Source organism: Conger conger, chromosome 4, assembly GCF_963514075.1.
Source record: "Conger conger chromosome 4, fConCon1.1, whole genome shotgun sequence".
Lineage (NCBI taxonomy): Eukaryota > Metazoa > Chordata > Actinopteri > Anguilliformes > Congridae > Conger > Conger conger.
The window spans coordinates 19,049,624-19,121,712 of NC_083763.1; the positions used below are offsets into that span (position 1 = coordinate 19,049,624).

Genomic DNA, 72,089 nt, shown 5'->3' on the forward strand with positions numbered 1-72,089 from the left:
CAAAGTTTTATTAAATGCTTGATTGCTTATGTTGTCTAATGGGTCCCATTTAAGCGGGTAAAATATGAACTCCGTAAAAAAAAACAAGATACTTGTTCCCAGAAAGAATTACTGTCACAGTTCCTGTTTCTGACCACCAGAGGCTGCCAGTTCCCCAACCTAACTGTTTCCCATTTATGTCTTGGTGGTCATTATTGTATTATTGGTTTAATTATCGTTTGTACCTGTGTTTAGTTCTTTTGTAACCATCTGTTTATATCTGTGTCTACTGGTCCCCTCTCTGTTACTTCACGATCATGGGGGTGACATGGCTCAGGCAGTAAGAGCAGTCGTATCCTACCACTGCTACGCGGACGATACCCAACTCTTCGTCTCGTTCCCGCCGTCTGATATACAGGTTTCAGCCCGTATCTCTGCTTGCCTGCGGGACATCCAGAGCTGGATGGACAACCGCCATCTAAAGCTCAACCCAGGCAAGACTGAAATGATATTCATCCCTGCTAAAACCTCTCCCCATCTGGATCTCTCCATTTCCCTCGGGGATACCACACACATGCCGTCACCCAGTGTAAGGAACCTCGGCGTGGTGATGGACAGCAGACTGTCCCTCTCCGAGAACATTGTGGCGGTGACCCGGTCATGCAGGTTCTTCCTATACAACATACGGAGAATCCGCCCCTTTCTCACCCCCTACTCGACCCAGCTCCTGGTCCAAGCGATGGTTCTGTCCCGCCTGGACTACTGCAATTCCCTCTTGGCTGGCCTCCCAGCGTCTGCCATCAGACCCCTCCAACTCATCCAGAATGCAGCAGCTCGTCTGGTCTTCAACCTTCCCAAATACTCACACGTCACCCCCCTGCTTACTTCCCTCCACTGGCTGCCTGTCATGGCTCGCATCAAATTCAAAACATTGGTGCTAGCCTTCCAAGCAGTTAAAGGGTCTTCCCCAGCTTATCTACAAAAAATCATCAGACCCTACACCCCTGCCAGACCTCTTCGTTCAGCCTCCACAGGCCGCTTGGCACCTCCCCCTCTCCGGACCTCCACATCACGCTCACGACTACTGTCTGTTCTGGCTCCACGGTGGTGGAACGAACTCCCCGTTGAGGTCAGAACTGTAGAATCTCTCCCCACCTTCAAGCGCAAGCTGAAGACACACCTCTTCAAGCAGCACCTCTCCCCATCCCTCCCTACCTCCCTGTGAACCTTAATTGTTGTCTCTGTGACTTGCTTTGTGTATCGGTATTTTTAGTTGGCTAGGTAAGCAGTGTTTGGATAGTTAACTTTGGTCACTTTTGCTCTGTTTGTTTCTTTGTTCTCAACAAAAAAAAACAAAAAAAAAGGCCCTCGTCCTTATCTTTGTTGTACAGGTAGCAGTTGAAATTGTACTTCCCTCTAGGGTCTTTCAGCGAACTTATCCCTGGTTATGGGTATGCACTTTGTTGTACGTCACTCTGGATAAGAGCGTCTGCCAAATGCCAATAATGTAATGTAATGTCTGGAAGTCGGAGGGTTGCCGGTTTGGTCCCCCTCCCGGGCTGTGTCAAAGTGTCCCTGAGCAAGACACCTAACCCCCAAATGCTCCTGATGAGTTGTTGGTGTGTGAGTGTGTGTATGAATGGGTGAATGAGAAGCATCAATTGTACAGTGCTTTGGATAAAGGCGCTATATAAATGCCAGCCATTTACCATCATACCATTTACCTCCTCATCCGGTCCCACTTTATTTTGTTAGTGTCAGGAGCGGGAAAAGCACCAGCTGACTCCCGCCCCCTCCACAGTCCGATTATTCTCTTTGCAGAACCCACCCACCACAAGGAGCTCAGGACAACGCAGGTAAAGGGCAAAACATTTTATTCTATTTATTATAAAAAATACAGAGCATGCCACAACCCCCCTTTCCCCACAGAGCCCCACGCACCCAAAACACCCAAAGCCACTACGGGTTACCCCTCACACGTGCACACGCCCCAAAAGATAAAATCACACGTGTCCCACTCAGGCTACCCCTGCGCCACAGCGCCGCCCAGGAGGGGGTGGGCGGGGGGACCTCTACCCTCTCAGTGGGGGAATCACCAAACTCAGGTGGGGTCTCACACCCACTCCCAACTCGCACTCCCGCACACACACAAAACACACAAATAAGCAAAAAAAATAAGGTAGTGAGCCCACACCTCCAGACTGGGTCTCACTACAAAAAAAAGAAAGTAAACCCTAACAATTCCCCCCTTCCAGGCCTGCAGCCTCCCACTGTCCTTCGGTCAGTGGCTACTGGCCTGCGGCCCGGAGTGTTCTGCTGGCCGCTGCACAGAAGTTCGGTTCCGGGAGAAGAGCCCCGGCTGCGCCTAGCCGCTGGGAAGCGAGTCGGCGCCGACCCCGGCCCCGGTGCTGGATGTCGCTTTATCTGTTCAATAGAGCGGGAGACGGAAAGTTTGTCTGCCCTCGTCAGGGCCTGCCGTCTCCCCTCACAATGTTGTCGCAGTGAAACAGCGCAGCGTCCCTAAGGCCAGCCCGGTCCTGCACAGCGCCGCTCCTCCCCCAACTCCCACAACGTTCCGCTCGCTCCAAACGTTTCTCCGTGCAGCGGTACTCCTGTCCGGGTTCGCAGCCACGCCAGCCACCGCAACCTCGGAAGACCGCTGCCCAAACCGAACAAGGAAACATTAACTAAAAGCACTCATACCAAACGAAAAAATAACCAAACTATCAAAAAAAATACCAACGTCAACATTCACCCGCATCTCTGTCACGTCTGCCCCTTACCTGCTTCTTTTAATCTGTCTAATCAGTGTTACATGAAACAGCTGGGCTACGCCCCCAACCCGGTAGCCGGTACGTCACACATGCATGGATACGTGTGCACACCGAGCCCCAATTAGCTCTGGCAAATTCAACACAGCTGTCAGTTTCCTGACATTAGCAAAGGACATTTTTACTTTAACTAATCGTGAAGCCATTTGATCAGCAATTACTTGATGGTAATTTCAGGAATTGCTGATAGACAGCAACAGAGTCTCCTCCATTTCTTGGGTCAGGACTGTGATTTACATGCTATCAATTTGTCCAAAAAATACCATTGACTTTCAGGCCCCAGTGAGGATTGAACTCACGACCCCTGGTTTACAAGACCAGTGCTCTAACCACTGAGCTATGGAGCCAAACATACTCTAGTCGTCTGTTTCAAGGTCTAAAAAGAAAACACCCAAAGAAAACAGACAACTGCCACATCACAACTCAGGTGACAGGAAAACCTGAATGTTGCATAGGGAGGCAACACCCATTAGCCACACACTATTACTAATTTACAGACAAAGGCTAACAGCAACATAATACCAACATCCAGTGTAGCGACAGCTAGCTAGCTGAGCAAATAAATTATCCACAGTTTGATTACTTTTTCACCCACTAGTTAAATGCCAAATAGAAAATGATTTGGAACACCAGCCTAGTCACAAAACTACATTCCAAAACAGCATCCAGCAGTACCCTATGGAAAGCAAGACCATTAATATATTACCATATTAATTCACACATTTGTTAAATTTGTAACAACCAATACATCACCTCGAAAGGAATGCTTTCCCACAGTTACCACTAACAAGAAAGTGAAATGGTACTGATTCATTTATGACTGCTTGCAGAATTAGTCAGGCACCACCACTCAATTTGCGGACAGCTAGAGGAGCCATCATCAGACCTAGGTCTAGTTGTAGTGAAATAGGAACAAGCTCACAATCCGACATTTATAACAACAAGGAATCTTTGCACAAGAACACTGGAAAGAGTCAGGAACCGTCATAGACAAAGCTTCCTTGCTTACGGGGCAATGTTTTCATTTATTTGTTTTGGGAAACTGGCAGGCTTCTGAACCACACTACCTGCCATAATCCTCTCAGTTTAAATTGCTGGCTTGTATTAACTGAGGGGCTTCTGGGAATTCATTAGACAATACCTTAGCTCTCCATTGGAAGATCTGAACCTTTAAATGTCACCATGTTGGTAAGCCCATTGGGTCAGGGAAGATTAGCTAACTTACCTCCCAAACCAGCTGTGGATAGGTCACTCCCACCCAGTGCTTATGCAGTTCCACCAAGTAGATACCAGTTCCCCTGGTTCTCAGTCATCGATGGCTGAAGTATTGCAAACCTGATACTTCTGGTACTATGCTGGAGTGGAGTTCTAACTGTCACAGCAAATGCCTAAGTCTCTTGTTCAGTCACTCCAGCTGTGTTCCCTGTGTTGCAGACTCCTCTGAATGACAACGATGATCCAGACATCTCTTGTGTGCCCCCTGGATACTGGATTTCTCCAGTAAACTGCACACCAGCAGGCTACCACCTCATTGCCCATTTGACTGCACCATTGACCTACTGCTAGGACCCACTCCTCCCTGGGGATGAATATTCACTTTGTCAGCTCCTAAGACCACAGCCCTGGAAACCAACATTAATGAAGTTGTTAGGGAAAAATGCCCTTTTTAACATTCCACAGGTGAGCATCGTCTGATGAAACAGATCCCAGTAAACAATATGATAGCTATACTTGAATTAACTTTCATATTTATTTGCAAAGAAATGACAGAACGTGAGGAAGCTTACCTGCTTTCTGATTTGAATCAGACATAGTAAAACTCTTATACACACTTTTCCAGAAAGGGGGGCTTTACCGAAACAAAAAGACATGAAGCTGGCGACAAACATTTATCAGTATTTTATCTTCTGAATACCCCTTGTTGACCTTGTCCAGAATGTGCTAGCTGAGAAGCAGAGACATTAAGGCCAAAGGCTGTCTGTCTGCTGGGAGAGAGACTGAGAAAGACTCCTAATAAGCACATAATTCAGAAAGTGGTCTAATACTAATAAGGATTATCACTAAAAGGTTATTTGTAATCATGTGATTGTCTTCATGTTAACACACATTGTCAATTAAGAATCAATGAAGAAAATTACCCTTACAAAGCTCTTATTGCTAGACCACCTCTCCCACTGGAGTGCAGTTATTTTCTGTTGGTAAAAGGGATGGCAGTTTGCACTGCTGCACTGATTATCGAGGATAAAATACCTATCAAATAATCTTTACTCTCTGCCACTGATGTCTGTGGCTCTTGAATTACTTCAAGGGACCACCATCTTTTAAAAATTAGATTTTCACAACTGCCACCGGTGCACATCAGAGAAAGGGGTGAGTAGAAGCCACACCTAGGCCTTTTGGGTCCATGAACTATTCTGCTGTTTTCCAGGCAATTATTAACATGGTGCATCAGGACATGCTCTGTCTTTGTTTATTTAGATAACATTCTGATTTCTGCCAGGTCCATCCCAGAGCATGTGCTGCATATTCACACAGAGTATAGAGGCTTAGTCTACTGAATATATGCTAGGTCCCTGTGAAAGGTTATAAGCACAAAAGGCTGCTATGGACACCCTTGAGCCAGTGCCTCTACTCTTCTAAATCAAGATATATGGCTCCCTCTGCCCAATGCCGTAGTTTCTCTTATCCAGGCTCAGACACTAAGAGAGAAAGGTGCATGGATGGCCAGATGGGCTTTTTAACCACTTTAATTTATTCTTTTCACTCATGTTAAAAGAATACCAAAGCTAATGCACCGTCCCAGCAGTTCAATAAGAGAAGTTGAGGATAAGAGTTGAGTGCTCATTGTCCCCAGCTCCCTCATCATGGCACCTATTGCCTAGCGTTTTAAGATGGGATGAGAGGTCATAACATGACATGGCAAGACTAACAATTAAATCATAACAACAACTAAACATGAAACATAATATGACATGAAACATAAAAACGTGGTGATACTAGACTAACATAATACATGACATGACAATAACATAACCAAGACAATAACTAAACATAAAACATGACATGACAAACATGAAACGTGACACTGAGTTTGTACACTGGTATGTTGCCAATTGAGTGTCAGGAGGGATGCAACCTCCCTTGTTTCATGACCTAGAGACTGAGATGGGGGTCTCTCTGCACCCCAGGCTTTTATCCTCCGATGCTGTTCATCAATGTTCCTCTAGCCACCTATGGTTATCCAAACATGACCCCCTCTCCCGGTAGAGTCTCAGAACCTGGCCCTTAGTTTGTTTACATTTGGGTGACCTACCATCTTTTCCTACAGTTTTCCAGTAAATGGTAAATGGTTGGCATTTATATAGCGCCTTTATCCAAAGCATTGCAATTGATGCTTCTCATTCACCCATTCATACACACACTCACACACCAACAGCAATTGGCTTCCATGCAAGGCACCAACCAGCTCGTCAGGAGCATTTAGGGGTTAGGTGTCTTGCTCAGGGACACTTCGACACAGCCAGGGCGGGGGATCGAACTGGCAACCCTCCGACTGCCAGATAACTGCTCTCACTGCCTGAGCCATGTCGCCCCAGTAGGACAAAGAGGTCCTTAGAACATACTAATCCTGTACGTATAGACATCTTGTAGAGACTCTGCCAGATAAATTTTAATTCCATATGCAGAACCACCCCAGCATAGAGACCAAAAAAAAAAGGAAAAAGCAAAGAAAATCTTGCTTACACATGAGATGGATTGTATGTTCCACATTTTGAAAGCCTAGTCATGTCCAAAAAGCATTATATTACATTAATGGCATTTGGCAGATGCTCTTATCCAGAGTGACATACAGAATTCCTGATATAGGAGGTGAAAAAATCACAGCCCTGCTAACTATAAGATACAGTATAGTATATCATATTGTTTTAGTTTTAGAAGCCATACTCAAAAAGAATGGGTACTTACTGTAGGTTGCCTGCTAAGAAAAGATATGTCTACTGGCTGATGACAGTGTACAATGGAAGTATTGTTGTCAACCTTTCCCTTTCACATCCAGGCCAAGGCTATGAAAAAGCAGGGATCTTTTATCTCCTACATATGAATGTTCTGCTGATATTACCCCCATGATAAAAATTGCATTTCAGGACTTTCTCAAGGTAAAATGTTTCCCATGAAAAAAGGCTCTATGATAAAACTAGTCCTTGCGTATGAACAAATGAAAGAACACTCCAACAAAAGAAGCATCATGCACAAAACAGGTTTTTAGATGTCATAATAAAGTGTGTATCTTATATAAAGTATGTAAGATAAATATTTCAGATCTCCCCAATATTCAGTTGATGAACTTGGGTCCATTCACCCCACAAAGGGTGATTGTCACCGTTTTCTAAAACTTGTATTTCATTACACATGAGGAAGATAACTTTTTTATTTTAGTGCATGTTAGGACCCCTGCACTACTTCTCATTCACTGTGTCAAAATTCCTTTGTCTTTTTGAGATCTCAGCAGTGCTGGGATTGGAATTGCGACAGTCACCCACAAAAGGGTTGGGGCAGCAAGCAGCAGGACCCTGGCCTGTGCCTGGTGTTTTTCATAATGAAGGTCTTGGTAACATGCCATTGTGGAGAGGCCAACCCAGCTCTTTTTCCCCACAGCATTCCCAGCCAATCCTCCATGACAGGGGGAAAGTTTACCGGTTGCTTAGCACCATAGCCCCTCTCCTCTGGCCTTCCACACTGAGGGCAGTAGGCACACACTCAGCTCCGTACAGTGCAGATGATTGGTGTGTATTCTTGGAGGGTTCTCAGAATAGCAACATGTTTGCCCAGAGACCACAGGCAGCAGCTAAAACGTATGCAAGTTGACAAGACCAGACACCCCAGCTCAGTTGTCTTCAATGCAAATACCCCTTTGATTCCTAGTGTTTCCTTCCTACTGACCTGCTCACAAGGGCATCCTATCCAGCTTTTGGTGAGTTTGCCTACTGTGCTATAAGTCAGTACTAAAATGTATATTTCTGAAAACTATTTTTCTCACTATTTGGCAATTAGAAAATGGGTTGAATTTAAAATAATGGGTAGAATTTTACCTGGTTCTTCTGAGAGGTACATACATTTATGTATAAATGACATAGACTCAGCTTTTTGTGTCATCTGAGGATGGCACTTCATCTTCAGATCACCTGTGGTTAGTAGTAGGCACTGTGCTACATTGCTAATTCATTCTAACTTTGAACCACTGTATTTGTGCTGTGGACATATAAGCTTTCACGGTTGTGTATATGAATATATTTCATGGTATTTCTTCTTGTTTGTGTACAATTACTCTATTGCATTTGTATGTATGTGTGTGTGATTCATGCTTTTATATAGCGCCCTTATCCAAAGCGCTGTACAATTGATGCTTCTCATTCAGCCATTCATACACACTCACACACCAATGGCGATTGGCTGCCATGCAAGGCACCAACCTCTTATACACGTCTCATGTGTTTATTTAAGGCTTACAGTATGTGTGTACTTGTTTTCATATTTGCGCTATGTGTGATCTTTAAAAGAGCCCTAACCTTTTCATACATTTTTTTTTTTTTTTTGTAAATACAAAATATGCTTGAAGAAATGAAAAAATATAAATATATGTCCCCACAACCATATTTAAATGTTGAAATTATGTTATTTGTAGATATTGGAGGTTTGTCTTTTGCTTTGTTTGTTATTCAAAGAGACATCTGTATTTATCTGCCTACATTCAGCAGAGAAATCTGCCAACAGGTGGGTTTTTAATCTGGCTGGACAAATGGCAGGAATGGTCAGAACGTCGATTTGGATTTCACTTTTCTGGAAGAGCGAGCATACTGATTTCTTGGACTGTGAAGGAAATATTTCTAATTCTTTGAATCACATACATTAGTCTGAATATTTCAAATCTACAATCTGTCGCACTTTAGGTGCTCATTTTAACAACATTTCAGATTCTATTTCTGTTTATTTAATTTCTGAAGAATATTTTGCACATCAATGTTTCAGATCGCATGGGATTAAATCACTGGTGTGCTGTGCTGACAGTATGTGTGCCTTGTAGGTTTTAGAGAGCATGTATCATTTCTCTCTTGAAAAACAGTGGTCCATTAGCTCTTAATGAAAGTCAGGACATGACGGATAAGTCCCTTCTCAAACACAGGACATCAACCTGGGTTTTGGTGCTCTACTTCTGTAGCCCATGGCAGCTCAAATGTAAAATTTTGGCACCAGAATGTTCTGAGGTCTTAGTTTACAAGATCGGTTCTTCTGCCATCAGTGTGGCCCATTAGGTTTCTAAGGGCATATGATACCCAGTCCAGTGCAGCTTGTATGAGCGGAATGAAAAAGGGGCCAACTGTCCAACTCTCCTACACTAATGACAACAGGGCAATTGTTATTGTAGGTCCTCTGCTTTGCTCCATGATTGCATAACAATTCCAGGAAAATGCATGCTGATTTATTCTAATGGTCAATTAGTATTTCTACATTTCTACATTAAGCCAGTTTGTTTTTTTGTTTTTTTTGACTGAGTGTGTGTCTACATATCATTGGTGGTGGAGGGGGTTGGGGGCAGTGCAACTAGCACATTTATAATAATAGACCAGCTGGCTCTTTAATGTGTGTGTTACCGTTAGATATAACAATATATTGTTTTATGTTTAGTGTGGAAACATTCTCAGTCCCTCAGTCCTGCCACGGATTTGCACAGGTTTATTAACTGGCCACACTACATTCATTAAGCCTCCCTTCTCAGTCGGTACTTGGAGTTTCAGTAAATTGAGATGTCATATGTATATCAATTCAGAGCCAAAGTAAGCTACTGCAGTTAAAAGACACCAGTATATAGGGCAGTTGTATAGGGCAGTGTCCTGTCCAGTTTATCATATAATGGCACACTGAGTGGTGTGAGTTTGGGTTTCGATCATTAATCAAGAATTTGAGTGTTTTGTAGAGTTAATTTTTGTAAGGCCTGAAATAGCATTTGTAAACTTAACATATAATTCTGAATCGTGCTGAAAGCAGATGTTAAATTTCATGGTTATGGCAAAGAAATGAACTCATGAACTTAAAACACCCTTAGGGCTCTATTTTCATAGTCATAACACAAAGTCTATAGCACAGCACGCAATTGCTAAAATGACGGCAGATTTAGTAAGACGTGTACGCAACAGGTTTACCTCTGAGGTTTATTAAAAGAGATACTATTAAAATTGTCTGAATTGTATAATGGGGTACACATTTGTTTCTGATTACTTGCCTAATATTACACCGTTAAAATAGCAATGAGACTGCAACATGACTTAAACCCTAGTTGGGGTTGGTCATAACACAAACACTCGCCCGCATCAAAATAGTAATACGCCAAGAATTAATATGACTAACAATGACACGTGCGTTTGCTGTTACCGCCGGGTTGTGCGAGCCGGGTTGAGTCCAAGATAGGGCCCTTAGTCTCAGAACTGAGCTGACCCTTCCTGTAACCATAGTGACTCATCATTACAAAAAATCTTCATTCATATATCCTGAGCACTTTGCATAATTGCCAACATTGTAGTTAACGGAAAGTTATACAAGCCTGAAATAGTCAAGTAAAGTGGCAATAAATGTTACTGGAAATTAAATGTGTTTGCTTTTTAAAAAGTTAACTTTATTTTCAAATGAATGCATTACATTTAATGCATTTATTATTTATTCATATGTATGCGGGTGTACCTCTTCTAGTTCACTAATAAGCACAGTGAGGTACAATGTAGAGAAGGCCTCTAGCAGGTTACCGTGACAACACTCTCTGGTGATGCAACCCTTCAAAATAATGACCTTGCCCTTAGCTAGGAGAGATCTTGCCTTTAGCTGACTGGTAAATTGTTTGTCTTCGGAGAGAGAGGCCTAGTTTCAAGTCTCACCTCAGGCAAGTGCTTCTGAACAGTTACCTTTTTCTTAGTCAATCACTGCGAAGCAATACTGTGATGGTCTGTTGTGCGGGACAGTGACAGGACTGCAGATTATGCATAGAAGTCCAATAGGGACCATATGTACTCTGTAAGTGTTGAATTAGTGAATGTTTTAGTGTGTAGTCGAAGGCAGCCTATGGCCATTGTCCTTTTGCTTTTGTTCTTATGAACTAGTATTGTACAGTGTACTTTGCACATTTTGTAGATGCTACTTTTTTGTATTTTCTTTTTAACTTGTTTAGTTCTCCCAAATTTATTTTTGTTTCATCTCCTACTTTTCCCCTTCAAAGCAAGTTAACTGACCTATAAAAATTTTTTTTGTTGTTTTTGGTCCTCTCAAGACAAAAAAGGGTATCGCATTTCATACCTCACTAAAATAATTGCATTTTTTGTTATTCACGATGCTAGTTCACCATGCATTGTTGTTCTCTGCTATATGCCAATTACAGCAATTTATTCGGTTAAATTCCCCCAGCACATAGCAGTTTCGGATTTGTCCTTGGAAACAATACATACATTTTTCTGTTTATTCCTGATTCCTGAAGGTAATAGGCACTTGTTCTTTTCTGGCCAAGTTGGGGTTTTTCCCCCAAAGGTGTTAAAAAAACCCAAAAGATTTTTTCAAAGATTTTTGAACATTCCCTTTTTGAATTACTCCAATTTAACATCTCAATGAGTCTCAGCATTGGATTCAAAAAACGTATGAACAATAAATCGGAAAAAATAAAAAGCTAATGCATTGTCCTTCATTGGCCCCCATAATTACATTAATGTTGTTTCAGGATGGCTAACTGAAAAAACCATAAAGTGGAATGACGCAAATTCACTGAAGCTGGAACACCCACCCTGACACTGCTCGGGGTGGGGGGTGTGAGGCATCCTGAGCAGACTGAGCTCCATGGCATTTTTCATCCCAGGAGCTCCTACGACAAATTCTGGCAGAGAGCCCAGGGCGAGAGAAAGAGAACAGGGATAAGCTCAGAATGAGGTCTCATGTACCCAGAGATATACTTAACGGTACATAAATGGGAGATGCTCTGGGTACCTGTGGGTATTCCCACCACAGTAATCTCTAAGTAAACACCCAACTGGCTATTTCAGTGAATACCATTTCACCCCATTCAGTCTTAGATGGGGAAGTGCACTTGGTTACTAATGGCATTCTAATGCAGTTTGATAGCTTTCCAGCATCATACAATAGATCTTACCCTTAGTTGTTTACACATGCACTGTAAGATAAATTTCTAATTACTTCTATGAGGAGGAGTTTTTTTTTTTTCTGTAGTAAAGATTGGGGAGATTATGTTTCAATTCTAAGGCTGTCAGGACATGGTACTCATGGCCCAGTCAAGTGGCTTCCAGCTGCTATGGCAAAGCTTTGTGGTATTACCAGCCCAAATACAGGCCCAGAGAAACCAGCACAATCAATGCCTGAGTTGGACTGCGGCCAATCATACTCCCAATAAACAGGCCCCTAGCCTTTACTGTGTGAAATCTGTGTGTAACAATTGCCTTGGCAAAGCACTTTGAACCTTATTAATACGTTTACCACCCTGGGCAGTTAACATTTCTGCTTCAGGTTGTTCATCTGCCATACTAGACACTTATTCATCCAAAAAGCAATCCCTCTAAACATGAAATGTTTGAATACTGGCAATGTTTCAATTTGCTTAAGCTGGTACTGCATTTCACCTTGTTATTTTTAACCTATTTTATTCCTGATATGCCACCCTCTCAAATGATATTCGGTGTCAAATGGTATTCTTAGCCTTGTCTCATTGCCGTAACAATCTCCACCATTTCAGAAAGGCACATACTCTCCTCTGAATGAGTCCTCCGGCTGAACTGGTTCAGCTGAGCTGGGTGCAATCGGTGCATCAGAGGGCAGTTCAACAACCTCTGGGGCAGATTGTGTTGGGCCTGCTTTTTATTGCTATAGCCAAGATAAATTAAAAAAATATATCTTTATGTTTCACCCTAATGTGCCCAGTGCATATTACCCCCACCCTAATGTGCCCAGCGCATATTACCCCCACCCTAATGTGCCCAGTGTCTATGCTATTATCCACTTCAATAATACACCAAACGCACATAGCCAAACAGTAAGGTGCATTACCCCACTGTAAAGCATTCATTGCACATTACCTAACTGTATATGTCGAATTCATGTTAATCTTTTATATGCATAAAATTCACACTACTCCACTATAATGCTGCAAAGTATAATATAATTATTCAACTGTATAATATACCCAAATCACATTGCATGAATCACCAAGCTAGTTTAATTTAATAAAGACAGAATGTGCAATAAAAAAAATAGTTTGGTTAGAACTCATCTTACAGCCATTTTGTTTCCCCCAAACAGCACATACACATTTTTGAATAATGCATTTATGTAGGTTTTTTTTGGTTTGGTGAATATTCATTATTAAAATGCTGTATACTTTGCAGACAGTATAGAACAAATGTTTATTTATGACTGGATGAGCATACACATGGCCAATTAATTTTCTTTATGCTAATAGCCTGTGGGGCTAATTGGAAAGATGACTGTACCGGGCCAAAGGCTGTTGGAAACTAATCAATGGGATACCATTTACTTTCTAAATCTGCTATTTGACCTTTTCACTGCTTTCAAGTCACCAGTGCAGGGGGGGGGGGCAAGTAATGACCAAGTTTACAAGTAATCCTTTTAGGCTTTGGTAGGCACTGTTCTCCAGGAGAGAAATTATTTTGGATGAGACCACTATGGGTGAAATGAGAAATCCTCTACTTCCACTCACAGACGACATACTCATCAGCAGCACAGTAAATCTCCTGCGAATCCTGATTAGACCTTGCAATGCAGATAGAAAAACAGCTTCAATTTTCAGATTTATCAGTGCATGCGCTCTATTTCCAGTATTCTGGGGAAAAACTTGCAGCCGTCAAAGCGAATAAATCACCTTTTGTCCTCCATACTGTGTAAACAGCCCCATTTTACATATTGGACCGAATACAGAGAAGTGGCCTTACACTTGTTCCAGCAGTGGTGTCTGTTTACTGTCCTGGGAAGAGAGAGACAGAGAGATAAATCAGCGTGGCCCAATTAGCATATTCATGGGCAGTGCCTTTTTATCAACGATGTAGATTATTGCCCTCCTTGTTATAAATGTGCCAGTGAGGAGATTTAGTCATGAGAAAATTCATGAATATCTCAGCCAAATACCTTGTGAAGGACCTCCTGAGACTGAGACATAGCTTGTGAATGGTGTCATTCAACTACCTGGTCCAATAAAGATGTCATCCTTGGCTCATGGATGTTCCCCTGTTCGTTTTGACTCATGTTTACACTGACGGTCTTCTCATTCTGCCTCTCTTCCCCTCATGCCCTCAGAGGTTACTGCTGTTTTAACAGCACTCTGACTGTTGCTAACCAGGCTAGGGGGTGGGTTTGCAATGGAGAAAAGAAAGCAATTCCAAATATAAGACACATTTTAATGCGTTGTTTTACAAGAACCAAAACACAATCTGCTGCTTTTGCATGGGCAAAATATTGAGGGAGGCCTGAGTACTCACTTGTATGTTACAAACCAAGATCAATGATAGTAAAGCCAGATGGTTATCTATCTGAGTTAAAACCGTCAGTAAAAAATACTCCACTTTCTGTAGCACTTTGATTATATCTAGAAATCTAACTATGGCCCTTAGCATGATTTCTCAAACATCATAGAAACTGTTATCTTTATTACATATGAAGGATTTATGATATTGGTCTTGCTCAATTAAATAAAGTCAATATTGATTTAATCACTGACTCCACAGAAAGAGATTTTCCCTCTGATTGCCTGCACTAGCAGTTGCAATAGTTGTTGATGGGGACACCAAAGAGGAAAATCCCTGGTTGTCAATCCTCCTCCATTGCTGCTGTTTACAGCAAACATGAACTGACATTTCTGTGTTTCCCCCTTTTATTGAGTGACAAAGGCACGCAGTCAGAGAAAGGCTAAACAGACAACTGAACTCACCACAGAGAATGATACACAGTCATTAATGCTGCTTCACCTTGTTGCACCTTGTTTTTGATGAGCCAGGTGTAACCATTCAGGGTGCGTATGTGTGTGTCCAAGTGTGTGTGTGTGTGTGTGTGTGTGTGTGGGGGGAGGAGGTACTTAATGTAGGTACTCTTTTTTCAGTGTCATTTTTTAATGATGATGAAGGTTTTGAAAAATGTAAAACAAAAAATAAATAAACATTATCAATCTTCAGCACTTTGTGAGTGACAGGCTAAAAAACAGGGAACATGCCTGCAATATATTGATCTTTTATAGTGGTCATATGCCTGGAAACCACATAGTGTTTTCCGCAGTTTCTATGCCTTCGAGCGCAGATGGTCCTTTATGTCCTGTACGGCTGACCAAGATAAAGACAATGGCTACCTACAGTGGGCTGCATCGAATGCTTGGTGTCCCTGTGCAGTACACTGTGTACTCTGTGTTACAATATACAATGAGCTAAGCATAATGAAGTGTGTGCGAAAAATATATTGAATGGAGACATGAGAGAAGACACCCCTTTCTTCCCCCATTCTTCTTAATTTCCCCAATCTGGAATGCACAATCACTTCCATAAGCATGTTTAATTGCTGCAATCGCCGCTGTCAGTTCTGGAGGGTGCAGACTGGGACTGGCATGCTCTAAAGCATGCAGCTTCCATCTGCTCCCTCTTCTTCTCTGCAGCCCTTTGGCTGAGCAGCATGGGGTGCAGGCAGCACAGACACATGCACCTAGGAAGAGTCCATGATATCCTACCAACTGAACATCCTCAGGCATTGCTGGGTGGGTCAAGATTAAATTCTAGATGGTCAGGCCACATCATTGAACTATGAATAGAGTTCATAGTTCCAGTTAATCACTTAATCAATGGCAGGCATTCATATAGCGCCTTTATCCAAAGCGCTGTACAATTGATGCTTCTCCATTCACCCATTCATACACACACTCACACACCGATGGCGATTGGCTGCCATGCAGGGCCCCGACCAGCTCGTCAGGAGCATTTGGGGGTTAGGTGTCTTGCTCAGGGACACTTCGACATCACTCGGGCGGGGGATTGAACTGGCAACCCTCCGACTGCCAGACGACTGCTCTTACTGCCTGAGCCATGTCGCCCCCATAATTAGCCATCCAAAATTTTCTAAACAACACTCTCTCAGAACCAAGAAAGTAAGATTTTTAAAAAGATTTCAAGATGTTATTGCCTTCCATCTTGGAACAGCACTTTGCTGCAATAGTCCCACCATGGACCTGGCGTTGGCCAAATTATCTGATGGGTTTGCAAAATATGATTCATTTCATACACAACTCTGCTTGCTGTTCAACCACATGTGTGTCGTTCAATAAAGGTTGCGTAATTTCAGATCAGTGAAAAGAAAGGGAGAGGGGTTGCCATTTCAAAGTATACAGATAGTGCCAAGTTTCGCCACCATAATTTTAGGACTGTTTTTTGTGAAATTGGCAAGAAAATATTTTGTTTTATTTAGGTTAGTTTATCACTCTCGACTGAATTACTACAGCAAGGCATATAATGTACATGGGTGATTTGTATCTACTACTGCCTGCTGTAGTTTTGTAATCAATGCTATTTTATAATTGATAAAATATATTTCTGTGTAGACTATTTGATGTCTAATTCATTCACCAACATTGGTCTGGCCTGGAAGCACACAACATCAATGGTGTCCATAATCAAAGCAATTTATCTTGAAACTATTATTGCTTCCATCATTCAATTCCGTTTTAGTTGTATTGTCCTTTTCACAAAGGACCAGTGCGTTAAAAGCACTTTACAGACATTTTGGTCACAGGAACCAGGCCCCCACGAACAACTATGGGCAACAGTGCCAAAAAAAAGACGACCACAATGAAATCGGAAGAAACTTTGGTTACATCCCAAATCATTGGTGCAGCCATGAGCCCTATCCTAATTGATAGGAATCAATGTAATTTTCTCTAATGCTGTGCCACAGACAGATGTAAACAATATATACTATTTTAGCCACAATAATGATCCTCTATGCCTTCAAACCCTTGGCTGTTTGGTCAAGGAAATTCTTTGCTGTGATGATGCAATGCAACTCATTAGCTGGATCATGTCTGAATGATGCTCTTAGACAGAAAATGCTTTTCAATATTTGTTGCTATTAGTGTGTAATTATTTTGTATATAGGCCTACAATTTGTACATCCTTATTTTTTATTTGGATATAAAATCAATCATCATTTAAAACTACTGTGGGGGAGACAATGTGATGCGGTCAGGGAAGCCAACCCTTAACCAATAACATTATATGAATTCCCCTCTATGGCCAGGGTCCCATTTGCCCACCAACTGTGATTCCAACCCTATCTGTGACCCTCTGAGTTACTGTGTGCTGGCATCACTGATGTCGCAATAGTAGCCTGGTCTAGATATGACTGTAGCATATGCCGGCTTCTGGGCCAGATCTGTAACAGACACGATCTGGCCTGTTTTGCACAAGGGGCGAATGCAGGGGTGGAGATAGATCATATCCTATCTGGTCTATGTCCGTAAATTCTGTTTCACCTGGGGCAGTTCTCATATTTGTATTATACCTCCTGACTGAAAGGCCAAACGGGTGTGACTGCTATGCAGATTCCCTCGTGTGAAACCGGATCTGCCCGCAGAGCCATTTGCTATGTGGGATTAATGTACTCCTTGAAATGTACAGCATGTATTTTGACAGTAAGATCAAATTTGCTTGTTCTGAGGACTGCCGAAATGAGTCACCATGCAAGGTGAATTTTACAAATTTTACAGTCAAATATACTGTGCATTCTTCCTATTTTTCTTCAAGGATTAGTACAATAATTTAAAAAAATAAGAAATAAATTCATTAGAGTGACGGAACATTTAAAGAGTTTAAACTGAATACAATATAATAGCCGGTGTCTTGGGGTTTGACATTTAATATTCAGAATTCATTTTAATGGAAAACAAACGAATGTACATTTTAATGAATCCACCAATGGTTAAATTACGACTAAATTAGTTGCATTTCCAAACCACTCCGATGCACCGAATAACTTGAACGCAATCTTTAATGAACTCGCATATCCCACTTGCGAGGGTTGCGGTTCTCTCTTCATGAATCGATAATGAAACTGTGACGATGTTGGCTCACTGTGCTCATTTATTCCTTGCCTCTGACACGCGGCTTTTCCATTTGCAGTAGCTGTCTTTGATTCTAGTCGGGCAAACACACACGACCGAAGGAAGAAAATATCACTGTCCAGGTAAGAACAAAAATAGCTATGGGATTTAATTTACAATGAGTTACTGTCTAACAATAACCTAAAAAAACAAACAAACAAACAAAAAACATCTGGAGAATATAGGGATTTGTGCGCGTGAGTTAAGGGACGATGTGTTTCTCCCGTGGATGTTTCGCATAGTACGCACTCCAGCCGCGTTTCTGAATAACTAGGAAGAATATAAAATAATTTAAAAAAATGTTCTCTTTTGCTCTTTAATATAATCATTAGTATTCTGTACCTTTTATTGTTGTGGAATATTTCTAACTCACTTTCTTGGCGTATATGTTGAACAACTTCGTTTTCTCAATTGGAGTCTACAGATCTGTTTTTTAGAAAGCATTTTCGGTGAATGCGTATGATTCATGTAAATACTCTCCAAATGGCTGAAGTTTATTTGTTTATCCTGTCTAACTAGCATACAGTAAAACACACTGTTTCCATAAAATATGCTCTTTAATTATCTTATGTCTAGTTTGGGCTGAAGGGAAATTGGATTTTTACTTTATTTGGCATTTATTTGGTGTTACCTTGCACATACACCCATGCACCAAATAGATTTATGCATAAGGGATGCTATCTGCTTTTCTGAGAGAATAAAAACATAATTTCCGTAAAGGAACTCAGTGTTCTCAAAGGCTCTTACATGTGGGTGAATATTCAAGATATTATAATCTCAGTTTCAGGAACCCAGTAAAATGCATTGTTCTTCATTTGCAATGTGTTTTCATTTCCAATTTAATATTACACCATCACCATTATATTTTGGAAATAACCTCATAACTGCATATTATGGGTAAACTTGCCCAGTGTCTTGCACTTAAAGTGTGTTGGGTGTATCAATGAGCAATCTGCACATGGCTTACCAATTTGCCCAACTGGACATTTATTTGATTCACATTCATGATATTGTTATTCATTTAGTCATTAGATAACAATCAGATACTTTGTTTTTGTCACAAGGAGAGTACAATTGGACTTGTTTTGATATTTGATACACAATGTGAGTTCAATATGAAATGTTTTTGTGTGTTGGTAAGGGCTTTCCTGGAAAATGCTCAACTGGTGTGAATAGGCACTTGCCTGGCACTCTTGCATAGTCATTGTTTTGATCACTATTTTATATAACTCTGCGTTTTATTAGGGAGCACAGTGGCTCCAGATGGTGGTGGGTACATGTCCATGGTGCCAAATTGAATGCTGGCAGTAGTAGTTCTGATCAGAATACTGTATATGAACAACTTTTTCCTTTTCTATATAGAATCAACCATTTGTCAGTTATAGTGTTGAATTATAATAATCATGAGTCATCTAAAGGAATAAAAGCAACCCAGTGTGAGCAATTGAAATTGTGGTTTTAGAAATCAGTCAGGCTTTAAAGTGTTTGCATCGGTTGTTGCTTTTAATTAAAGGCAGGTTGCTGATTATCTTCCTGCGTGTAACTGGTGCAAATGTTTCATGAGCAAATTCCACAGCACTTTGTGTAACATATTTCACTTTGCTTTTTTATCAGTGAAATCTACTGTATCCAGCTGAGGGTCATGCTGACTTACATATTATGAGATGTAAGTACTGCATTTAAGACATGTTCAATGATGCTTGATGTTTTACATTAAACTTACGGTACACTTGTTGAGACAGATAACTATACTGGGTGTAAGTATGTCATGTTCCAGTTGTAATTCTTAAATCTTTATGATGTTATAGTCATGATGGAAACCATGAAAGCTGACAAGCTTATACTATATGATAGAGACCTTTTTCATATCAGATAACATCTTGATGTGTTGTTTCAAATAGATGCTAAAATGAATGGTGTTTATATAATTCAGCATCGCAAATGACTGAAAACCCAACAGTGCTTACTTAGTGTTAAATTATCTTGTACTCTTCTGCAAAACAAATATGTCTTCACTAGTTTAATATGCTATGGCTCTTCTACAGGTCTTTCTCTACAAAGGGGACGTTTCTCCTGTGTCTGACCCTGGCTTTACACAGTATGTGCTCCTAATGCATCAGTTCCTAACACTAAACCACCTATACACCTCCAGAACCTTTTCTGAGTCTGAGAAGCTGTGTCTTTAGTAGCTCCTGTTAGCCAGTCAAAGTTCTAGCTACTTGGATCTGAAATGAAAGAACAGATTTAACCTCCCAGGTACCCAAGGTTGTAATCTTGCACCTCCGCATGAGCTGTGAATTCTCTTAATGCCTCACAAAGTATTGTGCTCTCACTGGAGTTCCCATACTGGGCTTGACGCACTGAAAAGACATTATCTCTGCTCAACCCTGACAAGCTCGCTGACGACGGGTGAGCAGTTCAGCATCTTGGCAGTGCGAACAGGGTTTATGGTATCTCCTCTGTGATCCGGCTATAATCCTGCATGCTGAGGGGGCTGTGGGGGTGAGTCACACTCTGTAGGAGGCTGTAGAGGTCTGCTTCCTTTGGGGGAGAATGGGGAAACTACTGCAGCAAATATCAACAAACAACTAATTTACCTCCAAAAACCACCTACTCCTGATGGCTGCTCACTCCCAGGAGAGTTCACATAGCAGACTGTTCTTATGCCCACCGATACTGGCTAGAAACATGAAAAAAGAAACTCTAAATGCCACATATTTTCAGACTATTCTCAGATGCTAAGTGAGAGATACAATTTTAATATTGTTATAGTCGCACGAGTGCAGAGATTGGTATTTCATAGGAATGGGCATTTGGATGATTTCCAGTGCTCCAGTACAGCAGAGAATTCTGTTGCTAGTAGGGGTCTGTAATGCTCTGTATTCGCAGGGGGCTGATGTGAACTGTTGACTGGGTAGTTTGTCTGTTGGTATATCGGGTGTGTAGTGCCAAGAAATGCCCAGACGTGTTTTATTGTGCGCACCAAATTGCCAGTGTTTCAATTTGCGTTTAATGCTCACTTTTACACCAATCCCAATATCTTCCATCAATATCTTGTCAACTTCAGGAAGAAAGAATAAAAAATGAACAGAGATGGGCTGTGATACACAAATATTACATTACATTACAGGCATTTAGCAGACGTACGATAAAGTGCAAATCAAACCCAAGGACAAGTGCATTGAGGACCCTTGAGGAAAGTACAGTTCCGAGTCTTAGAGTGATCACAGATACAACTTCAGCCCTTGAAGAGTACATCAACTTATCAACTAGAATACCACAGTTGGCAGCTAGAATACCCCGGCTATTATAAGCTATGGTATACATATATGGCATGAGTATAGCCTAGAAAATTGATTTAAACATAGGCCAATTAGAGATTGTGGTTTGACAGTTTTCCTTCATACTATATGTAATAATCTGACTCATTTCCTAACGTCATATTTGTTGCTTAGGCTATGAATGAAAATAGGGAAGGCAATTGAAAAAAAGTATTTAAGAAGATTATTTGGTTTTGAAATTTTGAAAAAATGTATAGGCTACCACATGGGGTGGGGGGAGCTTCCAGCTGAAGGAACCCCTGGGTATGGCTAGCTAGCTTCACAAATGATCAAGCAGGCCAACACTCTTAGAAAAAACGGTTCTGAAAGGCATCTTTGGCTTGGTTCCATAGGGAACCCTTTTTAATTCTTTATGGAACCCTTGGTCATAGGTGTGAAGTGTGAAAATTCCCATACAAAGAACCATTTTTCCCGACAACCATTTAATTAGATAGGGTTCTTCTATGGAATCAGAGGGTTGCTATTGGAAAAAAAATTTTGTACAGTCCACCCAAGCCATCATTGTCAGGAGATATAGCTTAGTACTAGTTTTGGTGGAGACAGGGAGACGTATTTTTCATATGCACGGATCCCTATGACTTTAAAAAAATGATTAATAGTCACAACCGACCCCTAAGCTAGTATGCTTGTGAGGCTTGATGTTTTTACTACGCGGTTGTCGGTGGTCCAGTAGTGTCTTGCCTATGCCTATCTGAGAATGACGAAAAATGCTCAATTCAAATAGAGTTTGAAATGCTGTTTAATATCCATTATGTTTCATTGTAGATCCTGTTCATGCTGCCACCATGTTGATTCACATTCTAATAAACAGCACTCTAGAATCGAATGGGACTTGAGCGTCATAGCCTGTATCCTTGACAACGCCAACAATGTTTAAAACCCCTCTGCCCCTTGGAGTCACTGCTGCTGAAATGCACACTACAGAACACAGATTCTAGAGGCCAGCGCCGTTAAACATAAAGAAACACACTTCTAAAACTGCAATGTAAAAACAAATGATGCAACTAAAACTGTTAATTCACTCGGATTTAATTATCAGCACGCTGATTTATTTTGAATGCTGCATACTCGAACGCTCCAATGAATACCTGTGCCCATCCCTAGTATTTTATGTTAATTAAACCGTAACTTATTTAGTTGCTACTTTACAGCCTGTTTGATATATTGTACACATTATAAAAAGATTCTGATCCAGTCTGGCTGAATATGTGTATATTGATTTGGAATGAAATTATTCTTTTAGTTTGTCTGTTAATAATGTGAAGCCAGTGCCCTTGAATAGTCAAAGGGTTTCAGGTAAACCCAGACATTGTTTCATTAGCAACAGCTGCTATTTTGTGCTGATTCCAATGATATACAGTGGTGTGAAAAAGTGTTTGCCCCCTTCCTGATTTCTTATTTTTTTGCATGTTTGTCACACTTAAATGTTTCAGATGAAACTAATTTAAATATTAGTCAAAGACAACACACGTAAACACAAAATGCAGTTTTTAAATGAAGGTTTTTATTATTAAGGGAGAAAGAAAATCCAAACCTACATGGCCCTGTGTGAAAAAGTGATTGCCCCCTAAACCTAATAACTGGTTGGGCCACCCTTAGCAGCGACAACTGCAATCAAGTGTTTGCGATAACTTGCAATGAGTCTCTTACAGCGCTGTGGAGGAATTTTGGCCCACTCATCTTTGCAGAATTGTTGTAATTCAGCCACATTGGAGGGTTTTCGAGCATGAACCACCTTTTTAAGGTCATGCCACAGCATCTCAATAGGATTCAGGTCAGGACTTTGACTAGGCCACTCCAAAGTCTTTATTTTGTTTTTCTTCAGCCATTCAGAGGTGGACTTGCTGGTGTGTTTTGGATCATTGTCCTGCTGCAGAACCCAAGTTCGTTTCAGCTTGAGGTCACGAACAGATGGCCGGACATTCTCCTTCAGGATTTTTTGGTAGACAGCAGAATTCATGGTTCCATTTATCACAGCAAGTCTTCCAGGTCCTGAAGCAGCAAAACAGCCCCAGACCATCACACTACCACCACCATATTTTACTGTTGGTATGATGTTCTTTTTCTGAAATGCGGTGTTACTTTTACGCCAGATGTAATGGGACACACACCTTCCAAAAAGTTCAACTTTTGTCTCGTCAGACCACAGAGTATATTCCCAAAAGTCTTGGGGATCATCAAGATGTTTTCTGGCAAAATTGAGACGAGCCTTAATGTTCTTTTTGCTCAGCAGTGGTTTTCGTCTTGGAACTCTGCCATGCAGGCCATTTTTGCCCAGTCTCTTTCTTATGGTCATGAACACTGGCCTTAACTGAGGCAAGTGAGGCCTGCAGTTCTTTGGATGTTGTTGTGGGGTCTTTTGTGACCTCTTGGATGAGTCGTCGCTGCGCTCTTGGGGTAATTTTGGTCGGCCGGCCACTCCTGGGAAGGTTCACCACTGTTCCATGTTTTCGCCATTTGTGGATAATGGCTCTCACTGTGGTTCGCTGGAGTCCCAAAGCTTTAGAAATGGCTTTATAACCTTTTCCAGACTGATAGATCTCAATTACTTTCTTTCTCATTTGTTCCTGAATTTCTTTAGATCTCGGCATGATATCTAGCTTTTGAGGATCATTTGGTCTGCTTCACTTTGTCAGGCAGGTCCTATTTAAGTGATTTCTTGATTGAGAACAGGTGTGGCAGTAATCAGGCCTGGGTGTGGCTAGAGAAATTGAACTCAGGTTTGATAAACCACAGTTAAGTTATGTTTTAACAGGGGGGCAATCACTTTTTCACACAGGGCCATGTAGGTTTGGATTTTTTTTCCTCCCTTAATAATAAAAACCTTCATTTAAAAACTGCATTTTGTGTTTACTTGTGTTGTCTTTGAATAATATTTAAATTTGTTTGATGATCTGAAACATGGCGGCACGGATGGTGCAGTGGGTAGCACTGCCGCCTCACAGCAAGGAGTTAGAATCCCCGTTGGCCGGGGCCTCTCTGTGCGGAGTTTGCATGTTCTCCCTGTGTCTGCGTGGGTTTCCTCCGGGTACTCCGGTTTCCTCCCACAGTCCAAAGACATGCATGTTAGGCTGATTGGAGAGACTGAATTGCCCGTAGGTATGAGTGTGTGAGTGAATGGTGTATGTGCCCTGCGATGGACTGGCGACCTGTCTAGGGTGTATTCCTGCCTTTCGCCCAATGTATGCTGGGATAGGCTCCAGCCCCCCTGCGACCCTGTTCAGGATAAGCGGGTTCAGATAATGGATGGATGGATGGATCTGAAACATTTAAGTGTGACAAACATGCAAAAAAATAAGAAATCAGGAAGGGGGCAAACACTTTTTCACACCACTGTATGTAATTTATGGCGAATAATTTCCGTACTGTATGCAAGAAAATTTCTAATCTGAATTATCGTTTTGTTTTGGACTTTTTTCCCTTTGATATACAAAGCATTTGAAGGAGAGTGCATGTACTTGCTGTTTAGTGAAGAATACTAACCTCCCGCTCCCTGTTCTTGGTCTTCAGGTGTGCTGGGCCTGACCCTTACAGATGGATCACCTGGCCAGCTCCTGGGCACACCGTGGGCAGCGGTGCTGTGCTGCGAACTGGCTGAACATGCACACTCGCCGCCGTGTCACATCAACCTCCACAGCAGCTCTCTGGAATCTCCCAATCATCTTCCCAGCAGAGGAGGTAGTGCACAGACCCCTGATTGTTGACGCTCTTCTGAGAGCACGATTCTAATGAACCCGCACTGAAGTCCATCATTGGCCATACACGTTCAAAATAAACATGGCTACCCACAACAGTAGGAGACATTCTGAATTTGAAAATTAATTATCTGTATTTAATTGAAGGGATTCCTGTGCTTTAAAAGCTTGCTTTGCAGAACATGTCACTATGGCAGGTAAATAGACCCCAGAGAAAGGTTTTGACAGAACTGTTTTCATTATAAAAATTAAAACACTCTTATGCATGTCCATTGCTGCATATTACCTGCTAGAACTGATGTTGTACACAGAATATGTCAGATAATTCAGATTAAAAGGCATACATCAGTTGGTATTAAAATAAAAACCCACGCACTGCGCTAACCTTTTTCTCATACTTTTTCTGTGTGTTTGGTGTACTTGTATGAGCGTATCTGTAAAAAAACAATGCCAACTGGTTTCTTTTCTTTTCTAGCTTTGTATTTGACATTAAGAATCTGCAGCTGGGAACTGCAACAACAGCCTCCTAATCAGCCACATTGCTGCAGACAGTCTTAATTACATTTGGCTGGAGATGGTGTTGAAGCTTACGTGTTAATTGAATCTCTTTCCAGTTGTCTGTTTGAACATCCTGTGCTGGGTTGATGGGAACGCGGAAAATGTAATTTGTAATCTAAAGCTTGACGTTGGACTGTCAGACACCAGCAGGCCCATTGCAGTTAGCTTGCAGCGTTTGCCGTGAGTACCGTGATGTCCCCCTGGATGATTAGCATTTCCTTTTATTAGGGATTGTTATATTTTCGCCTCAGTGACAAATATAACACTGATACAGAAGACACATATAGCGCTGCTACTAAAGGCAAGTGCTTTTCTTTCTTTTCATCTTTGCAGAACCAAAGATTAGGTTGAGGACTACTGTATGTAACATTTGATCTGTAGTCATTGTGTTGTGAAGAATATGACATATAGACTGGCACACTGGTCATTAGACTGAGCTTCAAAGAAACATCTGAGTACTGCTCGTCAAATTGACACTTGTTGCGACTGGTCTTGTCACAGAAAGGTATATAAATATGACCAGAGCACTGGCTAGTCAGTATGAGGAAATAGAGCACTTCTATATCCCCTTGCTGTGACTCACTAGAATTGAGTTTTTTTCTGTTTTATATCTTTTAAAAGCCATTTCTTTACCATCTGTTCTAGGTCACAATTGGATTCAGACAATGTGACAGACAGTGGGGCACGCGACAAATGTGAAGGACGAGATGTCCAGACATGTTCTGTCGCTCTCCATTCAGTCAACAGCACGGTGTCTCTGATGATCTCCGTGTCTGATGGTTCTAGCTCTGTGCAGTCGCCAGCGATGGAAATTGTCCCATTAAGTTTCTGTAAGTCCTGTAAACCTTGGCTGTTTGTAATCTAGATTGTTCTCTGGCAAATCTGTTGAACTGTTTATGGATGTAGGCGGCACGGATGGTGCAGTGGGTAGCACTGCCGCCTCACAGCAAGGAGGTCCTGGGTTCGAATCCCCGTCGGCCGGGGCCTCTCTGTGCGGAGTTTGCATGTTCTCCCCGTGTCTGCGTGGGTTTCCTCCGGGTACTCCGGTTTCCTCCCACAGTCCAAAGACATGCAGGTTAGGCTGATTGGAGAGTCTAAATTGCCCGTAGGTATGAGTGTGTGAGTGAATGGTGTGTGTGCCCTGCGATGGACTGGCGACCTGTCCAGGGTGTATTCCTGCCTTTCGCCCAATGTATGCTGGGATAGGCTCCAGCCCCCCTGCGACCCTGTTCAGGATAAGCGGGTTCAGATAATGGATGGATGGATGGATGGATGGATGTTTATGGATGTATTTCTGCTTTTTTTATTTTTATGGTGGATTAGACTTGCCGTTTTTTTAGATATTGTCTATTTCAAATCCAGATCTTTTGAAACAGAAAATGGAGCAGTGGATGTGATCTGGGTACTGAAATAAACTAACTTGACATATTCCTGTGGTACAAACTAAGTAAATCAATGGATGTTGAAAATGAAATCCTGTTGAATGATTTTATTGATCTTGATGATAAATTATGTCTACACAAATCCATTGGTCCCATTTCAGACTTTGTTACATGTGGATTTATGATTGCTTGCCAGCAATGATAAAATGGCACTGGATAACACTTTATTTTCCCAAAATGGCCATAGCAGCCCTTGAAAATTTTAAGATTTATTTCTATTTTTCTGAAGTTTGATGGTTTAGCTGAGTCATAAAATTTCTCATGTGAAAAGTGACTTGACATTGAAAATTTGTTTCCACAAAATAAAATCAGTAACAACTTCAGTTGTGCTGGCAAAAGCTCTGGACACCTATAGTTTTAATGCTTGGGCAGGATTTAAACCATATCCGTTCTCAGTTCTTAGCTCTTTGACTCACAAATAAAACACATAACTCATGCATTTACCTATCATGTCATGTCACACCTACTGTCAAATGTGGATTTCCTCAATGTCATTGTCATTTTAGGTTATTTCTGCTTCAGTTACTACAGTTTATATCTCATTTGTTTCTTGGTGATTTTGCTTGTGCTCAAAACAAAGCAAATCAAATAAAAATTTTAACTTGAAATGCACGGTATCTATCGCATTGAATGCATTGAACGTGGATAAATATAATTTGCCACCATGTTCATATTGAAACAGTGCAGTTTTAGCTGGGTAAGCCTACTGTACACAGATCAATGTATCCCACATCCTGAATTAAGAGGCATAGTTACTTGGATATGTACACATTATGAACTCAGAAACAAGCAGACACAGATGTTTGCACAACTACGAAAAACCATGGCGATGAGTTGCAGACCTCCGGATGCATAAAAAAATCTCGGAGTGATGTTTGCCCAATTAACATCTTATGTGGTCTCAAGTTACATGGTGGATTTGTGAGTTACGACATCACTCTGTGTTTTTTTTGCACGGGCTAGCAGGATTTTCCCTTTCGTAATACTTAGTGTTAACACCACCCAGGAGAGCTAGGTTTGTGGTGCAAGATATATTATTGTCTCTCAAAAGGTGTTAAGTTGCAGTTAATGTCGATGCATTTGATCAATCTCTTGTTTTGTATGTGTATCAGCCTACATGAATACATGAATATAATTTTTTCTAGTAGGAATTAAATTGACTAATTTATTATGATATGATGCAGTCTAAAGTACTTGCAGAAATGGAAACCGATCAAGGAAATTTGGGGGTGTAATGTTAGTCATTATAGCATAACAGAGATGGCCAGTGAGCTGCATGAAGATAAAATGCCTTTGTTTGGTAATTGCCCTGAGCCTATTTTTTAATAATATGAACCATGCTGGTTTTTATCATTCTCAAACCAGTAATTTGTGGCATATTAAGTGCAATCAATGGATTCAGAAGTTAATGGGTGACCCCTTTAAAATTGGCAATGTTTCTATTCTGGAAAACAAATCCATTATCAGTTTAAAGGTAAATCCTCTGCCTGGTTTATGTGTCTCTCATCGCTCACATGCATGCCTCATGCTGTGCTGTGTGTTCCCTAGTGAAGCCAAACCCCCCATTGGACCTGGAGTATCACATGACTACAGAAGGTGAGCTGAGATTGAGCTGGACCCATGCTCCACCCAGCACTGAACACTTCGTCTATGACATCCGCTACTCCTCCCAACCCTTGCACTCCTGGATGGTAGGACCCCTTTTTTGATGCTCACAATACCCATAAATAATGCGGGAAAGTGAATATAACATATACATTTCTGCAGTAAAATCTGGTTCCAGGCATTTGACCTTTATTCAACAGCTTTACCAGCTAACCCCAGAAACGTTAGCTATGGTCTTAGCATTTTCTAAACACTAATTATGTTAACGTAGACCTTGAAACAGCCTATGTATTGTAGTATTAGTCTCAAGCTAAAGATGTATTTTCTGTTACCAGTAGCTCGAATAAGCTGCTTAGGTCAGAAATGAGAGCAGTCTGAAACTGTGCATGTCGTGTTTGATGACAGCAGTGTGTTGGTCTCCACAGCGCATGGGTGCAGAGGGGGCTCCTGGTGTCTACCTTAAGGGGCTTAATGTAGGACTGAACTACACTGTCCAGGTGCGCTGCAAGACCCCCGGCAACCAGGGAGTGTGGAGCGACTGGAGCCGTCGCCTCTATGTTTACCTCAACGGTGAGTTATTGTGTGAGTTAAAATGGAGTAGGGGTACTGGGAACCTGACAATCTGTTTCAGGTTCCCAGGTTAAATACTTAGCACCTTTTACATTATTGGCATTTGGCAGATGCTCTTATCCAGAGCGACGTACAGTTGATTTGACTAAGCAGGAAACAATCCTCCCCTGGAGCAATGCAGGGTTAAGGGCCTTGCTCAAGGGCCCAACGGCTGTGCGGATCTTATTGTGTCTACACCGGGATTAGAACCACTGACCTTGCGCGTCCCAGTCGTTTACCTTAACCACTACGCTACAGGCCACCTTGACTCCTACCCTGAATTTACTCTGAAGAATATTCTGCTTTGTTGATGACTGGCAGTGCATTAGGCTCCTGATGCTTATTAGTAGCATCAAGGAAATAAACATTTATGCAACTTATGTGTCAATATGGGAATATATTCGCTAATTTCCTGAATTTCCATCGTCATGTTAGATCATTATGATTTTCATCCAGCAGTGAGGGTTGTGTTAACTGCCATCATAAATTTTCAGTGCTTTCTCTAGATAATACACCATTGGTTCCTGATTCTACTGTTTGTTAATATACAGTCCAATACAACTCATAGAAATTCATAGAATTCATAAGGATTTTTTGTACTGTGTGTGCTCTGTACTAGAAATTGTTTTTGACAAAGATATTAGAATCAGACAGGCTTTTCCTCAACATCAGGTTGGTCTGAATGAATGAGTAACTTCCATTATGTCTTATTGAATTGATAAGGGATAAGCATCAGCCTACACTGTAGCTTTTGACTTTTACAGCTTCTTGTTCAGTATTCTCCATATATATGTGCAACTAGCCCTGTAGCCTAAATGGCAGTTAAAGAGAAAACATTATCACAGCCCATTGATGTTTTCTTTGCAAAAACAACAACAACATAATGAATATGTCTCTCATGGCAAACTGCATTTAATTTCGCCCTTAATGGCTTATATAATGTGCATTTAGTAAGGTCCCCAAGGCCTTTCCGTCCCACAGCACTGACAGGCAGTGGAGATGTCTGCCTCTGACTGAGTTATACTCAATGGATGAAATTTCATCACATTGAGTGTATGAATAACTGCACAGCAAGATACTGTACTGATCTGTATGAAAGGCCTCTGCATTTTATTCAGCCAGACTTTCATTCTTTGGTAGTGAATTAGATGCGGAATGAATTAGGAAGTCACTTTTTTAGCCGACTTGAAATCTCACTAATTGGCTGTCTCTCAACTTATACTCTGTGCTGCCTGTGTCATCGCCTGTACATATTGGCGCAGAAGTCATTCACAATTGTATGTCCTCTTCATGAATGCAGACCTGCATATACAGTAGCCTTGCATACCTAGATACTGTGGTTTTGAAAGAAAAAAGTCAGTATAGCAATTCTGATGATGGAGAGATCGACAGAATGTGTTCTTCTTCTTAGAAATGTACACTCAGTGAGCACTTTATTAGGTATTTATTAGGCTTATTTTTTAGACGTATAAAGTCTTCGGTTACTGTAGCCTATCCACTTAGAGGTTTGAAGCGTTGTGTGTTCAGAGATGCTCTTCAGGATACCACTGTAATGTGGGGTTATTTGCATTACTGTCACCTTCCTATCAGCTTCGACCAGTCTGGCCCTTCTCCTCTGATATCTCTCATTAACAAGGCGTTTCTGTCTGCAGAACTGCGGGTCACTGGCTGTTTTTTGTTTTTTGCACAATGCACTGCAAAGTCTAGAGACTGTTGTAGATCAGCATTTTCTGAGATACTCAAACCTCCCTGTCAAAGTCACTTGCCCCATTCTGATGGTTGATGTGAACATTAATTGACACTGGTGACCTGTATCTTCATTAGTTGCATTGCACTGCTGCCACATGATTGGCTGATTAGATAAGTTGTAATGAGTTGGTGCACCTCATAAAGTTTTCAGTGAGTGTATAACTCATCAGAGATGGAAAGATGCAGTTGACTTGGCCACTGTTAATTGATTGTTTATTTTTCTCTCAGGGGTAGGATGCATTTTAAGTGCTTCATGTGGTTGTCTTGTTTTAGCCATAGAAACTTACTACAAATCCAAAGGACAGTCCAATGCTGCTAATCGAAAACTGTCAATAAATCTAACTTGAAATGCTTTTTTTTTACAGGACTGTTATCATATGCATTGCTTGCTGTGTTCTCTGCATCCTCTTTGTTCCAGATCATAAACCTTAAAATTACAGCCTTTTCTTCTGCTTTGTCATGTTTATTACAGAAGTGAGTTATATCCCTGAAAGATTATTCACCAGCACGGGGTCCAACGTCACAATTTACTGCATTTTTAACAACCCAAGCCACAATGCTAACAATGCAGTTTGGTGGCTGAGCTACCAGAAAGTTCCAGAGACCCAGTACACCATTATCAATGACCATGTAAGCAGTGTCACTCTGCTTAATGTCAAACCACTGAAACAAAGAGGTTATGACATCCTCCACTGCTGCCAGCGAGATGGAGAGAAGTCACTGTGCAGCGTCCCCTATGCTCAGATTTACGTGAAGGGTAAGCTACTGCATGCCTAAGCTTTGAGTTCCTGTACTTTCTTGATGTCCTTTTAGTAGTTTAACCCTCTTAGTTTGAACTCCGAAAACAAGCTTCCGTGTTAGGATGCTGTGGTTTTTTTTGAACAGATCTCAGCGTTGCCATATCCTGTGAAGTCAATGGCGAGCTCACGGCCATGACCTGCACCTGGAATACCAGCCAATGGGCTGAGGTCAGGTGTCTTTACCAGTAAGTGAACAGAAACATTTTTGGCATATTTAAAAATGTCTGTTCTGTAATGTTTTTATTTGTATTGACATTAGGTAGAGCTAGTATAGTAGCACATTTTACTAAAATAAGCTATGTTTGTGTTGACAGAAGATATCCACTTCCTTGTGAAGAGGAGATGGAATTGCCTCCTGCTGAGGAGTGCCCTGTATTGGGGTGGGACTCTAAGAGTTGCAGCCTGCAGCCCCTATTCCTGACCTCCTGCTACATCATGTGGGTGGAAGGAAGGAAGACGGAGGGAGCCGTCAAGTCCCAGCCTGTCTATTTCCAGCCCATTGACTTGGGTGAGTAGAGCGGCTTTTTTTTTACCGATTAATTTCTACATGTTGTCTATAGTATCAAGAATATATATTACCTAAGTCATATTTTATACCGGCGGCACGGATGGTGCAGTGGGTAGCACTGCCGCCGCACAGCAAGGAGGTCCTGGGTTCGAATCCCCGTCGGCCGGGGCCTCTCTGTGCGGAGTTTGCATGTTCTCCCCGTGTCTGCGTGGGTTTCCTCCGGGTACTCCGGTTTCCTCCCACAGTCCAAAGACATGCAGGTTAGGCTTATTGGAGAGTCTAAATTGCCCATAGGTATGAGTGTGTGAGTGAATGGTGTGTGTGCCCTGTGATGGACTGGCGACCTGTCCAGGGTGTATTCCTGCCTTTCGCCCAATGTATGCTGGGATAGGCTCCAGCCCCCTGCGACCCTGTTCAGGATAAGCGGGTTCAGATAATGAATGGATGGATGGATGGATATTTTATACCCATCTTGGAAGTTAACCTCTTAAGTCTCACCGGCCCAGGTGTGTTTTATTCACATACTGTATACACTCTACGAAGTGATGTGTCATTTTCAACACATGCGTAGAATTTGAACACGTTTAGAGAGTGTGCTCAGGGATAACACGTGTTGTGTTGATTTTTCACAGTAAATGTGTGAGCCGTTCATTTGAATGCGCTCAATGACTGGGCAACATAAGGGTCTTTTGTTTTTTTAACTTTTTTATTTTCATTGGAAAATATATATTTTGTCTACTCAAAGTACACATATTGTGTAATTAAATGCAAAGCAAATGCAAAGCAAATGCAAGGTACCAATTATTCTGGAGCCCACTGTATAGTACATGAGATGGAAATAGTTTGTGTGAAGGAGTGTACTGTATTTATATTTACCTGGAGGTGAACATACTGTATCAGCTACATTTTCAATGAATACACAGTGGGGCAAATTCTTGCACCCACTATGTGCTACTTTTTTATGGCCTTTGATGATTTCTGTAAGCATATACAGTGATTCTAAGAAGGAGACATTGCATTGAGGCTGTGCGAAATTGTTCAAGTATTCACTGTAGCTCCCTCTCAACCCTCTCCAGTGAAGCCCCATCCTCCTTTTGACCTGGGGGCCATCTCTCTGCCAGATGCATATCTAAGTATCTGGTGGAAGAGACCTGAACTGCCTGTCTATGAGCTCCAGTTTGAAGTCCGTTACTCAGTGGACAAAGATGACACACTGCAAAAGGTAGCTTTTCTCCCTTGATTTTCTTCATCTGCAGGGATGAGTAGAATTTGAATTTCTGCTATTAACTGTGATAATCATATATCTGTAATGAAACGCTGAGCATTGCTTGCGTTTAATGAGGCATAAACCATCAATGCTCCTCAAAATGGCAGGGTGCCAACTATCAATACATCATTTCACTGAAAGGCTTCATAATTTTAGTGAAAAGCAAACCACCAAGGCAGCACTTTCTTTATCTATTCTCTGGGTGATTAATTCTCATGTTTAACTTCCAGCTGGATTGCTTGAGGGGATGTGCGTTCCTTTTGAAGCAGATGGATGTACAGCCTTTTTCTTGTCCTTTTGTTCATTTTTACAGGTCATAAGATCCGTGTTCAATCAGTCAGCCATAGTCCCGGTTGTGGATCCGTGTGGGGTGTATACCATCCAGGTACGCTGCAAGCGACTTACTGGACCTGGATTCTGGAGTGATTGGAGCAGCCCTTATTATTCTACCGTGAATAACATCAAAGGTAATCTGTACAACATTAGTTACTTTTGGATGTTGGTGGAAATGTAATGTAACTTTCTTTATTAACTTTTTTTTCAAAGTTTGTTTGAGATTTATGTATCACAGGCAGATACGCCACTTTAAACCAACCTAAGCAACTTTTCAGTCTCAGTCCTTTTTTATAGTGAATAAACATTTTTTTATTATTATTAAATTATAACATGAAGGTTGCAGGTTTAATTCCCAGGTTAGGCACTGCTGGTGTACCCTTGAGCACACCTGTATGGATAGATAATATGTAAGAATGCAAAAGCTGTGTATGTTGCTCTATATAAGAGCATCTACTTTTTTAAACTGTAGTGCATCATAATTGTCATTAAGTAGTCTAGTTTTTGTGTCACCTGGTATGGGTTTGCCAATGGTATGTTTTCCCATTATCATAGGGATTTGTCAGTTTTTTAATCTTGACAAAATAAATCTTGCCATAAAATCATGTCAGGTTTTAAACTTGACATACAGTCAGGTCCATAAATAGTGGGACATTGACACAATTATCCTCTTTTTGGCTCTATACACCACCACAATGGAATTTGAAATGAAACGAACAAGATATCCTTTAACTGCAGACTTTCAGCTTTAATTTGAGGGTATTTATATCCAAGTCAAGTGAACGGTGTAGGAATTACAACAGTTTCTATATGTGCCTCCCACTTTTTAAGGGACCAAAAGTAATGGGACAATTGGCTGCTCAGCTGTTCCATGGCCAGGTGTGTGTTATTCCCTCATTATCTCATTTACAAGGAGCAGATAAAAGGTCTAGAGTTCATTTCAAGTGTGCTATTTGCATTTGGAATCTGTTGCTGTCAACTCTCAATATGAGATCCGAAGAGCTGTCACTATCAGTGAAGCAAGCCATCATTAGGCTGAAAAACCAAAACAAACCCATCAGAGAGATAGCAAAAACATTAGGTGTGGCCAAATCAACTTTTTGGAACATTCTTAAAAAGAAAGAATGCACTGGCAACACCAAGACCACGGAAAACAACTGTGGTGGATGACAGAAGAATTCTTTCCCTGGTGAAGAAAAACCCCTTCACAACAGTTGGCCAGATCAAGAACACTCTCCAGGAGGTAGGTGTATGTGTGTCAAAGTCAACAACCAAGAGAAGACTTCACCAGAGTGAATACAGAGGGTTCACCACAAGATGTAAACCATTGGTGAGCCTCAAAAACAGGAAGACCAGATTAGAGTTTGCCAAACAACATCTAAAAAAGCCTTTACAGTTCTGGAACAACATCCTATGGACAGATGAGACAAAGATCAACTTGTACCAGAATGATGGGAAGAAAAGAGTATGGAGAAGGAAAGGAACTGCTCATGATCCAAAACATACCACCTCATCAGTGAAGCATGGTGGTGGTAGTGTCATGGCGTGGGCATGTATGGCTGCCAATGGAACTGGTTCCCTTGTATTTATTGATGATGTGACTGCTGACAAAAGCAGCAGGATGAATTCTGAAGTGTTTCGGGCAATATTATCTGCTCATATTAAGCCAAATGCTTCAGAACTCATTGGACGGCGCTTCACAGTGCAGATGGACAATGACCCGAAGCATACTGTGAAAGCAACCAAAGAGTTTTTTAAGGCAAAAAGTGGAATGTTATGCAATGGCCAAGTCAATCACCTGACCTGAATCCGATTGAACATGCATTTCACTTGCTGAAGACAAAACTGAAGGGAAAATGCCCCAAGAACAAGCAGGAACTGAAGACAGTTGCAGTAGAGGCCTGGCAGAGCATCACCAGGGATGAAAAGCAGCGTCTGGTGATGTCTATGCGTCCCAGACTTCAGGCTGTAATTGACTGCAAAGGATTGGCAACCAAGTATTAAAAAGTGAAAGTTTGATTTATGATTGTTAGTTTGTCCCATTACTTTTGGTCCCTTAAAAAGTGGGAGGCACATATACAAATGTACATGTAATTCCTACACCGTTCACCTGATTCGGATGTAAATACCCTCAAATTAAAGCTGAAAGTCTGCAGTTAAAGCACATCTTCTTCGTTTCATTTCAAATCCATTGTGGTGGTGTATACAGCCAAAAAGATGATAATTGTGTCGATATCCCAATATTTATGGACCTGACTGTAAATGTCATGTTTTGAGCATCTTACATGATAGATTGGGCTGATCCTGAAAGCAGACATATGCCAGAAGGTATAACATGCCTCCCAAATATAAGTCATGAATTAACCTAAATGACAAGCCTTTTATTCCAGCACCTGAACAGGGACCTGATTTCTGGAGAATGCTTCAGGAATATCCCAAACTGAATCAGACAAATGTCACTCTTCTCTTCAAGGTAGGTGTATCTTTCCGATCAAGGACTTCTGATCAAAATGTGAACCTAATTCTGCACTGATGCCTTGTGTAAAAGTATGTGGTACAAACACAGTTCTCCCCCTTCCCTAGCTTTCACAGAGTGAGCATAATTTCTGTTGTGTGGAGGGACTTACAATTAAGCACCAGACCTCCAGGGGCTCTGTCTGGTTGGAGAATTTAGACCGTGTTTCCACCTACACCTTTTCTTGGACTGAAGATGCCCACACAGTCACTGTCCTGGCCCACAATGCCCTTGGATCTTCAACCAAGAACAGCTACATGACACTTGCCCGGGGCACCAAATGTGAGCAAAATCCAAAGAAAATGGCTTACAGGTTCATGTTATTTCATTACCTAAGATAAGGACATAATCTGTTACTGCACATTTGGCATGAATTACTGTAGTACATTGAGAGATTATTATTCCTTAAACATAAACCAAAAGGAAAGTCACTGAAATGAGTACCCATTAGTTTTATGGTCCAGTTTCAATAGGAAAAAGTATTAAACAACAATGTTAGACTGTCTAATGTCTAATGTTTGTATGTAAGCCAGCCTGTTTCTGAACTTGGGTTTGAATTACTTTTCAAATAAATCTAAATGGTATTAGAACATGGCTCCTGGCTAAGTTAGCATAGTTCTGCACAGACCTAGGACAGATGACTCTCTGACAAAATAACACATGTACACAAATATGTAGACACATACGTATTTGTTACAGATTGGTGTGATTCAATGTGGGTGCTGTGGGTGGTTAATGTGTGACATTGTACAGCATTAGCTCTGTTAAAGTAATTTCATTGGAGAAGAGTGCTAATAGCACAACAGTAAAACAGATAATGCAGCAGCACTGGAAATGTTACTATAACATATCACTCAGTTCTGTTTACATTCTTATGGATACATTGTTTAAAAAAACATCGGCGTTTATCTTCAGCAGTCAGCCTGTGGCTTTGTGCATACCACTAAATCAAAGCCATGCTAATATATAGTATAGCATCACTCCTTCCTGCTTAAATATACAATAGGAGCTACAGTCCACGAAACAGTGTGTAAGACACCTCTTAACCAGCAGAGGGTGAGATTTCCACTGAGCCTGCTTGAGTGCTCAGATTCAGGATACTGTCACTGCTACTAAATCTGCACTGCTAAATCTGCTTAATTTTTCTCTGTGTCTAGCGCAATCTGTCCACTCGTTTAACTCAGTGATGGTAAACAGCAGCTGTGTGGCATTCTCCTGGACCCTGTTCCCAAACAGTTCTGCTCCATCTTCGTTTGTCATCGAATGGAGCGCCCAAAGCAGGAGCAGACAGCACACCAAGCAGGGGGAAAGGGTGAAGTGGGTACGAGTCCCCCCCTACAGCCGTGCCTTTCACCTACATGGTATGCCCACTTTCATACTGTGCTACAGTACAGCGCATGTAAACAGTCATTAGTCATGGTATTGCTATTCAGTGTCTGTTGCAAATAAACAGTGGTATTGGAATAGATTGAGTAAAACACAAACTAGAAATACTTACATGCCAAAACTGAAACATTAAGTAGTACATCATTGTAATAGGAAGACCCTGAGTTTACTTACACCAGATGCTCTAGTTTGTATTGCTCAGTGGAAACATTTTCTGAAACTCATTATCTGAGAAGTAAGTCTTTGGCACCTTGCATAACTAAAATGCATTTGTAAGCAGTGTGAAATATAATGCCTCTGCCTATTTGTGGATTACAATGTGTGAATGTGCACATTTAGCACAAATTATTCACCATGAGTAATTTTATGAGGAAAAGCACTTTATCAAATCAAACGAAACAACTTGGCACTCAAGGCCCATGTCCTCAGTGAAATTGAATCTTAAATTGGTTTCAGTTTTTTTTTCACGAAGATATATGAAATGGCCAAAACTAAATTGACAGGGAGTGGGAGTAACAATTCTCATGGGTACACTTATATATACATATAATAAATGACAAGAATAATGAGATTATGATGTGTTCAAAAGGTTTGAGCAGCAATATAAGCAAGGAAAAGTGTAATGGTAAAGGTCTGCTTGGATAAACAGTAAAGTTTTATTTCAAATTTCATTTCCAACATATTGTTTCATTTCAAATGCAATGTGCTTGAGTACAGATCCAAAACAACAAGAAATGTGCCGCTGTCCAAATATTTATGGAATGCACTGAAGATGATCCATTCTCAAAACTCCCCTTCTGTAAGATTTAGATTGGGAACAGAACAAAACATTTTACTGAGACCTGGGGGCCGTTGAGTTCTAGTTCTAATCTCTTGTTTTAGCGAGCAGCATTGTTTGGAGTATTACATATTTAGCACTACATGTTTTCTTTCCTACAGACGGTAGAACTAACACTGAAGCATCTGGGTCAAAAATGGTAAAACCGAAAAGGCAGATGTGAAGAGATAGACCCTTCAGTCTATGTTTACTGTCACATTACTCTCAGAAGTGAGGAGATGTGAAAGATGCAGTGTGAAAGCAAGATGCTATTGACTTCTTGGCCATATTGTCTGTGCTCCACAATCCCAATCTGGAATGAAATTTTGTTGTTATCAGCTTTTGAGCCCCCTCTAGTGGAGAATGGTGTGTCCTGTAAAATAAAATAAAAAAACGGATGTAAAAGCTTATTAAAGTTTATTGCTTGCTGAAGAAAACATTGAGGGAGACATTGGCTCAGGCGGTAAGAGCAAATATCTGGCAGTTGGAGGGTTGCCGATTCGATCGCTTCTTTTCGGGTGTGTCAAAGTGTCCCTGAGCAAGACACCCAGCCCCTAAATGCTCCTGACGAGTTGGTTGGTGCCTTGCATGGCAGCCAATCGCTGTTGGTGTGTGAGTGTGTGTATGAATGGGTGAATAAGAAACATCTGTTGTACAGCGCTTTGGATAAAGGCGCTATATAAAGGCCAACCATTGCTTGCTGAAGAAAACAGTGCCAAAGAGTGTAACATGAATGATGCAATTATGTCTGTATATCTTTCTATCTTCCACAGAAACCTTCTTTGCCACAGAAGAATACCAGTTTACTTTGTATCCAATATTTGAGAATGGAGAAGGAGAGCCTATCTATGCCAAAGGCAAGCCTGGTTGTTTGTGACACAATGGAAATAGTTTTCAGTACAATGGAAAACTTTAGCAAGCTTATTTTTCGCTCTCTGACTGTTGACTTTCTCCACCAGAAGACAGGGGGCGACCCAGGGGAGACCATGCAGCCTACGTGCTCCTGCTGATTATCGCCTTCCTGTCAGTGGTCTTGTTTGTGACACTCGCCGTCTCCCAGAACCAGTATGAACATTTTATTGGCCTTTGGGAGAACCCCGTTATTCTGCCAATATAAGCACTGGAATATAACGTGCCACTAGGATCTTAAAATGAGAAGAGATAGCTTGATATGGAAGAATAACACCATATAATACTTTTTTTTTTTAATACATTTTGTTAGGAACTGAATGAAGAACTTTACTGCAGATATGCAGTTTATCTGTAATGATAAAGTGTAAGCAGCTTTATTGTTGAAAAATTACACAACAAGGGAGAGGATTTCTCTATGGCTGGAAACTTTACGCTGTTACACTATCTGAATAATTCATCCACAAACAGGATTTTGAATATTGAAAATCTCAGGTCTCTGGAACATTGACATGATACATTCCTTGGTTTTTTCTTATTATTATCACAACAAACACAGCATTGTTTTACATATCTAAGCAGAAATGTAATTGCACTCCCCCAAAATGCAAATAACAAAATATATATAAGTTGTTCATATGATCCCAGAAGACCCCACACCATTTTACCTTGAATCTTAAACTTATTTCCACCAAACAATTTCATCATACAATTAACATAACCTGGCCAAAATAATATCTACACTCCAAAAACAGTGTTATCATCCACAGAGATAAGACTTTCTTGGGCTCTGAAATACTCTGATATAAATAAGCTGAGAAAACTTGTTATTTTTATGCATTTGACAGTAGGCAATAAATATTGATCCCCTCTCACTGAGACTCAGTTGATTGTAACTAAAAAGCTGTTGAAGGATGACATTTACACAAAGACAAAGGTCACGAGAGTTCAATTATTCAATGACTTGCTCTGTAACCCAGTGGAAAAGGAAGTGGGAAGCTGGCAGGACATCTGATGGCCACACACTGCATTGTCCCAAAGCAGACGTTAGATCTGTTAAGAAGATAAGTTACCTGCAAGAAGACTGGCTCCCTGTTTGACCATATTTCTCATGTTTCACAGAATGAGGAAGCTTGTGTGGAAAGATGTTCCCAACCCTAACAACTGCTCCTGGGCCCAGGGGGTGGATTTTAGGAAGGTGAGATTACTTTTTCTATGCCATGCCATGGTTACAATCTGCATCATGTAGATTTTGTTTGAAATATATATATCACTTCCAAACAGACCTGCATCAAATAGTTATTTGTATTGCTTCAAGTCCTTTAGAAGCCATTTCCTGTAAAGCACTGACGACTGTTTCTGACTAACATGACTAATTGAAAACACTTTGCCAGCTCTAAAGAGCAACGGAATTTCAGCTATGTATTTGACCCATGTCTGTTTATAAGACATAGAGGGATTATTGAAATTGTACTGACAGTGTCATGTGAACCCCATAACTAAACACGTTTTTGCCAGATGTGCCTGGCATATTTTCATGTCTCTTAATACATTTACAAGTTGATCTCTATTAAACCCGAGGAGACTGAATTAAGATTACAGATAGTACTTGCATGACATTAATAAACTATGAATGAAGGTAATTGTTCCATAAATCATGAAGATAGTGCAGGCATGTGGTGGCTATAGCACTGGTAGGGGGCCTCTAAGGAGAATGAATATTGAATAAGATTAGTGCTGTCAAAATGTACTGTAGGTCCTGAAAATGCGTGGTTGGCATTATGGGAAGATACTAAGAAATAATGCTAAAAACTTAAGTAGTCAACATGCCTGCATATGTGATGACACTAATTGAACAAGAAATGTAATAACAATAACTGCTATGCAAGTCCATCTTGTTCCACAACATTCTTGTCATACTGTACATAAAGAGGTATGGTTTTCTCAGGGTGGGGTTGGAATTGAGGCAAGGGTTATGCTTTGGCGAATGACGGCTATTCAATTTTCATGTTACTCGATTAAGGCTTCAGTATCTGCACATAAAATATCACAAACAGTAAATAAACAGTAGTGCCACAATATTTTTACAAGTGTAAATTGGTGGAAGTATCGACTTCTTTGGTTTTCCTAAGATTAGAAGAAGAATTTACTGAAGCAATCAATTCTCACTGTGAGTGCACTCAACTGACACATACTCAATATGTTAAGTTATTGAATGCTCTGCAGGGCTCCATCTGTCAAAAGTAGAAAATATTTGTTTGTGCTGGTAGCACAACTGACTGTATTTTGTTTACTGTTTCAAGGCAGAGACCATCGAAAGCCTTTTCCGCCACCCTGAGCGACTAATATCCTGCCCCTTGCTCCTGGAGTCAGAGACTATATCTGAGGCTGTAATTGTAGAAACGACAGGATCTAAGGTCCAGGACAATGAAAGGGATCAAGTCCTGGACAAAGCTGGAGAGGGGGATGAGGCCTCCACTCTGGCCCCCTGCCAAAACCCTGAGGAGCCCCCGGTCCAGGAGACATCCGTTTCCCCCAGTTCCCCTGATGGCTCAGCCCAATCCAGAATCAGCTACGCCATGGTTCTATTTCCAGAGACACCTGGTCTCCTGTACAAGCAGCAGGAGAGCCTGAGCAGCTCCTCGGATGAGGGAAACTTCTCCGCCAACAACTCTGACATCTCCGGCTCCTTTCCTGGGGGCTTGTGGGAGCTGGAGAACCCCCCTTCCAACGAATCCGGTCCCCGGCACTCCTGCTGCTACAACTCTGCTGAGGAGTTCTCCGAACCTTCCGATCAGGAAGATGATGTCCTGGATGGAACAGGCGCAGGAAAACAACTCTACTACCTGGGCATGACCTCACAAGATGAGGAAGAGGATGAAGATGATAAGCAAGATGAGGATGACGAGGAGGAAAAGGTGGTGAGGTTCCCTGCAGAGGATGCTGAAGCGCTACCTCTGGAGTCCAACCCCCTACTCGGCCGTTGGGATCCCAGATTGGACAGGACTGACGTGGTGGCACAGAGTCCTCCACTGTACGTGCCACAGTTCCGAACTGCATCCAAGAAGTCCCAGCAGGCTAAAGGAGTCCCTCCAGGTCTGAAAAGTTCTGAACAGGAGCCGGTGTGCTGAGCTGGTTTTACTGTGGCTACTATAGAGGCCACATGTCAGATCTCCATACTCTCATTGTCTGATCGAAGGGCTGCACAAGCCGGACATGCAGCCTGTGCACCCTTCAGATGAAAGAATGTAGCCTGTGTGTGTCATGAGGAATTCTGACACCCTATGGCACTTTATGCTGTGAGGAAAGCTTAAACAGGGGATACGACCTTACTGTATGAAGAAATGCTTTTAGCAGACTAAGCTGTGAAAGACAAGCACATAATAGATAAAGTTACAAAGGCTAATGCCTGCAGCAGTCAGCTCACTGCTGTTGATTTCTGAAACATGATGCTCATTGTTTCTGGGACATAGATTGTATTGGAATAGTGTTGAAAAAACATTTGCATGGAGAAAAATGCTCTATAAAATCTGAATGTCTGTTTTTTCTTTTTCCCATATCATATATTTGCTAATCTTCAAACAATGTGCCATCTATTTTCTGTGCTATTTTGTATTGAAATCAGTTAATACATGTGAAAGAGAAATAGCAAGGACCGATTTAAAATGGATTTAATGATTCAAGGTCTGCGCTGTGTCTATAGTGAATACATTGTAAGAGTGTACATAAAGATGATCCTATATTTTTGTGGGTAAAATAAAGTATTTATTGCCAGTGGTTTTATTGACTTATTGGTTCATTGGGCATGTACTGTATGGCTGCCACTGGAAAGAGCTCACTTTCAGTGATCTGTTGATGGTAGCAGCAGGACGGATTCTGAAGGGTAAAGAAATATCTGCTTAGATCTGACCAAATGCCTCAAAAGGCATTGAACAACGCTTAATCTTGCAGCAGGATAATGATCCCAAACATACTCCTAAGGCAACAAAGGAGTTTTTCAGTGCCAAATCTTCTTGACTGGCCATTTTTGCAATCACCCGTCCTGAATCCCATTGATCAATACTGAAGGCAAAACGCCCTAGAAACAAACAGGAACCGAAGATAGCAGAAGTACAAACCTGGCACAGCATCACCCCCTGATACCCAGCATCTGGTGATGTCAGATTTTACGTAGTCATGAAATGCAAAGGATTTGCAACCAAGTATTAAATATGAAGGGGCGGCCTGTAGCATAGTGGTTAAGGTAAATGACTGGGGCAAGGTTGGTGGTTCTAATCCTGGTGTAGCCACAATAAGATCTGCACAGCCGTTGGGCTCTTGAGAAAGGCCCTTAACCCTGCATTGCTCCAGTGGAGGATTGTCTCCTGCTTAGTCTAATCAACTGTACATCGCCCTGGATAAGAGTGTCTGCCAAATGCCAATAATGTAATATGACTCTGGAATAAATATGGATCACAGGATATGGATGCACAAACCATTAAAGTAATGCTGATAGACTGCACTTTAACCTCATAGTCAATGTTATGTCAAATGTGCTAGAGTACAAAGCCAAAAGAACAAAAATTGTGCAACTGTAGATAGGTACATAGATAGTGTGAGACTCTATTATGAGGGAGCATGTAGTTCAATAGCAGAGCATTAGAGATTATGTCACTGTCACTGATCTCCAAAGACAAATGTTTGCTTGAGAGAAAAACAGAGGGATGATACCTCTACATAGTGAGCTCAGGAGCAAAGAGCGGTTGTCTGGCAGTTGGAAGGTTTCCGTTTCAATCTCCTGCCCGGGGTGTGTGAGCAAGACACCAAACCCCCCGTTACTACCGATGAGCTTATTGGTACCTTGCATGTCGGCCTATCGCCGTTGGTGTGTATGAGTGTGTGTGAATGGGTGAATGAGAGGCATTAAGTGTAAAGCACTTTGGATAAAAGCACAAGATAAATGCTGACCATTTACCAGGTAACAGCAAAACAGAAAAAGTCAGCGGAAGAATACACATTTATGTTCATACACTTTCCAGCCATGCATACATGACTTTTCAAGATAAATAATGCATCATCCTCATTAATATCAATTGTTCTTTGCATTACTATTCCAACCATTTTAATAAACATTGTGGCTCATTGGCATTCAAGAATATATTCACCATATCATCATATTCAGATGCCAGTGATGTACTGCATGTGTAGGTAATTACAAAAAATGCAGTGCAAGTGCAGATTGCCGAGAATTGATTGAGTGTTTCTCTTGGACGGAAGACTTCAGTCTGCAAGATGGCCTCTGAATACAATCAAATGAAAGGGAGGAAGGCAGTAATTAGAGATGACCAAAGAAGCTTTCAGTAAATGGTTGGCATTTATATAGCGCCTTTATCCAAAGCGCTGTACAATTGATGCTTCTCATTCACCCATTCATACACACACTCACACACCGACGGTGATTGGCTGCCATGCAAGGTACCGACCAGCTCGTCAGGAGCATTTTGGGGTTAGGTGTCTTGCACAGGGATACTTCGACACAGCCCGGGCGGGGGATTGAACCGGCAACCCTCCGACTGCCAGACGACTGCTCTTACTGCCTGAGACATGTCGCCCCTAATAGTAGTGACTCAATCATCCAAAAAGTGGTGATATCTTGAACTCCACTTGAATTCAGAAGTGGCAAGTAGTCAAGAAATTACTCCTCTTAGGTTGTGTGGTGATTTATTCCACTAAGGCATAGCCAGGGAACAGAAAGATGTTATAGAAATGTGCAAAAAGAAATGCCAATGGGAACTGAGGGACTAGGGGGTGTATAGTATCAGAGATTGTAAGACAAACAAAATAGTGGTTATAAAAGAGAAGTCAAAGCAGTATTGGTGAAGAAAAAGCCTTTTAAGTCAAAGCAGTATGGGGATTCGATCAAAGGCGCTATGCAATAGAGCAGTGTGACCCAGCAGCATAGCCAGAAATATTCATATAATTGGGCCTGCATAGATTTAGGTGGGCCAGAGCTGCCTAGGTGGGTATTCTTAGATGTAAAAAAATATTGCAGTTGGGAAAACTGTCATGTAAGAAGCTAATACAGTTCATTGTAAAATTGTAATTTACTACAGGAGAATGCGAGATCCAGCTTTAATAATCCAATCATCTTTCATTACACATGATCTTACATCTTCAGTACACTGTGCCTTTCAATGATCTTCTTCAGCTTTGAAGAGTCATTAAAAAAAGAACTACTTGTTACATTATTCAGCATGTCTCATAGTAGCAATCAAGTGAAGAATCCCCATTCTTGCTTTCAAATTCACCAGCAGGGATCCACAGACCTGTGTGCTAACACAGGGATGGTTTTAGCAGGAGTGTCAAATATATTGGCCACAATTGGCCACCTATCTTATTTTCATAATAAATCTATTTACTCAAAGTAGCAATTTCTGCCAACATATAATCCCTTTGTCCACTGTCCAAAGAGATTTGCATTGTTGTACCTGCCAAACTCTGAATTCTACAGCACCTTGGACAGCGGCAACTTCAAATCCAACCGCACAAACTCTTGAGGTTGATTTGTAATCAGATCAAGTGTTAGTCATTGCCTCCTCATGCCCTGCTGTGCCTTTTCTGAGGAGCGACTTGTGTTCTTATTTGAGTGTTGCTCCCTTGAATGTCAAGCATACTGTAGTAGTGGGGAGATAACTTCTCTGGGTCATTGTATTATTCAGAATGTGTGGATATTCATGCTTAATCTCTACCCTCCACCCACCCAAGACAGGCACACTGACAAAGTGAGAATAAGAGACGGAAATTCATGTTGAAAGTAAAAAACTTGATATTGGTGTTGTATGTTTTTCTTACAAAAGTGTGATGAGTGTATCAATGTGAGCAAACGCTCTCGTTATATTTGTAATACAGCAAAGATCTATTGTCTATAGGTGTCTCAGTGCACCTATTTGTTCATTTTCAATATCCATTGACATTCATGAATCAACAGTAATATTTACCAGGTCAAGGAAAAGTATTATTTAAAATGCTGAAGAATTTAATCAATGTAATGCATCAATGTAATTCCATGTACACAGGAGGTCTAGATCAGGACCATTTTCAATTAGGAACCTTTTAGCAACACTAAAATGCCTCCAGGTTATAATGGAAGCATAACATTACTTTTAGAAATGTACCACGGTATTGTTTCAAGAATAATAATTCATCTTGGCTGAGCTTGTGGAAACAACATACAATTAAACATAGCTCCAAATATTGTACTTAAGACTCCTACAGTCAGGCTTCTTAAAACTATCTGTGCTCTCTTCCACAGATGAAAAATGTAAGAGTGTTCTCAGACATGACCTTAAGGTTTTTGTAATGTGTGGCATGCCACCACAGCCTTAATTAGATAATCATTCAGGCTGATAAGTGAGAACCTAAATGAAACACACAGGCTCTCTTTGGGGAGACAGACTGCTGAGATCTGAACTACTTTGGTCAGAAATAGATTTTCAGTAGAAATGGGTTGGAAAGGGTACTCTCACTTGAGGTTCCTGTCACGGGGTTATGGGAGCCCCTTACACTCTTTGAACCATTAGTGGGGACTCAAAAGTAATTATGTAGATAGTTTGGGCACTATACCTCACATTGAACATTTAATCATAGCTGCCTGTTCACCACTAGCAGAGCAGCTGTCCTTACAGCATAAGCTTTCTCTGACTTTCTTTTGAAATCCATGACTTTCTCCCAGTCCTTCATACTTTTTAGTATAGCTCAAATTGACATTATTTACAGTAAATCCTCAAATTCTGTCCGGGATTCTATTTGAAGCCGGGCCTCGGATAATAGCCGGGGGCATGGTCGATTCGGACAAATAAAGGCCGGCCCCCAAATACAAGCCGGGGTAATATTGCCTACCGGTAGGGCTATCAGTCCATGAGCACTAGAAGACATTGTTTCGATTTAACTCAATGAAATAAACGAGCTCTTCTTAATATTTTATATTGTTGGTTGGTTTAATACTGTTGCCAATGAAAAGTCGTTGTCCTACACCATGGGACTCCAACACGTTGTTCTCAAGCTACCAGTCACTTGCCGCCCCTAGCTTGCCAAAGGCTGAAGCAGTATAAATTTAAACACAATTGTTGCCGCGAGGGATTCCAGCCTACGAATTTAATAAAAAGTAAATCAGGCAAAATTAAAAATTAACTCAATTTAGGCTACTTGGTTACGCAATAAGGTTTCCATGTATTTACAGCACAGTGCACGTTCAATGAATGAATGAAAGCGGCTGCTTTGGCTCGCAATAAACAGACGGGTGGAAATCCCAACTCTTTCAACTACATAAAACTTAACAGTGAACCACCAAATACCCCGCAGATTTCAGTGCCCATCAGTCCCAACATTTAGCAATAGAATCAAACAGTCCAAAAGTAAATTAAATCCCAAACCGAAGCGAAAATCTTTTGATAGCCTACCGGTATGCTGCTCCAAACGAAACGCATGTCTCACAATAAAACAGAAAAAAAGATCCTTAACTTGCTGTTACCTATGCTAATTTGTTATTGTTCATGAAGGCGTGTCTGGCAAGTTGTTATTTTATGGATTTTCAGGGCGATATGGTAAATGGTTCTAAAGCTCTGTAATATTGATGCTAAATAAGTGATGCTTCTCATTCACCCATTGATAAACACACTCACACACCAACGGCGATTGGCTTCCATGCAAGGCATCAACCAGCTGGACACTTTGACACACCCAGGGTGGGATTGAACCGGCTACCCTCTGACTACCAGATGACTGCTCTTACCACCTGAGCCAGTAGTAGCCTCTAATGTCGCCAACTGCTGGCCTTCCCCTGTGCACACTAGGATAGGCAGCAAGGAATTCGGGAGCATCTTGTTTGGCCATCGGCCAGCAGAAGTGACGGCCCAGTAGGGCTAGAGTGTGGCTGACACCGGGGTGACACGCAAGAGGGGAAGAGTGCATCCACTCCAGGACCAGAGGCTGGACAGCTTCAGGCACAAACAGATAGTCAACAGGCATGTCATCAGGAGCAGGAAAGCTTCTCAGGGCTTCTTCCACAATGCTTACAATATCCAACTGGGTAGCAGTGAGCAGGGTATTGGGAGGCAGGGTGGTGGCTGGAACTGTGTTGGCCTTGGGTGGTGAGTCTAACCAGGAGAGCGCACCCGACTTGATGTTCTTGGAACCGGGTAGGTAGTTGAGGCTGAAGTTGAAGTGATTGAAGAAGAGAAACCAGTGGGCTTGGTGTGGTGTGAGTGAGCTCCAACTTGATGGCGTGGAGTCCACAGTTGCCAATGTAGTAATTTCTCTTCGTTGGAGTGAGGCAAGAGAAGAAGGTGCAGGGATGCATCTTATTATCAGGAGCTTTTTGGGATAGTACCGCACCGACACCGGCGTCGGAGGCGTCCACCTCAAGGGTGAACTGCTTCACAGGATTGGGCATGGTCAGGACAGGAGCAGAGGAGAAGCGTTTCTTGAGCTCTAAGAAAGCCTCTTCAGCTTCAGGGGACCAGTGGAAGGTGGTCTTACTGGACGTGAGGGCTGTGAGTGGGGGCGACAACAGAGCTATAGTTACTTATGAATCGCCGGTAAAAGCTGGCAAAGCACAGGAACCACTACAGCTCCTTGCGATTGGCAGGAGAGGGCAACAAAGCCGAGAAACTGATGACCGTAGAGTGATGAAATTTGATGAAACTCTCAACCTTGACAAACAGACGATTCTCCAGCAGGTGTTGCAAGACTTGCCGAAAATGACGTACATGTTCTTCCAGAGAGGAGGAGAAAATTATAATGTCATCGAGGTAGATAAACAAAAACTTGGAAACCATGTCCCTCAACACATCATTAATAAGGTTCTGGAAAACAGCTGGACCGTTAGTGAGCCGGAAAGGCATGACCAAATACTCGTATTGACTGCTAGGGGTGTTAAAGGCCGTCTTCCACTTCCACTTTCTGATCTGCACCAGATGATAAGCATTATGTAAGTCCAGCTTGGTGAAGTACAATGGTGCAATTTTGGAGGGAGGAGAAGGCAGAGGATATCAGTGGAATGGGGTAGCGGTACTTGGTGGTAATGTCGTTATGTCCTTGATAGTCGATGCAGGGGTGGAGCAATTTGTCTTTCTTCTCCACGAAAAAGAATCCTTCTCTGGCGGGTGAGGAGGATGGACGTATCAGGCCAGTTGCAAGAGACTCACTGATCTACTCATCCATAGCCAGGGTTCCAGGTGCCTAGAGAGAGAACATACATCCCCTGGGGGGGTGGTGCCAGGAAGCAGATCAATGGAGCAGTCATAAGAACATGGCGGCGGCAGGGAGCAGGCCCGGGACTTGCTGAAGATTTGGCCTATGTTGTAGTAGAGGGCTGGTACCGAGGACAGGTCAGGAGGTGTTTCTTCAGTCACAGAGCCGGAGCACACGGAACAGAGGCAGAGTGGAGGCAGGAAAGATCACGACAGATACCCAGGAACAAAACCACCGATGGGACTCAGGACACAGTTACAATATTAATTTACTTACTATTTAATGTGTGGAATCTGAACTCCCCTTTCTGAACATGAAAGTACAGCATGCAGTGGAAACTTTGAGCTTTCAGAAACTCAGTGTGAGTGTGAAAGTCATTTGGTCCTGGTGTTCACATGAGGGCTTCACTGTCATGCAGTCTCTGCGAGCAGACAGTGAGTCAGCATTCCTGTCTGATTGGGGGAGGTCATTCATGGATCAGGGAATGAGGGCAGAGAATAGGCGGACTGAAGAGAAGCAACTGCTGGGAGCTGTAAGAGATGAGACAGACACTGCCATACCAGAAATGTTGCCAAATGCACAGCATGACTCTGAAATAGGTCAGTGACCGTGGGATGTTGTCTGTTGTGATATGAAGTGACAGCAATCAGGCCATAATCAGAGGCTGGGCTAAGGAGTATGGCAGTCTGGTGCACCTGAGGGATTGAATTGCCTGCCTAGATAATTCAATCATCTAATTCATGTACAGGTCTGGGATTTATCCCAGAGCTGTTATTTCATTTGTGTATAGATGGGAAAGTGAGTATATTTTTAAAGTTAGGATTTACAAGTTTGTTGAATGTAAAAACATATATATTTGGCATTCATTTTGGACAATATCCTGACAGTTCTGTATCATATTAAAAACATTTTACCCAATTATTAGAATTCAATGCTTGTTTCAGCAGATTTCCATTATGATCATCAAGGGATGTGTATTTAAACAGGCAGCCGTAATAAACGGTAAACACACTTTACATCTGACTACACTGGCTCTGATGGTTTTTTACATGGATGAAACAAAAATGTGTAGACTACATGATGTGCACGTGCCGACAGCCATTGCTTGCAGGGTGGTCTCTGGCCCTGGATGGACCTGTGCTGAAAGCCTGGTCCACACTCTGAGTGAGGAGAAAAACACAAGTAATGGGGTTCTGCTTTGAAATTTCAAATTTCAAATTTTCTATTTCGAAGATAAATCTCTCCTTCTCTCTCTCCACTTTTTACCCACTGATGCAGTGTGCCACAACTGAACCATATATTAAAGGTACAATAGGTAAGACTTTTGTGTTAAAACATTGTTACAAGACTATTGTAAATCCCTTCCTATCGTTGAAAAAGGCTCACTGACATGTTGACTCACCCTCTGCCTGTTTTTATAGTCTTTCAATTCGGGTTTCAAAATATACAGTTGACAGGCCGTCACTCTGTACCAAAACATTGTACAGCTGTACAAAAATACAAGCTCACTGGTTGAAAATGTGTTATAATTGCCACAGCCAATGGCGGGAATCTTATTCTGATTGTTCCCGGGTAGCTGCCCAAATTGCCCTCCAGACGAGCGATCACTCAAACTCTGTATACTATTGTTTATTATCTAAACGAAGACTACATATCTAGTTATAAAACAATACCAGTTTGCTATCAGTAGCAATTTATTTGTAAATTGGCAATAATAGCAAATTTGCTTGTTGCTACCGATAACAAACGTGTATCGTTTTATAACTAGATATGTATTCTTCGCTTGGATAATAACCAATAGTACCCTCTACACAGTTTCAGTGATTGCTTGTCTGGAGTGCAATTTTAGCAGCTACAAGTTCTATTTATCTCTTTACCTGTTCAATCATGCGTGTTTAGCTAAACTTTTTTTCATTTCACAAAGTCACCTCGGCGAACATTTCTTACCAAAACACTACAAAAAGACCGCAGGCTCTGTCGCGTTTGTCACTGCCAGTTTTCCAAAACAGTGCATGAGAACACTGAACTGTGTAATAACGATTTATATTCGTGTTATATTCATAGACTGTGGGAAGCATAAACGGTGTTGTGGTTTGAGGTTGTCTGTTGTTGCAATTCCTTTCTTGACCGTTAGGAGTCCAAAATTACCTATCGGACCTTTAAGCTCTTATTAATTTTTCACTATTCACTAATCCATACTGTACGTTAAGTTTATCACAATCAGAAAACTAACACAAAAATATAAATGAAAAACGAAACAGCATAAGGCTGGAACTGGCCTAGGTCAGAGAATCCACCAAGAGTTCAAATGAAATCAAGTTCGCAGACTTTTATGAGCATGTTAAGTGCAGCTAAGTGTAGCTATTCTCCGTGATAAGTGATATCATTGCAGCTAAAAGGTACGGGAATGAATTATCAGCAGTCTTGAATGAGCAGACAATACCCAGATAGTTTAATATTATGTTTGGCTCCAGACCAATGGAAGTACTTTTGGGCGTGTGTACTTACATTCTGCAACAACCTGATGTGAACTGACTTCTGATGGACCTTTCATCAATATTTCAGATGTTTGAGAGTGATGGTGCAGTAAGAGTCCCAGATGTAGTTGGGAAGCCCAGCCCGAGAAGGGTAGCGGCGCTTCCTGGTAAGAATGTGGCTGTTTCATAACCTCCATGCAGAAAGAATGTGAGTAAGTCTGCTAATCCTCCCCACAGCACTTGGTTGATCGTAAATTGGAGGTGTGTGGACTCAGATAGGGGTTATCAAGTTGGCCTGTCATTCTAATGTAACCCACAGCCCCTGTGTTGTAAAGGCCACCTTTAACTTAACCTGTAGCTGATTGCGTTATTCAGCTATTTCATTGATCCTGGTTCAATGCCCATATGCTGGCAAAAAATACATGTACTGTATAGTGTCGGCTGGTGTGATACTGGATGGGAGGGCTAAAAACAGAATGTCTAACACCTATCAATACCTCACGCTCCACCATTGCATTTGAAATTATGCCATTCAAATATACACTCAGCGAGCACATTATTAGGTATTTATTAGACTGGTTTTATAGACTTATTAAATCTTCTGCTGCAGTAGCCTATCCACTTAAGAGGTTTGTGCTGTGTATTCAGATGCTCTTCTGCATACCACTGTTGTAAAGCATGGTTATTTGCGTTACTGTCACCTTCCTGTCTGCTTCGACCAGTCTGGCCCTTCTCCTCTGACCTTTTTTTTTTAAAAAAAACAATTATGCTGTAGCAGATATAAGCTTCATGAATACCATTCAGATAGAAAATAATTGATCTACAGCTACTCAGGAATATATATGAGATTGATTTGTGTATGTGTGAAGTCCTTGAGCTTTAGAATTACAGTCCCATGCTGAGGAGGTGTTTGTTCAGTCTCTTCTTGAAGTTTTGACATCCACTTTACCACCCCATTGGACACATGCTTTTCAGAGCAGACAAATAAAAAAGACCATGCCCAGAAGAGGCCAGATAAGTTTTTAGAATACATGTAACAAGGTATTGGGCAGATGTGAATACAGACACAGGTTGCCAGTGTTTCAAAGTAACGAATGAGCAAGTTTGATTTATAATATTTTCAGGGTGAGAATCCTGCATAGTATGCCTTTAAGAATACAATAATTTGAGCATTTCTGTGGACATATTGGAAAAGATCTGTATACAAAGAAGATTTGGGTTTAAACCAGTGTGGCCATGACTTTTCAACTGAGTGACCGGGGTTTATTTGTTTCTGGCAGAGAGGGATTTGATATGTAGGTCCCTGCAAGCTTGGAACATTATGGCAAGGTGGCCCTTGTAATAGATCAGACAGCCCTCAGGGAGCAATCAGAAGGAGAAAGGTGGATGTTAATGGTGGGAAGGTTTGGTTGATGGGCCAGAAATTGTGTAATCTGTTTTTTTACCTTGCAGCAATGACAATACTTTTCTGTTCTGTTCTGTTCAAGTAGGCCTAGATATTGAAAAAATAAATATTTTCTCAACTGCAATGTATAGACATTGGAAAAGCTGTGCTCTCGGTCTGGGACAGTGCATAAAACCGTACCTGACCTGGTCTATGCAAAGAGATTATCCAGAGTGTTAACTCTGAGGAAGACACCAAGTCAAAACGTCAGTTTGTTATTTAATAAACATGCTTAATTCTATGAGTGTTTTGCTCAGCGTAATCTATTTGAAAGGTCAATGACTATTTTAAGGAAAAGACCTTTTGCACTAACACTGCTGTTTTATTTTCCCCTCAGTTAGTTTGCTTGCATGCTGTATTCCACCAGATCTATATATGGATATAAAAAAGCACGGTCTAATTTTGGCATCGAATGCCAGATGGGCCTTCTAATCTGTGTTCGTTATCCCCTCCCATCAACTTCTATGAAACTATTAAGTGCCTTTGTTATTACTAAAAAAACATTAATCAAGCTTCTCATTCAGGGAAGCGTTAAATGCTCACTTTAGTTTATGTCAAACCTGGTCTGGATATCCCTTGTTTTCCATTCCACTTTTACAGCCTCTCTGGGGATGACACAGTCAATGTAATGTCATCTGACCTGGGAGTGGGAGACATCTTCCTCTGAATACAAATATAATCCCCCCACTGAGGTCATCCTCACAGCATGTGTTGATGGAACTGGAAAATCTGTTTGAAGAAATATGTGAGCATTTGGTTATGTGGAGAACTTCATTAAAGAAAACAATTCCTCACTCCTCCATCAAACTAGTGTACATGATACAGGCTATACAGAAAGAGGTGTACAGGAGGCCATTTGACTAAATGAAAGGGAAATGACATCCATGGAGATATGACATAATGGGCATTAGACAGTCAGGAGGGAGCAGAAAAGGTCTAAGGGGGCTAACCTGACTGGCGTCAGCTGCTACAAGGCCCTAAGGAGAAGCTGAGTCACCATTTTGAATAAACATAGAGAGCTGCATATTTTGTGTAATGATCACAATCTGTAAGAGGCTTCCTGGACTTCAAAAAGGAGGTTCACTGTAAATTGTATTTGGGGGCTGGACCGGCTCTGGCTCTCCAGATGATCCCAGGCAGCCTTGAAGTTTTTGTCTGAAAAGTGGCCGATTACTCATGAAGTTAATATGTTATTTTCACTTAATTAAATTGAAAAGAATTTAGAAAATAATCTAATATGCTATTTTCTATTATCATGCTAATGAAGAAAACCAGAAAATAAACATCTAAGACACAAATGTATCCCTTTTTCTGTACCTCCATGGTGTTGGTCAAATTAAAATGTAAATCCATTTTGGCCTATTTGGCTCTTTTTCGCATCTTTTGGAGCAGTGAAACAATCTGCATTTGCCATTATATCACAAGTATGTTGTTGAAGGTGTGCACACCTAGGGAGAGGGATTCTGGAGCCTACTGTATATCCAATTGAGAGGGATTGATACAGTGTGGCCTGTGTAGTATTATCTACTACACAGCCCGGTAAAGTCAGAGCTTTCTAATTGCACATTATATGGACATGTTTTTCTCTTGTGATTCCCACAGGCCTTTTCTCAGCTCACAGATAAAGAGCCCCACTGTGTTCCTAATGACAACACACTGTTCTCCAGGAAGTCTCAAAGCGACCTTGTGTTTATGTTGGTTCCTATTAAATGCTGTCAAGGCAACTTGACACCTCACATCCGTTTCTTGAAATACCCCTGACATTTCAGTGTTTGTGCAAAATCAAAAGCATAACCCAAATACTTTTGTTATCCTTTATTTTGGTGAAATACAGACACGTTTCTCTTTTATTGCCCCACACCTGATTAAATCTATGCTAACAATATTCTCTTTTCCTCTATCTAACACTCACATTTTACTTCACATCTCAGCCTGCCAGAACTCCAAGAAGCCAGGGGGACACCATAGATGAGCAGCTCTCCTTCTTTACTTGTGCCATTTATTTTGCCAATGTGCAAATCTTTGCTTTGTCCAAGCACACAATGGAATAATCAAATGCAACAATTACTAGACATGGTTATAGAGTAATGTAGTCCTTAATTAAAGGTACAATAGGTAATGTCGGACTCCTAACGGTCAAGAGCATCTAGCTGACTATACAACTAAGATATGATAGTCTACCACAAACGATGCAGCTGCAACTTACAGTTTGAGCGAAATAAAGGTTTGCGGATGATTGAACACGTAAAGAGATAAAAGGAACGTGTGGCTGCCCAAATTGCACTCCTAAACAATACCGGTTATAACAATACGGCTATAACAAGCAAATTAGCGATTACTAGTTTGCTTCCACCGGAAGCACAACGCTTGTGTAATCGCTACTATGTTCGTATTGCCTATATTTTATCGTAAGTGGATATTTGTAAATTCTTCAAGCTAACTGTAGCTAATTTGCTTGTTGCTACCGATAACAAACTGGTATTGTTTTATAACTAGATATGTAGTCTTCGCTTGGATAATAAGCAATAGTACTGGAGTGCAATTTGAGCAGCAACACGAACACTCAGAATAAGCCCCCAGAATGCCATTGGCTGTGGCAGTTGGAACCATTTTTCAACCAATGATTAATTGCTGTACAGCTGTACAATGTTTTGATACATTTGACACTCCGACAAATGTACACTTTGAAATCCGAATTTAAGGACTATAAACACAGGCAGACGGCGAGTCAACATGCCAGTGAGCCTTTTTCAATGATATGAAAGGATTTACAATGGTCTTGTAACGCATGTTTCCCGGACAGAATACGTCATATCTTGCGCCTGAAATTCGGTGCAAAAGGCTTAGTAAATCTAGCCCTAAAAGCTAAGCCCATTGTCCACCAGAGTCGAACAGAGTCATAATATTCCTCCCATTAATGATGAGAAACCCTTGCACGGCATCCCCTCATGGAACTTAAAACATTCATTACTCTCCTCGTGCTTTGTTTCTTTATGTGAAAATCAGACGTTTAATTACAATATTACATTTTCGCATTAAGGTTTGAGAGCCTCCTGCAGACATACATACTGCTTCCAATTTAAGTGTTGTTTATTGAGAAGGATCAATATCGGCCCAAGAGTTCAGGGGGCGCGCATGTAATGTAAAGTAGGCTTTACATATTATGGAATCCAGATCTGGTAAAGAAACATCAGTTTGCCTGGGTATCAAGGGAAGCTATAAGCTCCTATTTAAAAAAAGCCTCATTCAGAAAAATGTAATGTGTATTTTTCTGCCAATTAATGAGTGCTCTTTTCATAGATCTTCTCTGTGTGTTGCCAGCTCCTGCAGAGATATTTGTACAATTTACATGTCTATATTCAGGTGTGAGAAGATGGAGAAGAAGGGAAATGTAATAAAAATTCCAGGCTGAGGACAGCAGATAAGGGAAATATAATACTATACAATATAATAATATTATATGGTTAAATATATATAAAGTATAATACTGGTTGTAGACAGTTGGATATTCCAAATGGGGGGGATTCTAGCAAATTTATCAAGAAAAAAAGTGTAATTACATGCTGAGTTAACAATATAGGCAATTGTTTTTGAATTTAGTGACAAATGAGTTAACACACCCACACTCTCTTTAAGTAGACGAGGTTAGTTGCATAACGTGGAGTTGTACTGTAACTTGCGATTTCATAATAAAGTCAATGATGTTAATGTGTGATGTTAAAGTATAAAAAATTAAAATTAATATCCACTGTTTAGGCCACATGTATTTCCAGTTCAATAACTGTTGCCAAGCAACTGCTATAAAACTCATATTTTGACAGGTAAGCCAGGTCTTTACCATAATATAAAATAATATGAATAAAAGATGGTGTGTCACAGACTGAAACCTGAGAGTATCACACATACATACATTTCTTCAGCTGCATGAAATTTTTGTTTTCACTTTTAATTGACTGGTGCGAATATATGGAGTAATGGGAATCCATAAGCACTTCTGTCCCAGTCATCCAGGTTAGTCCAAATGGGAAAGCTGTGTCATGATTTGATTGGAACCATCCAGTTTTTTTCATTAGTACTAACACCCCCCACCCCACCCCATTTGTGTGTGTGTGTCTGGCAGTAGGTTCCCCTCACAGACAACCAGATGGTACTGCTTCCTAATCAGAGCAGCATTACTTAAGCAGTAAATCCCACACTGAGAGAAATGCATCCCTTGGGGTTTTACATGGCCTCAGAAACAATGACAATACATATGCATATAAGTACCTGCAGGAATACGATGTTTTAGTCACCTGATCAAGCCTATCTTTTTACATAATGCATTTTGAATGCTATTTATCCTGATACATATCACCATATAAGGTAATTGTGGGGAAAAGGCCATCCTTTGCTTCGTCTGCTCTTTCTCAAGCTTGCTGCTTTTCCTTGTCTTGTGGTTTTTAAGCTGTAGAATACTGGTCTCCATTACTTGTTTTTGAAAAGGAACAAAGCGTTCCAGGAATATGTGGAAGACAGCTGCAGTTTGCCTCAGGCTAACAATAGCTGGGACCCAATTAATATTTGACCATAACTTTAACAGTTAAAATAAATTTTCTTCTCAAGCACAATATGGTGAATTCAGTAATTGCCTGAGTATTGCCTTGAAAGTCAAAGGCAAAATTTGTCCTTAATTTAGATTTTTGATTAAAGTGTTAATTTCATTCTTCACAGACACCATTTGGCGAGTTTATTAATTACCCAAGTTAATTCACCAAACTGTGTTTTTGAAGAATAAAATAAAACATTGCACTTAATATTAAGTCAAAGTTAAAGATAAATGAAGATTGAATTTAGGCCTCAGATTTGATCTACAATGCCTAGTTTGAAAGTTTGATCCGAGTTCGGTGTGACAGGCCCTCATAATAGTCATGGCATGCTGAACTAACACCCTGTGGATATTTCCATTCATTACAAATTCATACTGTAGGAATTCCAACAATGAAAGCTGCACCAATGTATCCACAGACAAGGATTGTAAATTCTACTGAAATTTCTGGAATGATGTCTTAAACCTACTGCCTACTGCCACCGCGACCCGACTCCGGATAAGCGGGTGATGATGGATGGATGGATGGATATCTTAAACCTCTGAAATATAGATATCAGCCTGGCAGAAATGTTCCATCCGTTACATCTGACATTTGAATTGTACCCCTTTGACAAAATTGAAATTTGAGTGTAATTTAGTTGATCTGATATGTGTAATTAATCAAGCCATTGACAAAGGAACAGTTACACTTGCTGAACAGAAAAACGAAATATAATGCCCAACATCTATCTGGCTGAATGGGCATGGTTTTAGCATACAAAGCTTGTTCACCACTATCACTTCCATATGCAGAAGAGCACTCTGCCATGAATGCACAACAGAATAGATTTTGTTTTTGAAGGGGGCTTCCTCATTGGCCATTTCATCTCATGAAGGCAACAGTTCCAATTGTATCACGACTGCACTCTCCACATTTGTACACACATTTGTAATGCATCATTTCAATACATCAGCCATTCATCATAATCTGATTCATCAAGCTACTATTGCTGGTTAAACTTTGAGAAAGGGAAATGTACTTTGGGAGGTTGGAGGTCTTTCATTGTTAGTTCACTGCCTTCATTCATTTTGTTTTGGATTCAGGTCTGACGCGACCAAGTGAAAAACTACCACTATAAATGAATACATGCTTCCCGATTCGTTCTAATACAAAAGGTTACTCAAGGACTTGCAGCGAGGATACAAAATCGATTTTCCCTTTTAAAAAAAACAAAACTTTACAGTACATTTTTGTTATAGCCCGCACAAGTCATTTCAATTCTTCGTGCACTATTCCAATATGCTACCACTGATGTCTGTTTTACAGTGCCATTGTATAGGACTGATAATTATTCATATGCATATAAACTACAGCACGCATGTCGCGCAAGAGCTATGCTGTACCATTTTCTACATGTAGGCTACTGATGTCGATAGGCTTCATTTGTTCGTATTAAAACACGAGCAGTTTCAACTTAATTTATAAATAAATGTAAGCATATTCTCAGAGCAACTAACCGTCTCTGTTTTTCTTCTTCTTTTAATTGGACCAGAAACCCTCAAGTTCTAAATTTGCTTATTTGATCATATCGAACACACGGGTCTCTTTACAAAAAGGACACGCGATGCAAGCGAGAGTGATACTCGAGCACGAAAACGAGACTGGAGGCACTAGAAGACACTTAAATTGATAGCAGCTAGGTCGGTATTCGTGGAGTCCCTTGCTTGTCCCTCGAGCAGTGAAAATGAGGAAATGCATTAATAGTTATTTTAAAAAACTGACTATAGGATCGAGTCGCACGAGACTACCGTTGACAAACAGTTGCCAAACTGCCCACTGTTGGGAGAGAGCAATTTATCTAACCTAACCGCATCAGAGGTATGATCCTAATTTATTTTGCTTATCAGTTATTCAGAAGTGGAACTAGGGTTATTCGTTTTATTGAGCATTAACTAAAGGGCACAAAGCTGGGACGAAGGACCGTATCGTAGGCTACAACTGAACAATTGATCCTGCACTGCGTTGGCTTGGCTAGGAGTAGGTAGGTAACTACACACGGGGCTCTTGAAAGGCATCGTAGCGGACCGAACTCTGATGGATAACGATATAAGCTCGGAATCTTTGGACTTTTAGCATTTTCAACAGCATTTCTCGTGCGAAGAATCTTCTGTTCCTACGTAAGTGGACTAGTTGTTGAGGTAAGGTTGAGTTACAAATGAAATTAACGCATCGCTTTTGTTCTCTTGACACGCGTGAAATGAAAGCTAACAGTAGCCCACGTAGCTTACCATGCGCTTTTTAGTTTCAAAACGCCACAAAAGTAAAGTATTGTGTGTTGTTGTATATCTATATCATGACATACGCTGCTCCGATGGATGAACTTACTCTACCCCTGGATAGCCGACTGAATTATGACAGTTGAGTAAAGTAACTCGGAGTCGTACAGTAAGTTTTTATATTCACTGCTTTTTTATTTATTCTTTATATATCTTTATATATCCTTATGATTTGCTTAACTGCGTGGTTTTTGCTTTGTAACTTTCTTTTCTATCATCGTACACATTACATTCGACAGCAAAACATTCGATAAATTTAGGCTCCTGCTGTCGGAATAATAATTCTTAAATAATACTGATAATAAAATAGTAGGCATACACAATTTATTTATGCGAATATGAGCCCAGGGACGAATATTAAGTTGCATTATGTGGAGATAATTAGGGGCAGCTATGCAATAGGCTACCAGTAGGCATACTTGGAAGGGCTGCGCGCTGCTCTGTAGGCTACGTGATTCCAAAGCCACGATTGATTTTTAAAATTATTTTTTTCATATGTGATCAGACTTTTACAGTTATCGTCAACAAAATGACAGACAACTTTACTACAAAAAAGACATGGATAAACCCATAAGATGTCGACAAATATGAACATGCCCACCTCACTCATGCTGTCAGCAGAAGATCTACTTTTGAATGATATAATTCAAATTTCAGTTTCTTGCATAGACCACAGTATATTGGTTCAAATATGAACCCTGTGATTACACAGAAGAGCCCTATCTAGTTAAAGGGTTCTTTGTCAGGCAAAATGGTTCTTTGTGTGGGAGTTCCATAACGAAATGAAAAGGGTTCCCCTTTGGAATCAAGCCAAAGAACCCTTTCAGAACCCCCATTTTTAGTGTAGACTGTAACTGAAAGCACATTAAGTGAGAACATAGAATAATGCGATATGGGCATGCATATTGTGTACAATTTGGAGCAAATTCCTATGATATATTTTAAAATGTGGAACTGGTGAATTTCCAAGCTTTACACTCGTCTTTGAAGCAGCGCATCCGTTAAACACATCATTCTGATATTGGGGCAGCACGACCTTTAAACATTTTGTGATAGTGATGGTTAACCCAAACAATCTAAATGTGAATTAGTTGGTTCTGTACTCCTGTATAGCTGCAGTGTAATGTACCTGATATGGAATTGGGCTGGTTGTATGCACGGTGTATAGGCACCCTTGGTATGAAACATCACATGAAAAGTATTATAACTTTCAACAGCAGAAGATGTAGTAGCTCTGATGCCACTAGCTTTGCTAAAGGTGTAAAGGTTGTTGATTTTTCCCATTCCCTGTTCTTTCCCATTCCCATCTTCTTTGCAAGCTGCTGTAATCGAAAGGCTGGAATTAGCGGAATAAATTATTATTTCATTTTTTGGATGAATTATTTTGAGTGTCAAGTCTTGCCTTTAGTTTTAATGATAAGCTTAGTCAATCAGCGTGCCATGACTAACATGCTAAACCTATAGGACGAGATCTGTGGACAAACTGTCTAGTGACGCAGCCTCATTGTGAATTAAACCAAGTTTATCTCTTATATTTTATCTCTGGAATGGCTTATATCCATTCTAGTCATGGTTGCTGGTTACACTTCTGTGAAGGAGGGTCTGTGAGGAATTAGAACCGCTGACTTCACTCTTCTAGTTTTTTCGTGTACACAGTTCTGGTAAATATTTATAGCCTGGTTCACCTGTGATTTATTATGTCATTATGTGGCCATGTGCATTGTCATAATGCTATTTGCAGTCAGAATAGGACAATTCTGACCTCCTGGTACATGGAATGGATGATGTCCATGTATCGCAAAAGGCAAATTAATTGATAAAGGCTGTCATAAATAGTTTACTTTAGACCAAGAACTGGGATGTGTGTTCTCTTGGCAAGGGGCCTTTGTCTATATTGGTGAGAAAATTATTTTGCTGGCTTTTTGTAGTTTGTAGTTGGTGATGGTCATGTTTTGAAATCAGTGCAGTTTCTTTATGAAACATAAAGGTGAATACTAATTTACTCATACAATTAATTTAAAATGGTGTCTGTAGGTAACACTTTCTGCACTTGTCTTGTGAGAGATTATTTTCTTTCCTGATGCCATCCAATACGTCTACTGTTTGCTAAATGAAGCTAATTGGTAATGTCAGCTGTGAAGTAAACTACTAGCCTAGGTTGGCAGATGAGATATTCCTTTAGATTTGGATTGTAGCTCCCAAAATGCTTCAAGATTAATTTGCTCGGTTCCATGATCTTCTACGTGGTATTCGCCAACAGAAAATACCCCTGTGCCACATTTTCAGAACAGTATCATCAGTAATATTTTCATATCAGTTGTAGCTAACTACTTCAAGTTAGTCTACTGTTTATCCATTAAAAACTTAGCTTCATAGCTACAGTCAACATCAAGTGTCAAGCAATTGTCCCCAACCCAATGGAATCAGAGGTGGTGACAGTGCATGGGGGTGTTTTTATCATTAGCTTGTTCCCCTTCAAAGAGCCTCCTTAGTTTTGAGCTATGTATTTGGCGGTTGCTATCAATCTTCCTGCGTGAATTGCTAAATGGCCAAAGGTCATATACTGGCCCAAGCAGGGTTAGATCGTTGCTCTTGTCTGTAGTATTACAATGGCTGCTATTATTTGAGGCAAAATTGTACTAACCGATGAGTGGACCTGTTTTTTCTTATTTCTCATCCTCATAATGGCTTTCTTGATTGTCATTGGCTCAACTACCTTTTCAAACTCTACCTTAGTCCTCCCTCCTGATTTCCCCCGCCCCTCCTTTCTGATATCCCTATCCTTGTCTAACCCCCCCCCCCCAAAAAAATAAAAATAAAAAAAAAAAAAATATATATATTTGCACTTATGATGACGACTATGTTTAGAACAGCACTTCATGTGTATTTTCCTAGTTCTGGATGTGATGCTTTGACTTATGGTAGAACCTATGCACTTGTAAATCGCTTTGGATTAAAAGCCTCTGCCAAATGACAAAAATGTAAATGTAAATGAAACTCTCTAAGACTAGATACTGAGTGCTTTCTTATACCAGCACTAAGAAAGCGATCAAATACACCTGGCTAATCAGAAACATTTGAGAATCCAACTGTAAAATTACATTTGGTCCCCAAAGGTGATTTGCATTAATGTGCAAATCATATTAATAATACAAAGTCACACATCCTGTCCCTGACAGAGTACAGGGCGCATGGGCATAATCTCCATTACATACAAACTGTGATTAATTTGGACCGCAATGGTAGAGATAGCTACAGTAAGTATTACTGAGGTATACTGAAATTAGTTGTTGATTTATTATATTCTTTGGATATTAATAACTGCTAAAGACTGTCTGTAGTTTCTCTTCAGAAGGAAATGATATTGTAGATTGTGGGTTTAATCAAAGAAGTAATTTAATTGTCCCTGAGGAATTCTGAGGAATCTTAATGCAATTTGTGACAAGACACTTGGATATGCACCTTGATTAGGGCTGTCAGACCAAATTTCACAATTTAAACAGTACAAATGTCAAAAAATCATTTGCATTCAGATGGAAAATTAGCATTCATAAATGTGAAGAAATAATAGTTTTCAAACTTTTAAACCTGCTGAAGATCCCTCACACTTCTAGCCTAATCTCATTGCTGTGATAGGATATGTAGAATTTGCTTAGACATCACACAACAACGAGCAACAGCCAGCAGAGTTTGCATAGATAATCGAGTCTGAGGCACCTGCATCTAAACAGACACAGGTGAATGTTTTTTCTCCCCCTCATCTAAATATGCATTACCCGCCAAATGGCAAGCGAACACTGCACACATCAATCCTGGTAAATGTGTGCAGACTGACTGATTTTCTGTAGATATCATATGTTTTAGAAAATATTCAAATGGTTACATATTTAAAGGGACAATAGCTAATTTTGGACTTCTAACGGTCAAGAGAGGAATAGCAGCAACAAACACCTTCAAACCACAACACTGTTTATCCCTCCCCATTCTCTGTAAACATGCTGACATTGAAATGCCATTGGCTGTGTCAATTATAACCAATTTTCAACCAATGTGCTTGAATTATTGTACAGTTATACGATGCTTCGGTACAGAGTGTCGGGCCGTCAACTGTATATTTTGAAACCCAAATTTAAGGACTATAAACACAGGCAGAGGGCGCGTCAACATGTCAGTGAGCCTTTTTCAGTGATAGGAAGGGAATGGTTTTGTAACAATGTTTTAACACAAAAATCTTACCTATTGTACCTTTTAGGAAAAATACTCAGAAAGCAGGTTTTGGCACTGACAGTGCCAGCCTTGACTAATCATGGTCGTTCCAATGCATTTCTGGTTTCTGTGGGCTTCTGGTTCTGTGGCTCTGCCACAATGGTCTATTTAAAGTTGTGTTAGCTCTTGTTAGCTGTCCCCAACACTGCCACCTGTCTGAGCCTGGCATGATCCAGAATGCAGAGTCATCTCCCCTATCATCCTAACAATGGCACCATGCTTACGCTTTTAGCTGACGAAAGAAATCTACCAATGCATTGCTTTGATGCACCATCTTTCTCATTCACTCCAAGTTTCAGAAATAGTTATGGCCTAACATATTTAAAGAGAAGTTAGAGGAGACGGCTGTATGAAAAATGGTACGCAGCACATGCTTCTGGGCCAGTCATACATGGGAAGTTTGCAAGACAATAATTTGCAGTTTTAAAACTGACCCAGTTATTCTCATGTTTAATACAGTTTCTTGGACATGGCTGCACTGATGTTTCCAACTCAAGCTTTAACAATGGGGAGAAAATGTGGGTTTGTGATTAGCTTTTCAGTAGACTGAGAAATTGGCTTGGATAACCCAGTTTGATAACCCAGATAACAAGTTCAAGATAACAGGGCACATGTCCTTTTGTAGAAAATCAAATTTTCAGAATGAAGATTGGAGTAATTACTTAATCATAATTTGCAGCGGAGGCTTGATCAAATTTCTTAGAAGCACAGTTTGCCAGAGGCGCATTTTCTTCTATTCTCAGTTATAAATTAAAGCTCATGCTCCACAAGATAAAGTTTGGAGATGACTGAAGTAATTACAGTAAGCAATCTCTTAAGCTTTTTATTTCTATTCAAGATGACATGAAATCTATCACCATCATTGTGTGATTTCAATGGGGTTTTGTTGGTGTCGGCGTTCATGAAGAGAGCAAACTTGGCCAACGGTTCTCTGGGGATGCAGTCTGCTGTATCTGTAGCCGACCGCTAATTCATCATAATAAAGCCTTTTCCAGTGTTCCTGGGTGTCTGGCTGTGCTATTCTGGGCCGGCTGGCTGTCTGCGAGGGATGTAGGATGCTGTGCGGGAGCTGTGAGCCTCCTGCTCTCACCTCTCTGCACCTGTGCGATGACTGTTCCTCAGCGCCCCGACAGGCCCCAGACCTGCCGTTTGGGCATGCTCGTCTCACTTCCTCACTTCTCATTTGCGCTCCCCCGAACTGTGATTACAGTGTTATTGTATTGCAGTGAGCTCCAGAATTATTGGCACCCTTCATAAAAATGGAGAAGAAAGGCTGCATTGTGATGGTGAGAGGGGCCATAAGTAACCCAAGGATCACTGTAGAGATTGGTTTTGTCTTGGGGTCACCATGTCTAAAAAAAACATAAAATGGCACCTCCATACCAGCAAACTTCTAGGAAGGGTGCCACAAAGACAGCCCTTACTGAGCACATTAAACCAAGCATCTTGTGTTTGCCAAACCTCATTGGAATTATGACTGGAAGAATGCGCTATGGGCAGATGATGACCAAAACTAAAAGTTTTTGGCCATACACACCATCGACCAGTTTGGCGGCAAAATGGAATGCATACAAGGACAAGCACCTCATACCTACTGTCAAATGTGGCAGTGGGTCATTGATGTTTTGGAGATGTTTTGTTGCCAGTGGTCCAGGGGCACTATTTAAGATCAATGGCACAATGAATTCAACAAAGTATTAAAAATCTTGGCAGAAAATCTGGTTTCCTCCACTAAGAAGTTCCTCCACTAGAAGATTGTCCAGCAGCATACATCAAAATGCACACATAAATGATTAAGTAAAACCAACAACCACATTCTGCCATGGCCATCTCAGTCTCCAGCCTTGAATCCCATGAAAAACCTGTGGTCTGAACTGAAGGGGGGGGCAGTATCCCAAGGATATCAATGATTATGAAATGTTCTGCATGATCCATCCAAATCCAGTTCTATAACCATATCAGAAATTCTAGGAAAATAGTCGAATCTTTGCCAGGAGTGTTTGCACAAAATAGTAAACCAGGGGTGCCAATAATCGTGGAACTTGTTTTGTCGTTTTGAAGTATTCCCATTACCTTCTGTATGGGCCGAATGGTACAGTTTGTGTGAGATGGATGCTTTGGATCCAGGACTTCAGCTCTCATGATTCCTGCAGGAAGACCTTGGGTTAAGTGTGTTACATAATATGTAATTTTGTTTTCATTTTGTGCTGCTCTGTTGAACTGTTTTAAAAACTGTTTTAGCCTAGGCTATATCCTGCTGTGACCTGTGCTTGGGCAGTGCAGCAGGCCTTGGTTTGGATTATGGCTTATCAACGGTATTTTTATAGTATTAAATTTTTTATTGTTATTCTTAACAAACATTGCTTTTTCTTATGGTCACTGAAAATACTTATATCTACACACACACAAGCACTGCTGCGGAATGTGTGGAGCACATTTTCCTGGCAAGGTTTTGGTTCACTCATACTTTTAGCCAGTACAATCAATGTCTATTTTTACTTAATGCTACAGAGTGATATCTTCACCACATTTAAAGAATTTCTTCCAGCTTTTAGGCATGTCATTAAAGTGCCCCTGTCCGCAGGATGTGAGAAGTCGCTCTGCGGTTTGAGGTCCATTATCTATGTCATGGACTGCTCAGTCACCGATTGATGGGGGATTCTGGAGTTCATTGACTTTTTTGTCTGGAAGTGTTGCCCTATTCCTACCCTACCCCAGGCTTTCAGACTGTGGAAAGCTCTTAACGGCCTAAACTGTATTGAGTGTATTTATATTTAATGGTACAATAGGTAAATTCGGACTTCTAATGGTCAAGAAAGGAACTGCAGCAGCAAACACCCTCAAACCACAACACTGATTATCCCACCCACTTCTCTGTGAATGCACTGATTTTAGTCAATTTAGTTTTTTGTCTCCCTGACTGCGTGATTTCGTCTCTTTTGAGATGTTGACATGGGGATGTTCAGAGCCTCTGAACATGACTTTCTGTAAATGACTTTACCTTGCTTAATTTCAAGACTGCCATATGATGTCAGCAGCCGCTTCTTCAGACACACACTTTGTAATGTAGGCCTTCATATGAGCCAGAGACTTTATGTGCAGCTCAACAGGTGAACAGCAAGCACTTTATCAATCAGTGGGGGTTGCAGGTCCATGGTGAGATCCTGGCTGATGGAAATTCTCCCTCCCTGGACAGCGTTACCCTGTGGGGTTGCTGGTCGCAGTTGGCAACTGGTTAGATTTTGTCTGCAGAAAGAATCTTTTAGCTGCTATTTTGGAGTTTAATGTCATACTACTTTTCTGAACATTGTAGTTGAGACTGTGAGATATTGGGTTACACCAGGGAATTTGCAGGTTTCACACAAAAAATTGGTTTTTGTATGGAAAGCTTTCACATGCAAATTACATCTTGAGCGTGCTCTCAAGACAGTGACAGCAGATTACTGACTGAGGAGAACAATTCTGAGGTGACACATAAAGTACTTTTGTCGTTTTAATGAATGTGTTACCAAATTGATAATTTATGAAATAACCATAATTTTAATTTAACAATTAGTTGAGGTTAGTGATTTGAAGTTATTGGAAATAACCAGATCAATACCGAAGGTTATTCAATACTTTAAATGGCTTACAGTATTGTGCTGAATTTTTAGCCTTGCTGTGGTCCTGTGTTTACAATCAACTGTCCTCAACCTCCATCCTCAAACCTCAGTTTTTATATTTTATATGCATTTTTATTAGTAGTATTTGTATTTTTGTAGTAGTAGTTCTATTTTTCTCTGTTTTTCGGTAGCTGTTGCAATTGAAGAAACGCAATTCCAAGCTTGACTCTTGTTTCATAACATTGCGACCATTTTGAAAGTTGACTACTGCAGTTTTAATAAATTATTGATATTAAATTAATTAATAATAATTTATTAATTGATTTTCTAAGTACTATGCATGTGGATGTTTGTATACGATGGGCTCCACCGGGCGGCCTGTAGCGTAGTGGTTAAGGTAGATGACTGGGACAGGCAAGGTTGGGGGTTTGAATCCCTGTGTAGCCACAATAAGATCCGCACAGCCGTTGGGCCCTTGAGCACGGCCCTTAACCCTGCATTGCTCCAGGGGAGGATTTTCTCCTGCTTAGTCTAATCAACTGTACGTCGCTCTGGATAAGAGCGTCTGCCAAATGCCAATAATGTAATGTAATGTATTGGCACCGTTGAAATCCATCCTGTGAAAATAGAAAATAAATAATACAGTTAATGAAATAAACTATTTTCCAACATGTGTAGTGTGCTTTATAAAGTATTTCCTCATATAACTCCTCTTTCTTTGATCCTTGGGTTCTTTATGGTCTTCCTTTGTGGGGACAACATGCACTTGCATCCTCTTCCTGGCAAGTTTGCAGCCAATCCATACGTTTTACATATGTCTTACAGTGCTAAGTGGTATGTTTGACTGTTCATGTATATTTTGGTACCCATTACCAGTCTCTTCTAAATTGACAGTTCTTTGGCTTTTCCCATGCTGATGACAAAGATTTAGCATCTTTTATACCCTAGTAAAACAGGAAGTGATGACACAATATAGTTCTTCATACTGAGATGAGCTAAACTTTGTTTGATTTTATTTACAATAATTCTTATGGGCGGCAATCATTTTGACGCCGATGGTTTTCAGAATTAATAAAATTACTATAAGATTACTATTAATTCATAATATTCATAAAAAACATTGAAACTTGAATACATATACAATAAAATACAATACAAAAAGTATATAATTTTTCTATATAGATTATTATCTGGGCTGTTTACTAAACACAGACTTTTCTCCTCATTTTAGCCACTCATTCTGGAGCCCACCGTATATCTCAGTCTTTAATGTCAGTCTTTAAGCTGAATTCCTCAGTTCCTTGGTTATTTGTGTAAACAGTTTCTGTCTGCCACCGTCAGTCTCTAGAGTCCTCAGTTCCCTCTCACAAATATTATACTCCATCACATCTTAGAATAAAACTCACCCCCCCATCCCTTGCTGTTGGTGTGATGCTGTTCCTCAGTTATGTCACAGTGGCTACTGGATCTCCAGGTGAAGCCATCAGTTGGATACATTTCATGAAGGCATTTCGGTGGTGCTTTTATCTAGAGTGCCTTGCACTGATTGCATTTTTCATGCACCCATTTATGTGTTAACTAGTGCCTGTTCATTTCTCCAGGTAGTATGTGGATAGCAAATCTCATGTAATTTTATTTCTTAAAGAAATGGACTATTGGTGGGCAGTGATCCTCATGTAGCCTATGTGACCATTATGGTTGTGCAGGAGATGTGGAGGAGTATTCATACTTCTTGCCAATTGCTCAGTTTCAGTTTCAGCCCTTAGTAAAATAAAAGTCTAGCCCGGATGTTGAAGCACGGAATAAAAACCCTGTTCATTTTCACCCCGAAATGTAAATTGTGTTGGATAAATTGTCAACCAGTTTCAAACAAGAAGATATGCAGTAGAATGACGGATGAGCCAAATAAACAGCAGAAGACCGCTGGATCCCTCAGTGGGTAATGCAATATGAATAGTTTATGTGGAACACTGTGCTGTGGAGAAACGCTTCTCTTCCCGCAGTCATGGTAAATGTTGTCCTCAATATATCTACCCTAGCATCCCTCCTGCTCATTTCTGGAAACGCCCTATTTGCAGTTAAAACAAGCTGTTTACATACATGCAGGCTCCCCAGTGCAAGCGGCTGGGAATGGGAACACAAATCCACACCAGGCAGATATGAGCAAGGCCAACAGAGATCATTTTCAAACTTCCCAAGCTCCTGCTCTCCCCACTTGCCCCCTCTTGCCCCCTCTGCCTGGGAAAGACACTCTTCATATCTGTGGCAGATGTGGAGCCCCTCTGAAATTCTGCTGCACGTATGTTGGTCTCACTCTTGGCTTTACATAAGGCGACTCGCAGTGGTTTTGAGATTATAATATGCGATAGAAATGTGAAAAAGTGAGCTCAGCAAGCTGCTGCATAATCCTATCCAGTGAAAAGAAACAGAAATGTTTCGACAGACGAGTGGGATGATGCATTTTCTGAGGGTAAGTCTTCAGGCAGCGGTAAGCGACTGCTAAAGTAGCCCTGTCAGGGTGCCACAGAAGAAAGGAATTCTACAAGTTCTAATTCACTTGCTCCCTTTGTAATTTTCTTATGTAATGCTAACCTGACATTTTATATGGTAAACATAAAGTCAGCTTGTTCTCAGAAGGCACTGCCATGCATTATGACAGAGTTTGAATTTTCAGACCTTGGCACAATTAGTAGATTTACCAATGATTTTAGCTTCTGTGCAATACAAAGAAGTATTGATGACATTGTGATCTAATATATGGTAAATGGTTGGCATTTTATATAGCGCCTTTATCCAAAGCGCTGTACAATTGATGTTTCTCATTCACCCATTCATACACACACTCACGGAGATTGGCTGCCATGCAAGGTGCTGACCAGCTTGTCAGGAGCATTTTGGGGGTTAGGTGTCTTGCTCAGGGACACATCGACACAGCCCGGGCAGGGGATCGAACCGGCAACCCTCCGACTGCCAGACAACTGCTCTTACAGCCTGAGCCATGAGCCATGTCACCCAGTCAACCCTATAATATTGTTGCTGATGGGTTTTTGTTAATATACTGTATGGGGGTGATTATCCAGTTTATTGTCCCTCGCGCTGACCAGCAGCAGTGATGTTGCGTTGCACTCAGCCTGAAAAAATAAAATGTATGTGCAAAAAGGTGATTGTAATTGATGAAGCTGAAACACATCCTTTCCAACTGATTCCTGTTTGTTTATGTTAAATCTCACTCTCTCTGGTTAATGGCATTTTCTTCCGCTTACATAACATGCTGGATTGTGAGATTTTCCCATTGGGCTTTTCATATGAATATGGTGAAGAGATGGAAATCAGTGGCTGCGAGCCTCTTGGCTGTTCTGTGCTTAATGAATAGTGAACGCTGTGTACACACCATGTTGTAATTATGGCACTTGAAATACTTTCACTGCACACCCACAGATCTTTAAGTTCCAGGCCCACATTCATGATAATCTCAGCGAAGATTTTCCTGCACATTCCTTTGTGTCCACAATCCTTCCATCTGCTGTGCTCCATTTCATGCTGGTTCAGTTGTTTGTGTCTCCACACATACACACATTAACATTGACATCAGTCATATTTTGTGAGGTGGGGAAATTGTCTTTCGCTGATGTGCA

General features: G+C 40.9%; 1 protein-coding gene and 1 non-coding gene across 8 annotated transcripts; one reads left to right on the forward strand and one right to left on the reverse strand.

Annotated features, from left to right (window-relative positions):
* Positions 1–3,084: 3,084 nt before the first annotated feature.
* trnat-ugu (transfer RNA threonine (anticodon UGU)) lies at positions 3,085–3,157 on the reverse strand. The gene has a single exon. It is a non-coding gene; the product is annotated as a tRNA-Thr (tRNA).
* A 4,510-nt stretch (positions 3,158–7,667) lies between these two features.
* On the forward strand, positions 7,668–43,305 carry lepr (leptin receptor). Of its 7 annotated transcripts, none has more exons than XM_061240586.1 (21): positions 7,668–7,782; positions 18,017–18,080; positions 19,612–19,663; positions 20,043–20,095; positions 24,849–25,016; positions 25,648–25,771; positions 26,237–26,421; positions 28,582–28,724; positions 29,064–29,208; positions 31,469–31,753; positions 31,882–31,981; positions 32,111–32,304; positions 33,381–33,526; positions 33,885–34,038; positions 36,295–36,377; positions 36,488–36,701; positions 37,577–37,780; positions 39,396–39,479; positions 39,582–39,687; positions 40,654–40,729; positions 41,835–43,305. In XM_061240586.1, coding segments are annotated over exons 3-21 (3,294 nt in total). In that variant the 5' UTR covers positions 7,668–7,782; positions 18,017–18,080; positions 19,612–19,661; the 3' UTR covers positions 42,663–43,305. The 7 variants fall into 7 exon arrangements, with proteins under 7 accessions (XP_061096570.1, XP_061096574.1, XP_061096573.1 ...); XM_061240590.1 differs by having other exon boundaries at positions 39,582–39,645; XM_061240589.1 differs by having other exon boundaries at positions 39,585–39,687.
* The last annotated feature ends 28,784 nt before the right edge of the window (positions 43,306–72,089 follow it).

Excerpts from the sequence above, each read along its gene's own strand:
- lepr (XM_061240586.1), top strand. Across the intron at positions 25,772-26,236 it reads GTTAGCTTGCAGCGTTTGCC|GTCACAATTGGATTCAGACA; the intron begins GTGAGTACCGTG and ends CATCTGTTCTAG. Across the intron at positions 31,982-32,110 it reads GAGGTCAGGTGTCTTTACCA|AAGATATCCACTTCCTTGTG; the intron begins GTAAGTGAACAG and ends TTGTGTTGACAG.